We start from the raw sequence: 72,089 nt of genomic DNA on the forward strand, positions 1-72,089 counted from the left end.
GATGATGGTGGCAGAGTGATACCATGAAGCAGGAGGTAGAGTTCCTCTGGTGTTAAGTATAGACCAGACCATTGTGGTGGTGTCCAACTTGTAGATGTCATTAGTGAGTCCAGCGAGGTGGAGGAGTCCTCCATGGATAAACAAGACCTCCCCCAAGACACAGGCTGAGTGGTAGCTCCTTGCCTCTGGAACAGTCCCAGAAGTCTTGGGTTTGAACCATCTGTGGGTGTCGACATTAAATGCATAAATCCCGTAGTTAGGATACCCTCCCCAGATGTAGATGCTATCTCCTATGAGTGAAGCTGGGTAGCCTTGGCATAAAGAGGGAACCTCATTGGGACATTCTCCTCTTCCAGCTGTCACTGGACGCAACTGGATCCAGAGTAAAGAGACTGTGTTGAAGACATGCACACCGATCTGATCACTGTTACCAAAACGGAGCCCTCCAAAGCAGTACACCTTGTGCTCCACAGCAACAGCAGCATAATGGTACAGTTCTGGTGCTCCATTCAGATGTACCGTCCAGCAGAACATTTCTAACACCTTAGAGTCTTAAGGTGTATCGCTTATATTGGTTCAATGCCACAAATGTCTCACAGAGGCTGACAAATCCACAAAGTCGAAGAGTTGGGTTGGTCAATCAAGGAAGCTGATGACCGTCGGGTGAATTGATTCGCCAGCACAATCACAGTCCAGGCAGGTTCTGGAAATCCTCCGCTGTCTGTTCAGAAGTGTTCACAACGCAGTTTCACCAGTTACTACAAGCAGCTGGATCTGTTGTTGACATTTGCTAAATGACATTTTGTTTAGTTGACGATTCATTTTAAAGGACATGGTTGTGGATGAGGACATTGTGATGTCATTGCGTGATGATGTCATTATGTAGGATAGCCAATGACGTTACTCCAGCTGACTGCCATCTGTACGATGTCAACAGAACATCAACACGTCGTTTAACACATCAACCCAGATGTCACTATTTTGGTTTAGAAAAAAAAAAATACACACACACACTATTTATTATTTAGTATTTTCTCAAACTAATCGGGTCAGTGCCCCCGCCATCCAATATCAAGGTCCTTTAAGTCCACCCAACAGCACCTCAGTGCCCCCCCTTTCAAAATCCCTGCTTCCAGCGCCCCCCGATGTTCTCTGAACGCCTCCTGGGGGGGTGGTACCGCCCCCGTTGAGAAACACTAGTGTGAAGTGAGCGTGGTCAGGTGTGGCTGCCGCTTGGCTGCCGGAACGCAGCACTACCGCACACAGTGGAATCCCTAGTTTTCAGCTGTCAATAATCTGTAAAGACCCCCCCCTGAAATGATTACTCATTTGATCAAATATCATATCATATCATATCATATCATATCATGATCTATCATGATTTAAATGCCACTCAGCTCAGCTCTCGTGGGGGGGCCAGGTGGGTATGCAGGTGATGCTACAGTTTATTCACAGAAATGTTATGACATTTAATGGTGTCATAACATTATTATAATCAGTAACCTCACTTCATCACTTTCGTTTCCATGAGTTGAGACATGTAAGTGGACTGTCATTTACAACACAAATGCATTATGGATGACAGCCAGGTTGAAGCCACATATTAGAAAGCTACACTGGAAAATGATGTCAATGTTACTAAATGGACAATGGATCCATTTTGTACACGTTCACGGTTGATGAACACCTCAACGTGACTACAATAACATAAACCGTTAAAACCTCTAGACTTAATAAACTGGACCTGTGTAGTGTCTGTACTTGGATCACTTTTTTCTGTCAACACCAAATCTCTTTTCCAAAAAAGGGGATTTATTCACAAAAAGGGGATTTTTTTCCGCAATCTGGATATTTTTGGCTAACATTCCTGCCAGAATATGGATGCTGGGGTTCAAGTGGTTAAATGCTAATAATGAAAAGGATTGTAAAGCCCAATTTATGTGTTCACGACCCTTAAAATAGCCAACGTAAAAGATCATAATGGGGCACATCTGCGACGTGTTGTGAGCTTGTAGATGAGCTATTTTAGGCGATCAACACTGTTGTGTGATGAAGTATCAATCGGGATTAACTGTCATTAAATCAATCTAAACTAATACAAACTATTGCAGGTTTATTATAGGAAGGTATATGTTGTTTCTCTCTCTATGCAGATGACATTCACGATTATTATAATAATGTTAACATGTTTCTCTATGCAGATGACATTCACGTTTATTATAATATGGTTAATAACATGTCATTTTTCTCTCTAGGCAGATGGAGGTTTCTTATACAATTGATTACATATTGCTTCTCTCTCCATGCAGATGACAATCAGGTTTCTTATAAGATTAATGACATATTGTTTCTCTCTCTATGCAGATGACATTCACAGATGCGATGCGCTCTAAGGCTCGTCTGTCAATCACAGGATCGACCAGCGAGAATGGTCGTGTTCCGGTGGCTTACCTTCGCCCAGGATTACCCATGAGTCTCAGCATGACTGACCTGTCCTGACCACGCCCTAACCTAGTGCCTTACAGTCCAATCAACACTCACGTCACACCCCATCAACCCTGACCCATCACGCAGCCAATGGAAATACTCAATATTTACTCCCTCCTAGCCAATCACTTGTTCATTCCCTTTGTAGTCGACTCCCACCTCTCAGTTCAACCAATAACAGATCTATGAAAACTCTCGACTCCACCCCCTGACATCTGGATTGGATTTATGACGTCACTTCTTTTCCCACCAATCCAGTGGTGAGGCTTCTGCCATGACACGCCCACCCAGGAAGTGAATCAGCCAACCGACAAGAAGGTGGAGGCCCGTTCATTTCCACAGAGACGGAAAAAAAACGAAGAAAAACAAAACATAAAAAAATAAACAATCAAGCACAGAGGACAGAGTTTTATAATCAAAGCAAACAAACAACATGGTTGTTTTTCTAAAAGATATTTTGGATAAATAGCATTGCCATGGAGACGGCTTATCAGAATTCAGACACTTCCTGTAAATAACATCCAATGACAATGACAGATTCTGTCGATGCTAATATCTAATGCAACCACGGTAACAACGTCCATGATCATTGAGAACAACATCAGCATCAATAGCAAGAACAATGCCAACAATCACCACGACGACCACCACTACAACAACAACAACAACAACAACAAATCAGGAATGCAATAAGGAGCTTCTGAGAAGGGCTTGAAAACGGTTCTTTTTTTGTACTGGCCTTTCAGACAGGATAGGAGCTAAATTAATTTTGTTTAACAATATTTAACAACCATTACATCACTATAAGCTACTGATAAGCTACTATAACAGCACATTCTCGCAAACGGGTGACGAGTTGGGATTTGACCCTCCATTTGACATGATGGGACACCCGGCAATGGCGCATGTTGACGCGGATACCATGATTCATCCTTCCCCCGCCCCTAACCTTAATATCTGTCCCTTAAGCCTAACATTAACCTCCCCCATCCCTAACCACAACCTTAACCATCCCTCCCCTCAACGATTACCTTAACCATTCCTCTGCTACTCCTAAACTTAACAATCGCTCCCATCATATGCCTATCCTAGCTGCATTTCACGTGTTTTTTGCTGAGTCGTCAACCGATTATGAGTTTGGATCGAGAACGGCACTAATGCATTCCAGCATGGGCGGGACCACGGCGATCACGTCAAACGCTTGACGGGAGGTCAGAGGTTGCCCCAATCCATCATATAAGCTACTACTTTAAACATTATCACAGTTAAACATGAGGTCATTAATGCAGTGATCAAATCACTAGCATGTCTACAGAATAAAACATGGCTAGGCTGTAGGGAGCCTCAGGTAGGCTAAATCTAAAGATAAATACCTGTATTTGTCTATAGTAACTTAGATACACTAAGACCTAACTTAGCTAACCTACAAGTTCACATTGAATCGGGATAATCCGCTTTCCCAGTAGCAATGTAGAATATTGCTCGATCTGGCAAAGGCAATGGATAATCATTCACACATTGGTCTCCTTCATGGAGCAGTTTGATATGAGTAGATGACTGTTATGATACACTAATGCTAAAGATAATAATGATATTATACGTACTAGGCAGTAGACTGTGTTGTTATTTCGGAGGCAGTCGCGGTTCCCAGACATGTTCGTGAAATGCTTTACTCTGTTTTGCTTGCTCCCTTGTCCAAAATATTCCCGGGGCAACAAAAGAGGCGCTGTGGCCACAGGTCGCGGTTTGTAAAGCTAAGCCACTACATAAGCAACATCACACGTTACGTAATTCTGATGCTTTCATTCCCACTCTGGCTGCAGGTGAAGATTTACCTAAATGATACAAGGTCGACAGTGGGACATGGAAAAAAATAAAGAATGGTTTGTTGTTACCGTTAAGTAGTTAAATCTTTTTACGTATCTGCTTTTGCATGTGATCAAAAAACAAAAACGAACAAACAAAAAAAAACTATATTAATGTTATTAGCCACTTTACAAAACAACTTTTTTGTTCTTTTTTTTCATTCGCTGAACCGGTTTCAAGCCCTGCCTCTGACGTTGCTTACAATAAAAAATATAAATAAAAAATATGAATTAAGTCCCTTAAATAGAAACACACGGTATTGTGTCAGAACACACAGAAAGGCTGAACAGTCAACCTCCATGACACAATAAGACATACAGATTCTAATATTAATAATGCCGATGTTATTGATGGTGATATTTTACGCTATTTCTTGTTTCTGCCTGAAAATCCCTCATTTAGTAGAGACTCTTAGATTTAAAAAAAAAGAACCTGACTAATGCATGGAGTGGCACATACAGTATAAACACACACACACACACACACACACACACACACACACACACACACACACACACACACACACACACACACACACACCATCTCGTTGCCATATGAGAGTTCAGAAGCCAACGGAAAAAGGAGGTGCCAAACGTAACCGAACCCTTAAAATGTGCGCTCTCTTGCGCTCGGCCCCACAGCCAATGGCAGACGCCAATACTGAAACCTGAGCCAATAGGAGCTGTCGATGCTGTGAGGTGGACAATTCTGGGAGGAAAAAAAACAAAAAAAACAAAACAAAAATAAATATCTGTGAAAAAAACTTTTGATAAACACCCTGCACTGACGGAGATGATGAAACTGATGATGACGATGATCATACAGGAGGAGGAAGAGGAGAAGTGGCAATATAAAAGTCTGCATGTCATGTTTGCTTAATTTTAGCTTTTCCTTTAAGACAATGCCGTCAGCCTCTAGCTCGGCTGCATTTTAGTGTTTTAATAATAATAGTAATAAGATTTATTGATATTTAATTACAGTATTGATATGGAAGATGATATCATGTTATTTGTATACAGTGTATGTTTCAAAGGGCGCACTTTGACACGTGGAAACATTAGCCTGATGGGGTTTTTTTCTATCGTTTTTTTTCTTTTTTACATTGTGTGTTTTTATCATGCAAAACTAACCATACTGCTGTAGCGGGAAATGCTTCCCAGCTGTTCCTTCAATGTGAAGAATTATAACAAACTGGAAAGGGAAAATGTCATGTATTTGGTGAAAGGACAAATTCCACCGGTTTCATGCTGCAGTCGTGCGCCGCAAATAGCGGAACCTACAAGCTGACAACGTGTCGTGGATGCAACGCGTTGTCAAGCTTGTAAAGACAGCTATTTTCGACATGCGGACACCGTCGTGCGATTGCGCTTAAAGGCTACAGCATACTCCAACCAAACATGAACTATGTTCTCCTTTAGGTAGGTCTTTAAGAACAAAATGACCTCGTAAAAAACACTTTGGCAGTGCTTTGCTGACGTTCTTTTTGGTTGTTCTCGCACCTCCAAGATTTTCTAATTCGCCAAAACACCTCAGCTAGCCGAACATCGTTTGTGAATGCTCAGAAGTTGATGATTTATGTAGTTTTCTACGTAACGCACGTTGTGCCCAACGCTTCATTCGGCCAGCAGTGACGTTTTAACTCATTCCCTGCCTAGAACGACTAAAACGACTTCTGTCCTTTAAGCCCCCTCTGCCAAGAACGACTAAAACGTTAAAGGGACGTTTGCCTGAGGAGGTTAGGAGGTAATAAACACCTCTGTCCCTCTATAGTGACCTTGCATAAAACACAGCCTGTCCCACACATCGGTGACATATTTGCCAAAGCCCGTCCGAAGAAAACGAGTGCAGTTCCAGGTGGTAAAACCTCCAGTTCCAGCGCTGTAAACAATATTAGGGGTCCTTAAAATGTAAAAAAAAAAAGTATGAGAACCGCTGCTCTAAGAACTCTGCTCCGTTTGGCAAGCCCTGCCAAATTCGAAAGAAAAACGAGGTTTGACGTGGTTTGGAGTGTGCTGCAGCATGAGTGGTAACTTTAATTGAGTTTTAACGTTCATTTGCTAATGGCTACCATATCATTGCTGTTAGGCAGAAACGTTGGTTCATTTGCTAATGGCTACCATATCATTGCTGTTAGGCAGAAACGTTGTATGTCCAAAACTGTTACTTGCAGGAAGTGGAAAAAAACACTTACCTGTGTTCCAATGGATCCAATTCAGTTAGTATTTAGTCACAAGCTCTTCAGACTTTTCATTGGTTCAATATGTATTACCCGCACGCACGCACACACACACACACACACACACACACACACACACACACACACACACACACACACACACACACACACACACACACACACACACACACACACACACACACACACACACACACACACACACACACACACACACAACCTGGCAGACCTATTTTGGGCATGTCATACAAGGTTTCTGCCTGACATTGATGATAGCAGTAAGAGTGGAAGTATTTCGCTGAATTAAGAGTCTTACATGTGAATCTAAAAGCAGTGCTTCCTCTCAACAGGTTTGCAGGTCTAAGCTGTGAAATGACAAACGTCAAAGTCACTTTATATCATGAATTCATGTCATGTGTGGCAAAACCTTATGCTGGCTGGAGACGAGCTTTCAAATGCATTCAGTCTCATCTTTGCGGTGGTGGAAGAAGTACTCAGATATTTTACTTAAGTAAAAGTAGCAATACCACAATATAAAAATACTCTGTTACAAGTAAAAGGCCTGTGTTCAAAGCGTTTCTTCTTGAGTAAAAGTACAAAAGTATTGGCATCAAAATATACTTAAGTATATACGTACCAAAAGTAAAAGTACTAATGTTTGAAAATAGCAGATCTACAAGCGCACAACACGTCGCGATGCGACACAAGCTTGTAGATCCTATGGCCTATGTAAAAAATCGGGCTGAAGTGGTTAATGTATGTGTTATAATATAATCATTTATATCTGCAAAGTAACTAAAGTTTCCAAATAATTGTAGTGGAGTAAAAGTACAATATTTTCCTCTGAGATGGTAGTGGAGTAGAAGAAAACTGGAAATACTCCACTAAAGTATAAAATACCTCAAAATTGTACTTAAGTAAATGTACTTAGTTACTTTACACCACTGCATTTAAATGGTGGCAAACCTTTCTGAACGGCATGTACGCAGTTCAAATCGAGCGGTTCAAACAACGCTTAACATTATGTTGTCGCTGTCGGGTGGAAACGTTGTGTCGCCCCAAAAGTAGCAAAACGTGCCGATTTACAAGTGAGCTTGTAGATCTCAAATGTTTTGCTGTTTTTGAGACATTCTTTAAAGTGAAAATGGTTACGGTTTTATAAATATTGAACGTATTAACACGAGTTTGTGACTAAATAATCACTACATTGGATCCATTGCAGGTTATTTTTTCATTTCCTGAAAAGTCATGATTTCGGACATACATTTTCACCCAACAGTGTCAATTTCATATACTGTACTATTTGTGTATTTATTTATTTTAATTTATTTTATTTATTTAATAACGTTGAAAGTTATTCTTCTGTGGCTTACTGTTTCACACTCTTTGGAAAACAAAAGAGTTCCCTTTGACAAGAGTTTCCTACCAAAAGCTTTGTTCAACACACTTCAGGCCCAGAACACAATTATGCATGAGTTTAATTTAGCCATCTTAAAAAACTGCCATTACTCTCTTACACGGTCGAATCATGTTAGGATCTGCATATCTGTACATAGCAGTTTCTTTCTGAGTTGAGTCATATCTGTGTTTTGGAAAATAGTAACTAGTCTTATTTTGTATTCCAAAATGCATCCATGATGTTTTTTTTCTCGAATGAACGCCACCTTTTACACTCACGCTTGGTTAAGATCTATTCCAAAAATAAATTATGAATTACATGTACTTTTTTTTTTACAAATAACTTGTGTTACTAGTTGCATCACGTTGAATTACTTTCACAAAGTTAAATGCCAAAAAAATATGATTATATATTGTAACGTTTCAATCAAAGTAATGAGTTCTATTATTGTTGCTTTCTGTGAAGAGTACGGTGTTTCTGTTAATAGTTCATCAGTTCATGAGTTACGTTCACAAACTCTTCAGCTACAGAGGACGCATTTGACTCAAAGTGTTCTCCTCGACGTTTGACAGCTGCCATGTTGATTTCATTTGTGTGTTTATGCGAACTGGAATCGAGTTGCAGCACCAACTCGGTTTCAAAACTTCAAAATGTGTGTATATATAAATATATATATATATATGACTAGTAGAAATGATTATTCTGAAAGTACTTGTGTTATTTGAAGAAACAAATACTAGCCAATTTATAAAAGAAAACTATGTACTTCAATGCGTCAATTACTTAATTAAAGTAATTACACTTCTGTAACGCCGGAAATTATGTCAGTCTGGGCCAGGGCTTGGGTCAGTTCACTTTCAAATCAAACGCATTCACAAGATATTGAGATATTTATTTACAAACAACAAAAACGTGATTGTCTGATACGTGACGGTCAGTCGCATACAGTATGACGTGCCAAAAGAAAAAGGGGTTTGTTTTCCTGTCTCTGAAATGAGAACAACCCCGCCTAGTGGACAGAAAACAGAACTGACCCAGCTCCTGGAGCAACACTAAACACAACATACTAATAATGTTACAAAGTTCATATCTTGACATTTTGAACTTTTTAGCGCAATTGTCTTCACCAGACACCTGCGAGAAAGACTTGATTAACCACATGAACCCTAGCGATCCCTATTCAGAGGCCAAAATTCAGTGAAAAATAGCCAATCTACAAGCTAGATCAGCTATTTACGGCCATCAGCTTGTAAGATCAGCTGTTTTTGGCTATTAGCTTGTAGATCAGATATTTTTTGGCTATTGGCCCAGTTTTTTAACTAGCGCTAAAACAGTAGAGGGCCCAATATCGAGCCCTGAGGGCCTACGATCAACGGAGTACAGTGTATAGGGTTTAAGTGGTTAATTTGGATAATCCTATAGAGTTTATGTACGTTTATGTAAAGATGATGTGTCCGTATTGACACCGTTGTGCCAGTGTGTGCGCCTGGTGAGGAAAAAAAAACGGACTAAAAGTCAAAATGTCAGGGTTTGACTTTCTTGTTACTAATGTGTTATAAGACTATGTGTACATATAAATATCTATATTTATCATTTGACAGGTGTGTATATACAAGCCACTGGTAGGTCACTGTCTGGACATGGAATGTGTGACTGCGGAATTATTTTTGAGACTTTTTTTCAAATAAAGATCAATTATAACCCTCCACCTTTCCTGGTCTGTGTAAATCATATTTATATATATATATAGATAGATATTGTTCTTAAATTTTGATCCCACGATGTTGTAACCCATTTTTTCACCCAGTGCCAATTGTCTAAGTAATCCTGGGCGCTACACTCCCTCTGCCAGCCTAGGGAGAGCCTAGCGGCGAGCTCATGCCTCCTTCAATGCATGAGAGCTAGCAAGCCGCTTCTTATCACCTGACAGGGGGGAGTTTTCCTGGTAGGACGTAGCGCGTGGAAGGAACACATTATTCCAACCAGTTCCTTTCCCCTCCATCAGGCGCCCCGGCTGACCAGGGGGAAGCAGTATAGAGATCAGGATTACTGCATGTTTTTTTGTGAGGGTACCTACCCTAGGAGACACGGGGGAGAACATGCAAACTCCACACAGAAAGGCCCTTATGTGTGGAGTTTGCATGAGTAGCCCCCAGGATTACATAGGCAATTGGCACTGGGTGAAACAAATGGGTTACACAATCGTGGGATACAACAATTGAGAGAAAAAAAAGAATCAAGGATTAGCCCAAATTGTAGCTTTAAGCTAGGCTAGATAAGACAGTGGCTAAGATTCCATTTATCGTCATGCAGACTTAATGGATACGTGAAATCATGCGTGTGTATCAGCAGAACAGAATAATGTTAACAACACAAGCTGTCCTCCAGGTTTAGGCTTTTAATCATCATTTTAACAGCTCTAACAATTATATTACCTTCTAACAAAAAAACATTTAAAAGCACGTCTTCCAGTCGCACCAGAGTGTAAACACAGTAGAAACCACATGGCTTGTAAAGGACAATAACGTAACATGTGAGTGTGAGGTCATTAATGACTCCCATATCGCCTCACTAAATAAATGGCATTCCCTTTCAACCCCACCATCTTCATCCATGGCACCTCTGTGCCAGTGGATCACAGCACTTCACAGGTCGTGTTTAAGTTTTAGGCCAGCGAAGATTCCAGTGGTGGAAAGTAACTAAGTACATGTACTCAAGTACTTTACTTAAATACAATTTTGAGGTATTTGTTACTTTACTTGAGTATTATTTCCAATTTTCAGTACTTTTACTTCTACTCCACTACATCTCAGAGGATAATACAATTATATGAAAACTTTAGTTACTTTATAGATTTAGATTATTATTACAAAACATACATTAACCACTTCAGCCCAATATACATTTTGGCCATTTGAAAATAGCCGATCTACAAGCTCACAATGTGTCGCGATGCGACGCATTGTGAGCTTGTAGATCTGCTATTTTCAGAAGATTTGAAAACTTGAAATGGGACATTCTGCAGAATGAGTGCTTTTACTTTTGGTACTTAAGTACATGTTGATGCCAATACTTTTGCACTTTTACTCAAGCACATTTTTGAATTCCGGACTTTTATTATTTTATTGCAGCATCGATACTTTTACGTAAGTAAACATTTGGAGTACTTTTTTCCACCACTGGAAAGTTCTGGGTTAACCCTTCGTTGTGGAAGAGACATTAAGCACAGTGGCATCCATGGTCGACCGTTATCAGGGGCATATTGCCACACATTAATATAACAAACCCAACACCCATAATATCACATCAAACTCTGATCCCCACACCCTTAGTTCTTTCATCATCGGTTCGAAAACTATTTTTCCTTTACCCTTATATTTCACCCATATTCTTTCCCTGAATGATATTCATATATGTCTTGCAAATCGTTGCTGTCGGGCAGAAACCAGCTAATTCCATTCTTCCCGCTTTTGCTTTTTTTCCCCCATAAAATTGGTGCTATTGAACAGCCTTTACGTCTGTGTGTTGGTCAAATAAATATTGAACCAATGAAAAGTATTAAAAAGTGCTTCTGACAAAAGCAGCTAACTCCATTGGATCATCAAACTTTCTGCTAAACCAACTCCATCAGAGGGGGGTGGAGTTAGCTGGTTTTGCTGACTCCAGGCTCCACCCCCTTTTGACCTCCAACCTCATTGTGAGCTTGGAGGTCCATTCAGCTGTTCTTATCAATGATGAACAAAACCTCCTAACTCCACTTTTTGTTTTGTTTTTGTCATTTCCTGAAAAATGAACATTTTGGCGTTAGGTGGTTTCTGCCGGACAGCAGAGAAATAGTTCCTGTTGGGTATAAAACCTTGCATGTCTAAAACAGTTGCTATTCAGAAAAAAACAAACCTGTGTTCCATATTACAAAATTGCAAACATAGCTGCAACTGTGTCGTGATGGGACACGTTAAAAGCGTTGTTTTCAATGCCTGTCCAGGTAGAGACCACAATATTATTTTGGGCTTGCTTTCGTAGACCCGGTTGCTTATTTCTCTCGCAACATCTGGCAACACGAGGAGCCAGGCTAGCCAAGCTTTTGTAATCCGACGGCCAGACACTCACACACTGGGTTTACGATAAAAACCAGGCCGTATTCGGACTTCTATTCAGACGCATGTCGTGGACGGAACCGTTGAAAGACAAGAGAGGAAAGTAAAACTATAAGAATATACTGTCTGTGAAACAACAGGCTACGGATAGTGATGGGAAGCACCGTCTCATCAGAAGTGACTGAATTTACTTGAAACCTGGTTCAGTTGGTACTATACCTCATATGTCTAAAACGGTTACTTTTCAGGATTCAAATTCAAAAGCAAACGTAGCAGATCTACAAGCTCCAAATGTGGCGCAAAGCGGCGCGCTTCCAGCTATTGATGCTTTTGATACTTTTGATACTTTTGATACTTTTGTGTGACGCTGTAGTATGATCAAGTAGGGCGTTAATTTATGGGGGGGGGGGGAAAGTTAAGACATGTAGATAAGAGGTTTCTGCCCGACAGCAACACCGATATATACTGTACGATATAATATTATTGTGACTAAATAAGAACTATATGGAAAACAGGTGCTTTTTGTTTTGCCATTTCCTCAAAAGTAATGGCTTTGAACATAAACCCGACAGCAAAGATATATTATTGATTTAGCAGCAGTTAAATCAATAATACGGTTTAGCAGCAGTTAAGGCAAGTTAAGACACCACTGGGCCTTCCACTAAACACTCCATTGATCAATAACTTCACCTTGTTTTACTGACACTTACTGACAGGATAATTAAAAGTTCTTAATTTTCCACATGCAAAGTGCAGTGCCTACATGTCAATGTGGTCAATTATAAACGGACACATTGTGGTAAATCACTTCTGAGCTATTCCTCAAAATATGAATTTAAATGCTTCACTCCCCTTGCTGAAGCATTGACGCATGGTTTCCCTTGGTTTTTAAATGTTTGACACTGAACACCTGTCTAGTGGACTAGATCACTGATTCCAAATCTTTTTAGCTCGAGATCCAAAAGAGAAAATAGACGATCTACAAGCTCACAACGTGTGGCATAGCGACACGTTGTGATCTTGTAGATCTGTTATTTTCACTAATTCAAAAATAAATCATGATTTTTCTACGTTTATTTTATTCCTATAACATTTCTTTTTCAAAAACTCGGAAAAAAATGATATTTTCTCGTGACCCATAAAAAAAAAGAAACAGTGGATCAGATGAACTCCAGAATGCTGTGTGGACAATGAGGGCTCATATAAACTGTGATTATGTGTCAGATTGGAATAGACAAACATGCAGTGCAGTGCAGAGAAGACGGGATGGGGGGGTAGATGTTATGTTATACGAGTTGTGTGACACGGGATCCAGTTGGATCTGCCTTTGAACGGTGGATCTCAGCTGAGTTTTAAACTGGGACCTCTTTTTAAACCCAGTTGAATAACAGGCCTATTCCTATGCATGGTGTTGCTGTCATTATGTCCAAAATTGTTTTCAGGATTCTAATTCAAAAGTGCAGATCGACAAGCTCGTTTTTGCTACTTGTGTGTGAAACTGTAGTATGTAGGGCATTAATTAACGAAAAAAAAAAAACGTAAGTTCACAAACATAAGTTTCTGCCTGACAGCAACAATATAATTTGTATAATAAATTATTTATGATTTTATTATTATTATTTTAACCCATTAATACCTGGAACGCATCTGTGTCACTTTAGATTTCTTTGGCTATTCAAAAATAGCAGATATACAAGCTCGTAGCGCGGCACCGAGTGCCGCGCTACGAGCTTGTAGATCTGCTATTTTTGAAAAATCTTGAACATTTTTATTTTAATTTTTTTTCAAAAAACTGTTAGGATTTAGATTTTTTTTACGAATCGCCTCAGGTCTTAATGGGTTAATGGCAGCCCCCCCCCCCACAGGCAAGTCATGTGTGAGCGAGTTGTCACCATGACGGCAATCAATTCAATGACAATGAATATCAATGACAAAAGGCATAGTTATGTTTCCGGACAGTATTTTTGTTTCATTTTAGATGATGTGGGACCTGAAGGTAGTAATAACACAAATTAAAAAAGCATCAGTTCAAAGGTCATCCGTAGGGCTGAGGTGAAGGGCACCCTGGGGGACGGTCTGGGTCCTCCAGTCCCTCCATGTTGTAAACTACAGTCGTTGACCTTCTGACCTCATGAGAAGAACAGCTTCTCACACAGTCTCTGGGTGTCTTCAGGACAGGTCACCTCGTGGCCGATGGTACGAGGGTCAGCGTAGATCTCGTAGTCGTTGCCGCCCTGACACACACACACACACACACACACACACACACACACACACACACACACACACACACACACACACACACACACACACACACACACACACACACACACACACACACACACACACACACACACACACACGTTAGCTTAACCCATTAACTCATTCAGTGCCACAGCCAAAATTCATTGTAAAAAAAAAGTGCTTAGGAGCCGAGATACAGCCTTTTTCAGTAAGAAGTTAAACAAGAAGTGAATGGAGCAGAACATTTTCAAATCATCATATCTTGGGTTCTGAACATTGGCTATTCTAAAATAGCCGATCTACAAGCTCGTAGCACGGCACCGAGTGCTGCACTACGAGCTTGTAGATCTGCTATTTTAGAATAATCTTGAAAATGTGTGCAAATCTTTGAATATATATATTTTTTACTAAAATCTTTGCTTCTGGGGGTCCCTGGAACTAAATATTTTGAGATGGGGGTCCGCTGCTAAATACATATCATTTTGGGGGTCCTTGATATGAAAAAGGTTTGAGAACCACTGATATTATAGCAACATACATTTAAAAGAGAAAAAAAAAACTGTTAGGATTTAGAAGACATTTATAGAATCCCCCAGAAGCAAAGATTTGAGTTAACAAATGTTCCCTTTAAAATTTGCACAAATGTTGACGATTTTTCAAAAATAGCAGATCTACAAGCTCATAGCGTGCCGCGCTATGAGCTTGTATATCTGCTATTTTTGAATAGCCAAACAAATCAAACAATTACAGATGGGTTAAATACTAAATGGTCTGTCTTAGCTGAAGGTTATTTTAACCGTATTCAATTGAACACTATGATCAACAATGGAAGTGAAGGAGAAACAAACACATTTCCACGGTCAATTCAACACATGAAACAGTCCATCTCAGTCAAATATATAAGTTAAGTTGATTGTGAAGCCCTTAATTATAGTATGTAGATGACATTTTCTTTGCACACCTGCTTTTACTGGAGAGGAGTGGAACAGCCGATGTTACTAAAGGAGTCGCCCCACACACTGTCTTCACTTACGTATCACCACATTAAAACGCAACATTTCCTCTGGTGTACAGGTGCATAAGGCTCTGGTGTACAGGTGCATAAGGCTCTTGTGTACAGGTGCATAAGGCTCTGGTGTACAGGTGCATAAGGCTCTTGTGTACAGGTGCATAAGTCTCTTGTGTACAGGTGCATAAGGCTCTGGTGTACAGGTGCATAAGGGTAAACATTAGTTTCCTCCAGCTCCACAGACATTGCAGAAGCATTAGTAATACAATAACAACAGTACACCAATGTTGCCAGCAGAGGGCAACGTCACTCCACACATAAACAACCATCAGTTGACCAAAATGTTGAGTTTTAATGAAGTGACATGTACGACATGCTTTCCCCTACCAGCGTGACGAGTCGACGACAGCTTGTCCGTGTAGAAACAAAGCACACTACAATAAATGTCAACCATTGAGGTGACATTTCGTGGGAACTCATTTTAAACAAGCTTAGTGCTTTTATGAGTTATCCAGTTTAGTAGACCTTGTATTGTGAATTGTACTTCCATGTACGGTTTCTCATGTCTTACTAAATAAAGTACATCAATCAATCAATCAGGTAAAAGCCAAATCTCTCAAGACAGATCCTGCTAACAGCAGAATAAAAATAAATAAAAAAATAGCAGATATACAAGCTCATAGTGCGGCACTCTGTGCCGCGCTATAAGCTTGCAGATCTGCTATTTTTGAATAGCCAAAGACATTATAAAATGACACAGATGCCAATCGCGTAGATCTACGCGAACCTAAATAATTGCGCAGCGTGCCACTTCGCGTAGATCTACGCGAAGTGGTCTTTTTTCCCTCGCAGTGACACATTTCATTGTAGCACACCCGGAAACGGAAATATCCGTATCCGGAGATTTTCGTTCCCATCCGGCGCCGCTCTAAAGCGGAAACTAAATCTCCATTTTCTCGGTTGTTGTTTTTCTCCTCACTGATCGCTGTTTAACATAAACCGCTGTAGCTTCAAGATGGCCGATCGCCGATCGAAGCGGTCTTCTCTGGGCGTCTCACACAGCTACCCTGTGTGTCTACAAACAGTTGAACGCGCGATTTTAAAGGTATTTAGCGAGGTCTGTGGCGACGTGAAAAAAACAAAAAAACAACAATAAATCGCTGGCACTGGTGAGTACATTATGATATTAAACTCTGGCGTGGAATGTGTTAATGGATTGACGTAACTCACCGGTTTGGTCTTGTCTCCAAAGAAGTGCATGGTGGAGTAGTTGTCCTTCTCCACGATGCCCAGACAGTACCTCTTATCCCAGCCGTCTGGGAACACGTCGAAACTGATCTGACCTCCTGACACACACACATATAAAGACACACAGTGACAGAAACATGGGGTCACGTACCCATCTATCGACTAGCAGCAATGGTTCATCGCATCCCCCCTGTCACCAAGGTGTAGAGCAGTGGTTCTCAACCAGTGGTCCCGGGGACCACCAGTGGGGGGAATACCAGGGGGTTCCCAGCTAAATTAGTTGACATAGCGTCACAATAATTTTAACCACTTAGCTTTGGCTATTAAAAAATAGCAGATATACAAGCTCATAGCGCTGCCATGAGCTTGCGCTGTCGCGCTATGAGCTTGTAGATCTGCAATTTTTGAAGAATCTTGAAAATGTGAGCATATCTTTGAATATATATGTATTTTGTACACATATTACACATTTTTAACTAGAATCTTTGCTTCTGGGGGGGGGGGGGGTCCCTGGCACAAAACATTTTCATATCTTATTTTCATAAAACAAATGTATATCAATTTAGGGGTCCTTGGCATGAAAAAGGTTGAAAGCCACTGGTGTAGATAGAGAGCAGTGGTATTCAAACATTTTATGGCTCAGGTCACCCCAACCGTGTCATCATCCACAAGCGCCCCTGAATTACATTGCTACGTTATTGCACCTTACACATTTATGTCATATTACGGTACAAATGATAAATTCTTTCCCCCTGAGATACAGTATATGTCATGGAAAACTTGAGAGAATAGCCATTTGGATTATGACAGTGAATGATGGACTCACCGATAGAGAAGGACAGTCCTTTTCCCTTGAACTCTTCTCTTAAGACCGACACAAACTTATCTCTGATGCCTTCTTTCTGGAGACATTTAAAAAAAAAACGTGTTAAAATCGTCCACAATGATGACTTTAGTTTGAAGCTATGGTTTGACACTTTCATTTAAGTACATTATTTTGTTAACAGCCCTTTTGTGATGTCAGAGAAAGGCCAGTTATGGAGGATCATTTTCATACATACTGTATATATACACACACACACAAACACACACACACACACACATATAGATGCAAAAGCACATCTAAAAGCTCACAACTGAGTAAGCGCATGGGCACAACACCAGCAGGAACTCCACTGATCTCATTCCCCCAAGATTTGGCACAAACATTGGGATGAATTCATTCTACTGTTATGCCACCACAACGTGGAATGCCCTACCACCACCAGCCATCAAAGAGTGTGACTCCCTACCCTCCTTCAAAACCACCACAAAAGAGCACCCGTCTGCAATTTGCGAGTGGACCTAGACAAGTCTTCTGGCTGGCCAAAAGAAAGGATCCCCCACTGGCTTCTTTCAAAACTGGCCTGAAAAAAGCATCTGTCAGGAAACTACAAGTGATCCTTTTTCTCCTCTGTAAATGTAGCTATTTGAATTAGTTGATGGCATGATTAACCCATTATGACCGGGAAAGCATCTGTGTCATTTTAGATTTATTTGGCTATCTAAAAAAATAGCAGATATACCAGCTCTTAAGGCGGCACTGAGTAACACCCTAAGAGCTTGTAGATCTGCTATTTTTTGGAAAATCATTTGTGCAAATCTTTGAATATATATATATTTTTAAAGCAAACATTTTAACTCTTGCTTCTGGGGATTCTACAAATGTCTTCTACTGTAAAAAAAAAATTTAAACTTATGTTGCTATAATATCAGTGGTTCTCAAACTTTTTTCATGACAAGGACCCCCAGAATTATATGCATTTGGCCGCGGACCCCCATCTCAAAATATGTTGTTTCAGGGACCCCCAAAAGCAAATATTTGGGTTAAGAAATTATATTATATTCGAAGATTTGCAAACATTTTCACGATTTTTCCAAAAATAGCAGATCTACAAGCTGCTATGTTTTAATAGCTTTAATGACATTCACTTTTACACCACATTCAAAGTCTTTGTCCTGGTCCTTCAAAAGTGTACAAAAAGTTTTAAGTGAAAATTCCATTCCAGTGATCAATGGCAGGTGTTTTTCTCTCACATTTCTAAAGCCTTTTCAACTGCAATGAAAAAAGAAATCTTTGCCTGCGGGTGTCGCTGGTGAGGGATTTTGCCTGTCAATCATCGCCTCTGCTCCGCCCCCCCCCAAAGGAAAGGATAGGGGAGGGGAGTGGCGAGGAGGAGAGTGGGCGGGATTAATCGACTGTGACCTCACTGTCGAAGGGCCAAGCTCAGATTACTTTTCAGCCTAATTATTCAGAAAACCCCAGACCACAGAAAATCCACTGAATGTTCTAAGTTCAGGTTTTTTGGGTGTAATTGAGGTCATAAAACCCCAAATAAAACATTGAAAATAAAATGTCATGATACCTTTAAGAAATCTAAAATGACACGGATGCTTTCCCGATTTTAAATGTATTAATGTGTTGATATTCTATGCTCTGTTGATGAAGTGAATACACAATGGAAGCAAGTCCTCACTAGGATTTAACACCGGGATTCCCGGGAATCCCGAGGTTATTTACCGTCCCGGAAACTGACTTCGGTTCCCGGGATCCCGGTGTTTTGTAGGATGTAGGATTCGTCACCAGAATCAAGATCCTAGGTGGTCTAGAACCTGAGTTATTGGTAAAATAACAGCAGATGGAGGCCATTTTGGAAAATGGCTGCCATGGTTACCAGAGGACAAATCTGCGATGGCCCTATAGCCAAAAATGTTCCTTATGGCATGCCCTAACTGTGTGCCAAATTTCATGCTTTTATCGTAAAGTGCAAGATTTTTGCCCGAAACGGCCGGACTACTAGCCATGCAGAGGAGAAGGGCGAGAGAGAGAGAGAGAGAGAGAGAGAGAGAGAGAGAGAGAGAGAGAGAGAGAGAGAGAGAGAGAGAGAGCGCGCAGTGGTGGAAAGTAACTAAGTACACATACTCAGGTACTGTACTTTTTACCGTACTTGTTCAATTGTGAGGTATTTGTACTCTACTTGAGTATTTCCAATTTCCAATGCTTTTACTTCTACTCCACTACATCTCAGAGGCAAATGTTATACTCTTACTCCACTACAATTATTTGAAAACTTTAGTTACTGATAAGGATAAGGATAATTCCTTTTAACAGGACGTTCATGAAAGTCCTTGCGGGCTTGTTTCCAATGAGGGCCTGTGAGCAATTAGGGGTTAAGAGTCTTGCTCAGGGACAAATTTCATTTCATCGACACATATGCTGGCGTGGCCTGGAATCGTACCTGGGGCAACCAGGGCCTCTGGCTCCCTAGGCGGGCTCACTCACCACTCAGCTATGGCCGCCCCTCAGCTATGGCCGCCCCTAATTACTTGACTAATTTTGATTATTATTACAAAACATACATTAAGCACTTCAGCCCTATATACAACATTTCAGCCATTTGAAAATAGCCGATCTACAAGCTCACAATGTGTCGCGATTTCATGACGGCAGAGATCAACATGAAAGCAACGCCGTTATTAAACTAATTTTTGAGCGGTGTAGCCGCTCCTATAAGTGGGTTTGGGACCGTCGTGAAAAGACCGTCGTGAAAATGTGTCTTTCGCTGTACTGTGATTGGCTGACTCTATTCACACCCTTTGCTCAGTACTGTGATTGGCTAGCGAGACGCATGATGAAATTAATAACCTATAAATAGCACCACGCACTTAAAAAAAAAATCACACCCAGTGTGAAGTGGGCGGTGTGGTCATCACAGTGGTCATCATAGTGATGGAAGCTCACTTCCAAAAAAAATGGATTTTTGGAAGTGAATAATCCTATTTATAGGTTATTAATGTCATCATGTGTCTCGCTAGCCAATCACAGTGCTGAATAGAGTCAGCCAATAGAGTCAGCCAATCACAGTACAGGAAAGTGGGCCAAGTGGGCCAATCACAGTGCAGGAAACTAATACTAATGAGGTGTCCCAACCCCACTTATAGGGGCGGCTACACCGCCCAAAAATACTTTTTTTTAAAAGTGAGCTTCCATCACTGTGATGACCACTGTTGTTGCTAAATAACACCGCTCACTTCACACTGGGTGTGATTTTTTTCTGTGTATTTACCGTTTAACTCATTAAATCCGGACACGCATAATACAAATGTCTTCTAAATCCAGTTTTCTGAAAAATTTATGTAGCTATATCAGTGGTTCTCAAACTTTTTCATGTCAAGGACCACTCAAAATTATATGTATTTGGCCACGGAACCCCATCTGAAAACATTTTGTTCGAGGGACCCCCAGAAGAAATGAATCTGCTCGGCCTGTATAAAGTGTTGAGCTACTGCAGACTTCCAGAGATATAGCGATAGAGACCATACGAAGATAGAGAGAGTATAGAGACACATTTGCAAGCTCCTTCAGAACCTGTAACTTCAGTCTTCATCACAGTCCAAAAGGAGCAGCTTTGACGATACACCGCCACTCCTGGAAGGAGCGGGTCCAAATATTTCCTTACTCAGTTATCTTGTTCTAAGTGTACATGTGCCTTGACATCTCTCTTTAAACACATTGAAGAGGAGCCACGACATCTACTACAAAATGACGACTGGACAGATCACCTCAGCAGCCGATCAGCATATCACCACCAGCTGTGTCACCGGCCATGAACACGGACACGCCGACACGCCAACATCCTACGGTCATCCACAGTTTACCAAGACGGTCACTCAACCAGGCGTAAAGAGCCGTCAGAGGACTCGCACAAGAAAGACCTCTCACATCTGTCAACTGTGTGACAAGAGTTTCAGTCCGTTATCTCACCTGAAGATACACCAGCGTGTCCACACTGGAGAAAAGCCATACCACTGTCAACTGTGCGACAAGAGTTTCAGTCAGTTAGGTAGCCTGAAGTCACACCAGCGTGTCCACACTGGAGAAAAGCCATACCACTGTCAACTGTGCGACAAGAGTTTCAGTCAGTTAGGTAGCCTGAAGTCACACCTGAGTATCCACACTGGAGAAAAACCTTTCGTCTGCAAACAGTGCAACAAGACTTTCCGTCGGGGAGATGAACTGAAGACACACCTACATATCCACACTGGAGAAAAGCCTTTCCTCTGTAAAGAGTGCAACAAGACTTTCAGTCGGGAAGATGTCCTGAAGAAACACCAGCGTAGCCACACTGGAGAAACACTGTACCACTGTCAACAGTGTGACAAGACTTTCAGTCAGTCACATAATCTGAAGTTGCACCAGCGTTCCACACTGGAGAAAAACCCTACCACTGTAAAGAGTGCAACAAGAGCTTCAGTCAGTTAGGTCACCTGAGGAGACACAAGCATACAACCTTTCCAATTTAAAGACATAGTTAAATGTTGAAAATTAGTGGTATTCCCCTTTAAGACTACACAATGCCTTCTAAATGAGTGGTTCTCAAACGTTTTTTGTGCCAAGGACCCCCACAATGATATGTATTTGGCCGCGGACCCCCATCTGAAAATGTGTTCTGCCAGGGACCCCCAGAAGAGAACATTTGTGACCAAATTTGTCATCTAGCATGTTTTCATGTCATATGAAAGCAGGGAATCATAGCAAAATAATAATATTGGTTAATAAGATTGAGTGAATAGTTTTGAAACTACAGCTTATGAAACTACAGCTTATATAACTGAAGTCAAGTTAAATCAAGTTAAAACTCTTAAGTAGAGAAAACACCATTTCAATGGCTCTCATTCAGAGTAGCACTACTGGGCTATCAATCCCATCATGCATAGCGGGGGATGCATTTATTTTGTTTCCAAGGGTCTCTTTGTTCTGTATGCTCTCTGAGACCAAGCAATTCCCCCTGCTGGAACCGGCTGGAACCGGCTGGAACCAGTGGCCCAGGAGGACAAACAGAGATACATTTTCACAACAGTTTTAACAAAATATGATTGTTAATACATCTTTATTTGAAATTTACATTAGACACAAGCCAACAGACTAGTGATACCTTTCAAAACGATCGGGTATAAATAGCGGATTTTACCGCGATGTTGCGATGTTTGGATGGAAACTGAGGATTTGGTTAGCAATGCTAGCAAATGCTAACTCTAACCTTATATTTTACTACATGTCTATGCATTTATTTCATATTTACATGTCGATTTAAGCTCTGAAATTTCTGTCAGAAATACTCTAGTATGTGAAGAGTCTAACTGGGCTATAAACTCATTTTGGATATTTTGCAAAAAAAATTGTTTTTCTGCTTTCCTGAAGAATGGGCACTAGCGAAATGACTGTCCTCCAGTCAAAAAGGGTGACATTTGTGTTAAAACATTCAAAATTACACTTTCAAGATGTTCACAAAATAATGTTAAAAAATAACAAGCTTGCAGTGAGCTTGTAGATCTGCTATTTTTTGAGAACCACAGTTCTAAACCACTGTTCTAAATCCCAAGAGTTTCCTGAAAAACTTATGTTGCTATATACACGTGTCAGATTCATATATATACGCTATAGCTAAAATCTACAATGACACAGATGCGTTCCAGGTTTGAATGGGTTAAGTTGTACCTTGTCGAGTTCATAGAACTCTATCCTCTCCTCTTGCGTACAGCTCCGTCCAATGGGCGATACGTTCAGCATGCCGTTACGGAACTCTATGAATGTCCCCCTGGTGGATATAATACATCAACAATGAACATTTCATTTCAATCAAATTAAATTCCCAAACTGAAAATCAATATACAATTATTTGTATCCACATCATCAACTAAAATGTCATGATCGTGTGACAGCCCTGTGTGTGTGTGTGTGTGTGTGTGTGTGTGTGTGTGTGTGTGTGTGTGTGTGTGTGTGTGTGTGTGTGTGTGTGTGTGTGTACCGTTTTTTAGGGAGTTTAATCTTAGCCAGGTAATTGAGACAGAAGTTGATGAAGTCTTGAAGAAGCTCTTCTCCCATATGGGCCTGGATGGACTAATAACACAGTGGGGGGAAACTGTATAATTTAGATTTAGAAACTACAGCAATGCTTACTATCACAATATAAAAGAGAAATATCACGTACAGCAACTTTAATGTGTTGTGTAAGTGGGTGTTACCTGGATAGAGTGTAGCTCTCCATTCTTATACGCCACCAGACCATTCTCAGCAAATACATAATCCACCCTCTGTATCACTATAGAGAGAGAGACACACACACACACACACACACACACACACACACACACACACACACACACACACACACACAGTAAAAATGGTGTTTCACAAAGCAAAAAGTTACAATTCAGAAAAAAGGCAAAAGTGGCAAAGGTTTTAAGACACACCGGCTTTTGTGAAACATGTATTATGATGATCATCCATAATGATCTTGCAGATATGCGTTCTATTAAATGCATCACTTGCTCGCCAAGAACAGACACACGTTCTATCAAAAAAAATAAAAATCTTTTTGGAAATTCCATAAGAGGGTGCTCTAACACAGCTAAGGAATGATCCCTCGTCACTCAGAGAAGAAATAGACGGACGTGACGTCTTAAAAAAAAAGGACGTCCGTCCTCACCAACGTTAAGATTTTTAGAAAAACACTTCCAACTCAGATTATTTTTTTTCAACAGGCCATAGCTCCAAAATGGCTGCTCGCGTTAGAAATGTTATTGTTCCAGTGGATAGACGGGTCCCTCCCCCAACCCACGGACATTTTTTTTAAAAACATATTTGTGTACACAACGTGGCTTTCCACGGCTTTTCAAAGATTGTCTATTCAAGGTAATAATTTTTTTTGAGAAGTCATCAGACTCAGTGGAAACCAAGGGGCCAGCTTCCTGCTTTGAAATTGAGTCGATATAGGAAGAGAGTTCAAGTGACAGTTCATACGAATGGCCTGTAGTTTCGCTGTTTTACCCCTGCTGGTGTCAGAAAGAATTTATCTTAAAGGACAACTTTGTTTTTTTACAACCAAGGTTTATGTTTAGCCTGTAATTAAAGTAAATAAAAGATGAGTGTTACATTTTTTTCATTTACTGCTTTCTACAGTTTTAGCAATTTTCATGATCTTTTCGGGCAGGTGGCTAAATATATATATTTACTCAATAAAAAAGGTCCCGTGGTCTTTGATGGCCAGATGTGAGTTATTGGGGGCTAGAAGAGTTACTGTAAATAACAATAAAGAAATCGCCGGGTTATTGTGTAAAAAAATACATATTTAGCCACCGGACATAATGCCCCCGCCCACTGTAAAAAAAGATCGCAAAAATGGCTAAAACTATAGAAAGCAGTAAATGAAAAAAAATTAACACCTTTTATTTACTTTCATTACAAGCTAAAACATAAACCTTGGTTGTAAAAAAACAAAGTTGTCCTTTAATGCAAGCGGATGGGTTTTTGACAAATTTTAGACTTGATTTTCTTACCTTAATAAACATCGTCATAAATACTATATGCTTCCAGTCGATAGTTTAAAGTCTTCTTTCAATCATCATGATATGGGTTTCAGTAAATTATGGTCCCATTTTTTTTTTATTGACGATAAAGCTTAGTTGGTCTCACTATTGTGTTTAGCCTGTTATTGAGCATTTGTATGTGTGCACGTATGTGTTTATTATTGTACTACAATACATTATTTTATATAATTATATATCATATAAAATATTCGAATATTGAAAATAATAAGGCATTGTAATTCGAGTGGGCTTATAGAGGAGAACAAGACTTTTAGTACGTCAGGTAATCTGAACAAACACCGGCGTATCCACACTGGGAAAAACCTTTCCAATGTAAACGGTGTGACAAGAGTTTCAATGACTTACAGCAGGTAATCTGAAGACACACCTGCGTGTCCACACTGGAGAAAAACCTTCCAACTGTAAACAGTGGGACTGAAGTTTCAGTAGGTCAGATAGTCTTAAGACACACCGGCATTTGTGAAACATGTATGAATGATGATGATCCATAATGATCTCGCAGAGCTTTCCAATCCACGCTGTGTGGCTACCATCACCAAATCAGGCTGCTACTGCATGCTTACAGGGAATGAGGAGCAATGATCCGGGGGGAGGTAACCATAATGCTTCATTTATGCACGTGCTGCATGCTGAAAACGGATATAAAAGCCCACAACGCTCGTGGAAGCGGTGGCTTTCCATGTGGATCTCTGCCGTCATGGTGATCATGATGTCATATTGATGACATCACATCTTGCCCAAATATGGAGGGTGGGCGGCAGCCTCGCGCACATCGGCGTTGCTAGGATATGCATGGCAACCGATTGTGTTGTGAGTGAAGTCAGACCAGAGCTCTGCTCAGCTTATAAGAGGTGTGAAGTTGCTTTAGACTTCCGGGCATATTTGCCAACATTAGCCATAGATGGATAACACCGTAAGGGGAATCATGGCAGGACGCCCAGAAACCTATATAAGGGGATGAATGACTCATTCAGTCCCGACCTTTAGTGACCCAGTCGATCCCAACCTTCCCATATATGGAGATCCCCATAGATGGAGACAACCAACCTCCCCAAGTCTGACATCATTGAATCTCCTAGACAGCTATATATGGAGATACCTGGGCACACCTAGTAGGCTTGACCTCGACTAGTCGAATAGTCGACTAATTAGGCGCGGGGGGTTCGAGTCGACTGCGTGTCTCATAGTCGAATTATTTATATATTTATTTTTTTATTTTTAGGTGGTGTAGCCGCCCCTATAAGTGGGGTTGGGACACCTCATTAGCTGTACTATGATTGGCTCATTAGTACACCCCTAGCTGTACTGTGATTGGCTGACTCTTTTGGCTGACTCTATTCAGCACTGTGATTGGCTAGCGAGACACATGATGACATTAATAACCTATAAAAAGGATTATGCACTTCAAAAAATCCATATTTTTTTTTAAGTGAGCTTCCATCACTATGATGACCACTGTGATGACCACACCGCCCATTTCACACTGGGTGTGATTTTTTATTATTTGACTGAGAGATTGGCCTAGTTTGTTATATTAATTAACTAATAGTTGGCCAAAACTAGGATATTATACATCATGATTTATTGGGAGAAACCAATAGTATATGTTAAATCAGACACTAAGCACCCCTACAGCCCAAATGGAATGTTTCTCTATTGCAAATTTTTTGCATGATTTGACTGAGAGATTGGCATCGAATCAGACTGATTCCACTGCCAATCTCAGTCGAATTATGAGATTGGCAGTCTCATATTTATTTATTATTATTATTATTTTTTGGTGTTGCATTAGTCGACTGCCAGTCGACTATTGGCAATTAGTCGCCAATTAGATTCGACTAAACAAATCCTTAGTCGAGGACAGGCCTAATACCCAGCTCTGACATCAGAGAACCCCTCCCGGAACTCCCTATATGGAGATAACCGAAACGTCTGGGACTGACGTCACAGTCCCATATTAGGGCATAGCGGAGATAGCCCGCTCCATATAAGGAGATGCCTGACACTACCTGACATCATCGTAGTGACATTAGGGCCGCAGCCAACAGTATATAAAAAGGCTCGATATGTCTTGGGAGAGTAGAGTTCCAGCAGCGACCCAGAGAGACATTAACTCCTTCCAGAGAGCCAAGCATCAGACTCATCGTTAGTTGGTTTACACAGCCTAAAGCATATTCTCACAGTGGCTTTGGACCTGTTCCACTGCACTCCACTGAGACCAGAAGATAGTTTGTGCTCATATAGTTTTGTGAGAGAAAGGCATACAGAACTTTGGTAGACAAAGAATACAGGGAGATAGAGAGACGACACATTTTCCAGCATACAACTCCGTCCCCATCACAGTTCATGTACAGCAGCAGCTCCGACCATGAACAGCCACTTGTGGGAGGAGTGTGGTCCCACCAATCCTCCCAGACTGAGCTCTCCTGTTCTGAGTGTACCTTCACGTCTCATCCGAGCCATGACGACCACGGCCGCCAAACGCCGAGGAATGGACGAATCAGCTCAGAGGCCCGTCAGCAAATAGTCAGCTCTGTAACCAACCGGAAACAAGGAGACACAGACCCACCGAAATCTCACAGTCATCAACGGTTTACCGAGATTTTACCTCAACCAGGAGATGTAAAGAAAAATCAGACGATTTACACGGGAACAAAAACTCACGTCTGTACACAGTGTGACAAAGGTTTCAGTAAGTTAAGTAACCTGAAAAAACACCAGCGTATCCACACCGGAGAAAAGCCTTTCCACTGTAAATGGTGTGACAAGAGTTTCACTGAGTCGGGTACTCTGAACAGACACCAGCGTATCCACACCGGAGAAAAGCCTTTCCACTGTAAATGGTGTGACAAGAGTTTCAGAGAGTCGGGTACTCTGAACAAACACCAGCGTGTCCACACCGGAGAAAAGCCTTTCTACTGTAAACAGTGTGGCAAGAGTTTCAGTCACACAGACAGCCTGAAGAATCACCAGCGTGTCCACACTGGAGAAAAACCTTTCCAATGTGAACAGTGTGACAAGACTTTCAGTGAGTCAGGTAATCTGAACAAACACCGGCGTATCCACACTGGGGAAAAACCTTTCCTTTGTAGACAGTGTGGCAAGAGTTTCAGTGAGTCGGGTACTCTGACCAAACACCTGCGTGTCCACACTGGAGAAAAGCCTGTCCTTTGTAAACAGTGTGGCAAGAGTTTCCATCAGATAAGTCACCTGAATACACACCAGCGTATCCACCACACTGGGGAAAAACCTTTCCTATGTAAACGGTGTGACAAGAGTTTCTATGAGTTACGTACTCTGAAAAGACACCTGCGTGTCCACACAGACCTGATGAAGACCATTTGTGGAGAGACAGAAAGATCCCAAACCGACTCCGACGCTGCCATGGCGCAGCCGCGACCTGCACCGACCCAGTTCCGACCCGCCGACCCCATACCGACGACCCCAAACCGACCCCGCCGACGCTACCATGACGCAGTCGCGACCTGCACCGACCCGCCGACGCTGCCATGACGCAGTCGCGACCTGCACCGACCCAATTCAGACCCGCCGACCCTAAACCGACCCCATACCGACCTCATACCGACCCTGGACAGACTCTCCACCGACCCCGCTATGGCGGAGACCGACGGAGTCGATTGTTCATGGCACCAATGTCAATTTCCGATCCATCGACCATATCTGCAGTCTTCTGGCGCAGCTGTTCACCCCCCCACCTGGGTGCCCCCCCCGGCCCAAGGTGTCACTCATAATAATTTTATATTTTGCGCATTAACACAGAGCGGTTGAGATTTCATTAAGCCAGATCTTTGTCAATTTTACTTGAATTCTTATCATTTTAATGTTTATATGATCTGTAAAGTTTATATTTTCATTTGGTATCAGTCATGAATTTATTGTAATTTATTATAATTTATTTTCTTATTTTCTGTAATTTATTTCCACCCGCGTAATTACGCACGTAATATAATCTATCTATCTATCTATTTTTTACAAACTTTAGACTTGATTTTCTTACCTTAACTCATTCACTGCCTGAACTATTTCTGGCCGCGTTTGCCCACTGCCAGAGATTTTTCATTGAAAAAAGAAAAGTACTCAGGAGCCGAGAGACAGATTTTTTAAGTTTTAGGTTAACAAGGAAGTGGATGGGAGTCTAGATCTTCGAAAAATCATATCTCCTTGCTCTTTGGGTCAAATTTGGAAAAAAATATATAAAAAATAAAAATGAAATCATTTTTTTGAAAAAAAAAAAAATATTATGTTTTTTACGTTTTTGGCAGAATTGGTAATTGGATATAATTACGTTTTTTACGTTCTAGGCAGGGAATGAGTTAATAAACATTGTCATAAATACTATATGCTTCCAGTGGATAGTTTAAAGTCTTCTTTCAATCATCATGATATGCGTTTTAGTAAATTATGGTCTCATTTAAAAAAAAATTACGATAAAACCTAGTTGGTCTCACTATTGTGTTTAGCCTGTTATTGAGCATTTGTATGTGTGCAAGTGTGTGTTTATTATTGTAATACTATACATTATTGTATATAATTATATATCATAAAAAATTCAAATATATTCAAATATTAAAAATAATAAGGCATTGTAATTCGAATGGGCTTATAGAGGAGAACAAGACTTTTAGTACGTCAGGTAATCTGAACAAACACCGGCGGATCCACACTGGGAAAAACCTTTCCAATGTAAACGGTGTGACAAGAGTTTCAATGACTTAGAGTAGGAGGTAATCTGAAGATACACCTGCGTGTCCACACTGGATAAAAACCTTTCTACTGTAAACAGTGTGACTGAAGTTTCAGTAGGTCAGATTTTAAGACACACCGGCATTTGTGAAACATGTATGAATGACAGTGGTGGATAGTAACCAAGTACATTTACTTAAGAACTGTACTGAAGTACGATTTTGAGGTATTTTTACTTTACTTGAGTATTTCCAATTTCCAATACTTTTACTTCTACTCCACTACATCTCAGCGGCAAATATTGTACTTTTACTCACTACAATTATTTGAAAACTTTAGTTACTAGTTACTTTTCAGATATAAATCATGATATAATGAAACATACATTGACCACTTTAACCCTATGTTATACATAGGCTATTTGAAAATAGCCGATCTACAAGCTCACAACGCGACGCGATGCAACGCATTGTGAGCTTGTAGATCTGCTATTTTCAAATATTTAGTACTTTTACTTTAAGTACATTTTGATGCAAATACTTTTGTACTTTTACTCAAGTAAATTTTGAATTCTGGACTTTTACTTGTAACAGTATTTTTATATTGCAGTATTGGTACTTTTACTTAAGTAAAACATTTGAGTACTTTTTCCACCACTGATGAATGATGATGATCCATAATGATCTCGCAGAGCTTTCCAATCCACGCTGTGTGGCTACTATCACCAAATCAGGCTGCTACTGCATGCTTACAGGGAATGAGGAGCAATGATCCGGTGGGAGGTAACCATAATGCTTCATTTATGCAAATGCTGCATGCTGAAAACAGATATAAAAGCCCACAAGGCTCGTGGAAGCGGTGGCTTCCATGTGGATCTCTGCCATCATGGTGATGATGTCATATTGATGACATCACATCTTGCCCAAAATATGGAGGGTGGGCGGCGGCCTCGCGCACATCGGCGTTAATAGGACATGCATGGCAACCGATTGTGTTGCGAGTGAGGTCAGACCAGAGCTCTGCTCAGCTTATAAGAGGTGTGAAGTTGCTTTAGACTTCCGGGCATATTTGCCAACATTAGCCATAGATGGATAACACCGTAAGAGGAATCATGGCAGGACGCCCAGAAACCTATATAAGGGGATGAATGACTCATTCAGTCCCGACCTTTAGTGACCCAGTCGATCCCAACTTTCCCATATATGGAGATCCCCATAGATGGAGACAACCAACCTCCCCAAGTCTGACATCATTGAATCTCCTATACAGCTATATATGGAGATACCCGGGCATACCTAGCTCTGACATCAGAGAACCCCTCCCGGAACTCCATATATGGAGATAACCGAAACATCTGGGACTGACGTCACAGTCCCATATTTGGGCAAGGCGGAGATAGCCCGCTCCATATATGGAGATGCCTGACACTACCTGACATCATCGTAGTGATATTAGGGCTGCAGCCAACAGTATATAAAGGCTCGATATGTCTTGGGAGAGTAGAGTTCCAGCAGCGACCCAGAGAGACATTAACTCATTCCAGAGCGCCAAGCGTCAGACTCCTCGTTAGTTGGTTTACACAGCCTAAAGCATATTCTCACAGTGGCTTTGGATCTGTTCCACTGCACTCCACTGAGACCAGAAGATAGTTTGTGCTCATATAGTGTTGTGAGAGAAAGGCATACAGAACTTTGGTAGACAAAGAATACAGGGGGATAGAGAGACGACACATTTTCCAGCCTACAACTCCGTCCCCATCACAGTCCATGTACAGCAGCAGCTCCGACCATGAACCGCCACTCGTGGGAGGAGTGTGGTCCCACCAATCCTCCCAGACTGAGCTCTCCTGTTCGGAGTGGACCTTCACGTCTCATCCGAGCCACGACGACCACGGCCGCCAAACGCTGAGGAATGGACGAATCAGCTCAGAGGCCTGTCAGCAAATAGTCAGCTCTTTAACCAGCCGGAAACAAGGAGACACAGACCCACCAAAATCTCAAAGTCATCAACGGTTTACCGAGATTTTACCTCAACCAGGAGATGTAAAGAAAAATCAGACGATTTACACGGGAACAAAAACTCACGTCTGTACACAGTGTGACAAAGGTTTCAGTAAGTTAAGTAACCTGAAAAAACACCAGCGTATCCACACCGGAGAAAAGCCTTTCCACTGTAAATGGTGTGACAAGAGTTTCACTGAGTCGGGTACTCTGAACAGACACCAGCGTATCCACACCGGAGAAAAGCCTTTCCACTGTAAATGGTGTGACAAGAGTTTCAGAGAGTCGGGTACTCTGAACCAACACCAGCGTGTCCACACCGGAGAAAAGCCTTTCTACTGTAAACAGTGTGGCAAGAGTTTCAGTCACACAGACAGCCTGAAGAATCACCAGCGTGTCCACACTGGAGAAAAACCTTTCCAATGTGAACAGTGTGGCAAGACTTTCAGTGAGTCAGGTAATCTGAACAAACACCGGCGTATCCACACTGGGGGAAAACCTTTCCTTTGTAGACAGTGTGGCAAGAGTTTCATTGATTCAAGTAGTCTGACCAAACACCTGCGTGTCCACACTGGAGAAAAGCCTGTCCTTTGTAAACAGTGTGGCAAGAGTTTCCATCAGATAAGTCACCTGAATACACACCAGCGTATCCACCACACTGGGGAAAAACCTTTCCTATGTAAATGGTGTGACAAGAGTTTCTATGAGTTACGTACTCTGAAGAGACACCTGCGTGTCCACACAGACCTGGTGAAGACCATTTGTGGAGAGACAGCGAGATCCCAAACAGACTCCGACGCTGCCATGGCGCAGCCGCGACCTGCACCGACCCGCCGACCCCAAACCGACCCGCCGATGCTGCCATGACGCAGTCGCGACCTGCACCGACCCAATTCCGACCCGCCGACCCTAAACCGACCCGCCGACCTGGACAATCCTCAGACCGACCCGCCAACCCTGGACAGACTCTCCACCGACCCCGCTATGGCGGAGACCGACGGAGTCGATCCTTCATGGCACCAACGTCAATTTCCGATCCATCGACCATATCTGCAGTCTTCTGGCGCAGCTGTTCACCCCCCCACCTGCGTGCCCCTCCCCCACCGGGACCCCCCCCGGACCCCCCCCCCCCGCCGGCCCAAGGTGTCACTCATAATAATTTTATGTTTTGCGCATTGACACAGAGCGGTTGAGATTTCATTAAGCCAGATCTTTGTCTTGAATTCTTATCATTTTAATATTCATATGATCTGTAAAGTTTATACTTTCATTTGGTATCAGTCATGAATTTATTGTAATTTATTTTCTTATTTTCTGTAATTTATTTCCACGAGCGTAATTACGCACGTAACATAATCTATCTATTTTTGACAAACTTTAGACTTGATTTTCTTACCTTAATAAACATTGTCATAAATACTATATGCTTCCAGTGGATAGTTTAAAGTCTTCTTTCAATCATCATGATATGAGTTTTAGTAAATTATGGTCTCATTATACAATAATTGACGATAAATTGTGTGTTTATTATTGTACTACTATACATTATTGTATATAATTATATATCATAAAATATTCAAATATATTCAAATATTAAAAATAATAAGGCATTGTAATTTGAGTGGGCTTATAGAGGAGAACAAGACTTTTAGTACGTCAGGTAATCTGAAGACACACCTGCGTGTCCACACTGGAGAAAAACCTTTCTACTGTAAACAGTGTGACTGAAGTTTCAGTAGGTCATATAGTCTTAAGACATACCGGCATTTGTGAAACATGTATGAATGATGATGATCCATAATGATCTCGCAGAGCTTTCCAATCCACGTTGTGTGGCTACTATCACCAAATCAGGCTGCTACTGCATGCTTACAGGCAGTGGTGGAAAGTAACTAAGTACATTAACTTAAGTACTGTACTTATGTACAATTTTGAGGTATTTGTACTTTACTTGAGTAATTCCAATTTCCAATACTTTTACTTCTACTCCACTACATCTCAGAGGCAAATATTGTACTTTTACTCCACTACATTTACTTGAAAACTTTAGTTACTAGTTAGTTTTCATATATAAATTATGATATAATGAAACATACATTAACCACTTTAAAACTATTCTACCACTTTAAAACTATTCTATTCCTAGGCTATTTGAAAATAGCATATCTACAAGCTCACAACGCGTTGCGATGCGACGCGTTGTGAGCTTGTAGATCTGCTATTTTCAAATATTTAGTACTTTTACTTTTGGTACTTTAAGTACATTTTGATGCAAATACTTTTGTGCTTTTACTCAAGTAAATTTTGAATTCTGGACTTTTACTTGTAACAGTATTTTTATATTGCAGTATTGGTACTTTTACTTAAGTAAAACATTTGAGTACTTTTTCCACCACTGATGAATGATGATGATCCATAATGATCTCGCAGAGCTTTCCAATCCACGCTGTGTGGCTACTATCACCAAATCAGGCTGCTACTGCATGCTTACAGGGAATGAGGAGCAATGATCCGGTGGGAGGTAACCATAATGCTTCATTTATGCATGTGCTGCATGCTGAAAACGGATATAAAAGCCCACAACGCTCGTGGAAGCGGTGGCTTCCATGTGGATCTCTGCCGTCATGGTGATGATGTCATATTGATGACATCACATCTTGCCCAAAATATGGAGGGTGGGCGGCGGCCTCGCGCACATCGGCGTTAATAGGACATGCATGGCAACCGATTGTGTTGTGAGTGAGGTCAGACCAGAGCTCTGCTCAGCATATATGAGGTGTGAAGAAGTTGCTTTAGACTTCCGGGCATATTTGCCAACATTAGCCATAGATGGATAACACCGTAAGCGGAATCATGGCAGGACGCCCAGAAACCTATATAAGGGGATGAATGACTCATTCAGTCCCGACCTTTAGTGACCCAGTCGATCCCAACTTTCCCATATATGGAGATCCCCATAGATGGACACAACCAACATCCCCAAGTCTGACATCATTGAATCTCCTAGACAGCTATATATGGAGATACCCGGGCATACCTAGCTCTGACATCAGAGAACCCCTCCCGGAACTCCATATATGGAGATAACCGAAACGTCTGGGACTGACGTCACAGTCCCATATTTGGGCAAGGCGGAGATAGCCCGCTCCATATATGGAGATGCCTGACACTACCTGACATCATCGTAGTGATATTGGGGCTGCAGCCAACAGTATATAAAGGCTCGATATGTCTTGGGAGAGTAGAGTTCCAGCAGCGACCCAGAGAGACATTAACTCATTCCAGAGCGCCAAGCGTCAGACTCCTCGTTAGTTGGTTTACACAGCCTAAAGCATATTCTCACAGTGGCTTTGGATCTGTTCCACTGCACTCCACTGAGACCAGAAGATAGTTTGTGCTCATATAGTGTTGTGAGAGAAAGGCATACAGAACTTTGGTAGACAAAGAATACAGGGAGATAGAGAGACGACACATTTTCCAGCCTACAACTCCGTCCCCATCACAGTCCATGTACAGCAGCAGCTCCGACCATGAACCGCCACTCGTGGGAGGAGTGTGGTCCCACCAATCCTCCCAGACTGAGCTCTCCTGTTCTGAGTGTACCTTCACGTCTCATCCGAGCCACGACGACCACGGCTGCCAAACGCTGAGGAATGGACGAATCAGCTCAGAGGCCTGTCAGCAAATAGTCAGCTCTGTAACCAACCGGAAACAAGGAGACACAGACCCACCGAAATCTCACAGTCATCGACGGTTTACCAAGATTTTACCTCAACCAGGAGATGTAAAGAAAAATCAGACGATTTACACGGGAACGAAGACTCACATCTGTAAACGGTGTGACAAATGTTTCAGTAAGTTAAGTAACCTGAACAATCACCAGCGTATCCACACCGGAGAAAAGCCTTTCCACTGTAAACGGTGTGACAAGAGTTTCAGTGAGTCGGGTACTCTGAACAATCACCAGCGTATCCACACTGGGGAAAAACCTTTCCTTTGTAGACAGTGTGGCAAGAGTTTCAGCTTTTCAAGTAGTCTGACCAAACACCAGCGTGTCCACACTGGAGAAAAGCCTTTCCTTTGTAAACAGTGTGGCAAGAGTTTCAGTCACGCACACAGCCTGAAGAATCACCAGCGTGTCCACACTGGAGAAAAACCTTTTCAATGTAAACAGTGTGGCAAGACTTTCAGTGAGTCAGGTAATCTGAACAAACACCGGCGTATCCACACTGGGGAAAAACCTTTCCTTTGTAGACAGTGTGAAAAGAGTTTCAGCTATTCAAGTGTTCTGACCAAACACCTGCGTGTCCACACTGGAGAAAAAGCCGTTCTTTTGTAAACAGGGTGGCAAGAGTTTCTCTGAGTTACGTAATCTTAAGAGACACCTGCGTGTCCACACAGACCTGATGAAGACCACTTGTGGTCGAAACGTTGCCTAACTAAATAAAAACTTTTCTAATGGGAGCTTAAAACGGTGTGCGGACTTCCCCCTCCTTTCCTGACAAGAGTTTCAGTAGGTTTTTTAGTCTTAGGACACACCAGTAGGGCTGGGTGCGGTAACCGCAATACCGCGGTGCGGTATGGCGCCCCACATGTCGGGTTCATTACCGTGATAAAAAAAAAAATATATATATATATATATATATATATATAAAATATATTTATATGAAATATTTTATCCCCACAAAAATATATTTTTGCCGGTGGAAGTTATACGAGTGAAATGAAAAGTTTACCATATTAGTGTGACTGTGATTATTCATGAACATAATATCATGACATGTCTATTCTAGCTATAAACGAGCAGATCTACAAGCTCAGCGACAGTAAGTCCCAAAGTGTTGCACTTTTGCTGTAGAAAGATGAGATTTACAACCCCTGATAAGAGGGGGGAGGCACCGCTGGGGTCGACAGGAGTCAGAGCAGGGCCAGTCCATTATTAAACTTATGGGGGTTTGCTTTTGTGTGTTCCTGATAATTAAATATTTCTTGGCTTTAGTATTACAAAAATTGTTAGACTGAATATATATAGTCTACACACACAACACGATATATAAAAAGTAAGCATAAGCTGTTTGAGTTACATTATTTTCAAGTACTTATAGCGGAAAAACACCCGTTTTCATACGCGAATACTAATGAAGTACTGTAGCCTACTCACTGAATGGCAGGTCGTTGAGTTAATGTGTGAATTCCGTTGCCAGCAGCCATTAATTATCACCTCAAGAACAATACAATAGCCACACACATCATAAGCCATCAACTCAGAGTTACACTAGTTAGACCACATTCTTGCGGTTTGTATTGCTGCGCCCCCCCCAGCCCAGCCACTCCTGGATGCATCGTATCAGATGCGTATCAACGTCAGATACGCCGTTTCGAACGTTTTTTGGATGTATACGGTGGTGACGGGAAAAATCTGCAGGCCATACACACCACTGGCTTGGGTCGGAGTCGCCAGTGTAATTTCACTCTCATATATATATACACCTCGTCGTACGATAGCGTCTTACATCACGTGTCAAAAAGAGCAGATCTACAAGCTCACCGAGCTTGTAGATCTGCTATTTCCGGCAGCCGAGATCAATCGATTGACGGCATTCACGCCACGGCACTGACCAGGCATGCAAACAGCCCCGAGGTGAAAAAGGTGTCACACAATTGCCCTATTTGGGTTCAAAAAGGTGACTGTAGCTGAAAAGTGACACTTTTGCATGTCTGACTGACGCAAAAAATACGACGGTTTCATTTATTTCATAACAAACAGGGAAAGGTTCCCTATTTTACTTAAACCTAATAGTTTTTATCTGAGATCAGGCTTTCCAATAATCTTTGACGGATTACGTTAACGTCATGGTCATGGAAGATAAACATTTGGAACGATGCCACGGCCACGCAGACTGGTTAACTACGAGAGATGAGAGAAAACATCATCCAGACCAGGTATCTCTCTCTCTCTCTCTCTCTCTCTCTCTCTCTCTGAGCTATAACCCTGGACCCCCATGATGTAGGCTATTCGCGGGGGCAGTTCGTAGGTGTCGAACTCGAATTTATAGTTTTATACATTTGAAAACTTGTGAAATGGGACATTACTTTTACTTTTGTACTTTTAAGTATATTTTGATACCAATACTTTTGTACTTTTACTCAAGGGCATTTTGAATTCCGGACTTTTACTTGTAACAGAGTATTTTCATATTTCAGTATTGATACTTTTACTTAAAGTTGTACAATGCAGAATCCCAAATAACGATTTTTAGCAACCTCTGCTGGTCACTACCGTCACTGCATACAATTTCCGTAATCCTCGATTACCCAGAATTCCATTCGTTTTCACCGGAAGCCGGAAGCGTTTCAAAAAGCGATCTTTTAATTGTTTTATACTATCTACGGATCGTTTCTCTTAGCCAGTGGAGCATTAGTTACCATGAGCTGTGCTTTCTTTTTCTGTTCTTTTTCGATCTTCCAATCCTACATTCTCTTAACATCAGCGTGAGGTTCCTTTTTGCTATTACCGCGGTAGTTCCTGGCCAAACAGGAAACCGTTGCGGTAGTTCCCCCCTTCACCGTTCAATAGAAAATATATAAATAAAAGGCTTCCGGGGGTGAAATTCATGGAGAGGGTGTTGTGAAACTTTTGCCACTGACAAAAGATATACAATTTAACTTTAGTTTTGTTGAAAACGTTACCTAGTATTACTTTAAGTACAAGATTTGAGTACTTTTTCCACCACTGCTTAAGAGCAAAACTTATTTTTGTTCGGCTTACTTCAGACAATGCAGTCTTGCATTGCATAGGTGATGATAATGATAATAATAATAATAATAATAATAATAATAATAACGACGGTGGCCACCGTCGGTAACGGCGCGGTAACGGTAATGGCACGGTAACGGTGCGGTAACGGTGCGGTTCTTTAAAATTGGCTGCGGTATTACAAAAATTTTGCGCGTGCATGATGCGGTACATACCGCCGTACTTTACCGTCACGGGGAGTAATTACCGCAGAAAATAAAAATCCATACCGCCCCAGCCCTACACACCAGCGTCTCCACGGGGGAGAAAAACCTTTCTACTGTAAACAGAGTGACTGAAGGGGCACGGTGGCGCAGTCGGTAGCGCTGTCGCCTCACAGCTAGAAGGTCCTGTGTTCGATTCCCGCAGGGGACGCTGTGGGCGCTGGGGGTGTGTTCTCTCCTCCGCGTCATCAGTGCCCATACCCTAGGTGGGGTTGGCGAAAGGGCCTTTCTGTGTGGAGTTTGCATGTTCTCCCCGTGTCTCCTAGGGTAGGTACCCTCACAAAAACATGCAGTAATCCTGGTCACTATACTGCCTCTCCCTGGCCAGCCGGGGCGCCTGATGGAGGGGAAAGGAACTGGTTGGAATAGCGTGTTCCTTCCACGCGCTACGTCCCACCAGGGAAACTCTCCCCTGTCAGGTGACAAGGTGGTCAGTCGGCTCTCATGCATTGAAGGAGGCATGAGCTCGGCCCTGGCCTCCCTAGGTTGGCAGAGGGAAGGTAGTGCCCAGGATTACATAGACAATTGGCACTGGGTGTAAAAAATAAGGGTTACAAAATCGTGGGATAACAATTTAGAAGAAAAAAAACTGAAGTTTCAGTAGGTCAGATAGTCTTAAAATCCACCCGTTCACCGCCATTGACGGATATTGAAGGAAAAAAAATAGGGGAAACACGTCCAGAACCCAAGATATCGTGATCCGAACATTTACTGCTCCATTCACTTCCTGGTTAAGTTATTACTTTAAAATCCTGTATCTCAGCTGCTGTATTTTACTATTTATTTTTGGCAAAACATGCCATTTTCAACTGGTGTCAACTGGTCAACAAGAGAACGGGAGGTCACCATGACTTTTTTTATTTTCACGGAAGCACAGTGATTTCCTCTGTGATCCATCATACTGGAGATAAATATTCTGTGGTTCATGATGAAAACAGATATACAAGCCCACAACACTCGTGGAAGTGGTGCGTCATAATCCCCTGTCGCCGAGCTTTGCGAGACGTTTGTACCGCAAACTTAACTTAAACTGTCATCTTACTATCTTATCTTACTATCTTACTATCTTATCTTACTATCTTATTGTGGGATCGCTTTAGCCATTTAGTGACGTCATAATGCATAATGCCATTCTAGTGAATGGTAATGCCATTCTAGTTATTATTATTCCCCCCGTCTTTTGGGTCATTTCAATGGAGAAGTGCCATTTAGTGACGTCATAATGCATAATGCCATTCTAGTGAATGGTAATGCCATTCTAGTGACGTCATAATACTGATGTCATTGTATTATGACCCTACAATAACACTACTAACACTATCAATACTCAAGACCAGCTCAACATTCTTAGCGATCCCACACTGTTTCTTCAGGAACAGTACTTTCTAGTCTTACTATCTTACTTCTTACTACTATATATATACTATCTTACACTAATATATTTGCTGCTAGTGTTATTGTTACTACTTGGACTGTATCTCTTTCTGTCTCTCCTCTGTCTGTCTCTCCCTCTCTCTCTCTTCTTTCCCCCGACACGGTCGAGGCAGAAGGCCGCCACCCTAGAGCCTAGGGTCTGCCTGACGTTTCTTCCAGTTAAGAGGGAGTTTTTCGTTGCCACTGTCGCAAAATTGCTTGCTCAGGGTGGGATGTCGGGTCTCTTCTCTACATGTAAAGTGTCTTGAGACAACTTGTTGTGATTTGACACTTAATAACAATAAAATTGAATTGAATTGAATTACTGTCCAGGATTCGCAAGCACAAGATCACTCCACATGCCTCCAAGACCTGCCACAGACTGTTGATCAGAGCTATGGTTATTATTTAGGCATCTTACACCACCTCGATCAGTGATCAGACTCTCGGTTTGATTGATTCTCTAATTCGCCTATCAGACCCTCAGCCTGATCTGGCAGGTTGCCATAGCAACCGGATACAGGAAGTTGGACCTCTTTATCACATGACCGAGGTTGGGAGGTTGGGACAAGAGGTTAGAGCCGCAAAGCAAAGCGGGGAGGGAGGAGAGGAGAGGAGAGGAGCCGAGAGGAGAGGCCAGAGAGGCCGGACTTCGCATGACGTGTGTGCAGCACTATAATTAGGCCAGCAAAGGTCGCTGTCCTGGTTCATAAATATCTCTTACAAAGTCATGCCACGAAAAAGAAAACTATCTCTGGGCCTTCGGACCCGAGACGCCAAGCGCAAGCGTTTGCTTCGTGCAGGAGAACATCTAAACGCAACACGCTGTAAAAGCAAGAGCGTAAAGCGTATAAGGACCACAAAAAAGGACAGAAACTTCAGAAGGGCATGGACACCTCCACACCAACCCACACAAATAGTTGACTTTCACACACCAACTATGGATAGAGTCTGCAATTCATGCAATGCTTTCATGTTCCCCTGGGAAACATCAAAAGGTCGTGTTGGTAAGAAGTCCTTCCGTGACTGTTGCCAATATGGAAAGATCCAACTCCAGCCATTCATGGACCCCCCTCCTAAGCTACAATCTCTGTTAGACAGGGACTCTCTCCAATCCAGGCAATTCATGGACAAGATCAAGCAGTATAATGGTTTAGTATCAATGGCTTACAGGAACGTCACTGGGAAGACAGTGGAGTTCAAAGGACAAGGACCAAAGACATTCAAGATGAGTGGCCAGATGTACCACATTACTCCATCTGCAATCTTTCCTGACAGCACAAAGAAGCCCAAATTCTCACAAATCTTTGTCTTTGATGAAGATAATGAAATTAAGAACCGCCTTCATCAAGCAAAAGGAGACAAACTTATTATGAAAGACACATTGACCTTGATTCAAGATGAGTTAAAGACAGTCAATCGTTTAGTAAAGTCCTTTCAAACCGGTGCTGACATCTTCAATGCAAACCCAATTCGGGAACTCAAAATAGTGTTCAAAGCTAAAAGCTCACAGGGGGCAAAGAAATGCCACCTTAACCCTGATGTCCCTGATGTGGTTATTGTGGCACCAGGAGATCAGATAGAGCATAGGGACATTGTACTGTACAGAACAACAATTGATGCACCTAAACACAGAGAGACTACACAGATTCATGAACTCTACCCTATGTATGACCCAGCTGCCTATCCCTTGATATTACGACATGGATATGCTGGCTTCAGCCTTGATAATCCCATCATGAAGGTTAATGCAAACCCAACCACTGACAAAATTCTTTCTTCAGATTCCATATACACCAGAGAACCAACTCCTTCAACACTGTACTGAAATCGGGAAAGCTACAGCAAAATAGAAAGTGGCCGGATGAAGTACTACAGAAGTAGGGAATTGCAGTACCAGTATCCAGGTCTGACTGATGTCCTGGCTACTCAGCTAAATCAGCCAGAACATACTGAGGAAACAAGGATTGGTAAACAGATCTTTCTTCCGGCTTCACACACCGGTAGCCCCAGATACCTCTACAAACACTATCTTGATGCGCTTGCCATAGCAACCAGATACAGGAAGTTTGACCTCTTTATCACAATTACGGCAAACTCAAAGAGTGACGGTGTACTAATGAACATATTCCGAGGACAACAGCCGGGTGACAGACGAGACATTCAAGTCAACAAAGTTTTCAAAAGGAGTCTCGATGAACTTCTCCACAACATCAAGCTCGGTGTCTTTGTGAAGTTAAAGGCTAGAGTACACACCGTTGAGGGACAAATGAGAGGACTCAAACATACCCACATCCTACTGCTCCTACATGAAATCTTGACTGTGGATGACATTGATCAAATAATTCGAGCAGACATACCTGACCCACAGAAGGAGCAGGAGCTGCATAAGCTGGTTCGTCAATCCATGCTACATGGACCCTGCGGGACAGCCAACCGTAACAGCCCCTGCATGGTCAATAACACCTGTTCCAAGAACTTCCCTAAAGACTTCTGTGATAGCACTCGACTGCCTCATGATGGCCATGGCTACCCACAGTACAGGCGGCCCAATGACGGTGCCACCACTGAAAAGAAAGGCTTTCTATTTGACAACAGGTGGGTTGTGCCTTACAACCCATGGATCCTTCTCAAATACAAATGCCATATCAATGTTGAATTTGTCGGCTCCTTCCATGCCATCAAGTATCTCTACAAGTATGTCCACAACTCGATGTTGGCACTGTCAACATTGAAGATAAGGATGAGATCTCCAAATTCATCAATGCCAGAACAATTGATGCTCATGATTAGGGATGGAGCTCGTTAATTTTTATTGATAATGAGCACCTTATCGAGCCTGCTTATCGAACCGGGCTTTTATCGAGCCCACTATCGATCTTTTTCTATTATTAAGAAAAAATAATCACACCCTGTGTGAAGTGGGCGGTGTCTTGCTAGCTAATCACAATACTGAATGGAGTCAACCAATCATGTACAAAAGATAAATACATTTATTGAAACACTCTTTATGATGGACGAAACCATAACGTGAAAAAAACCAATTTTTGGTTTTTTTCACGTTATGGTTTCTTATATAGGGCTATGCACATGTGTCATGTGACACTGGCCAATCACAGTCCTGAATAGACTGTGATTGGCCAATCACAGCGCAGGATAATTGTACAAATTTCCTGGGCCCAGATCACAGCGCAGGAAAATGTACATTTTTCCAAATCTCACTTATAGGGGCGGTTTCACCGCCCAAAAAGACGTGAGACGAAGAATTCTGAACAGAACCGGTATCTTTTTTTATTGGCCAGTTGTGACAGTGAGTTTGTGGCTGACCACTATCTAAAATTAAATGAAGATGACAAAAGTTAAAAATATTTTTGCCTATCATTAAAACAACCATTCATATAATGTGCAATAAGTGTTAAATGGCTTTATATTATGAATAGTACTGTTATAATTACTATAAAATCTCTTGAAGTCTCTTCAACTCTTTATAAACAAAAAATGCTTATTTATTTTTTCTATTCTTTTTTCTTTGTTTTAACAAAGATATATCACTCTCACTACATTTTACTAGGGCCTTCAAATACAGTACTTTTCTAACAGACAGAAGGCAAGTGACCTTTTTACTTTTGGAAAATAATATTGAAGAAACGGTTAATGTGTGTACTGTCACTTTAAAGGCACAATTTATACTTCATCGTACGACGGTGTCGCGCACCAAACATAGGCGATCTCCAAGCTCACACTGCGTCTGTTCGCACCACGTTGTGAGCTTGTAGATCTGCCATTTTCGGCAAGACGGCAACGATAGACTGAGAGGACGGACACGCTCAAGCAACACTAGTTATTCATTCACAGGGAGATCCCAAACGGATTATTATCAATTGGATTATTAAAATTGTCAAAGGAGACTTGCTACCTTGGGTAGAAGAGGACGAGTGAAACTTTTGAGCGTTTCACTCGTTAATGCCATTGTTTCACCGCTGCACCGCACATGTAAACACAACAACGATGCAACCACCCGCGAGTGTACAAATGGAACCAAATGGACGCTTACAGTCCCCTTAAAATAGTGATGTAGTGAGCCAATACAATTCCTCTTCCTTGTTTCCCCGGGCAGCGCTGTTTTGCACAACTTGCAGCTATCAATACACTTTTAGACCGACATGTTTGTGCCAGCGTGGGTGATTAGATTTATTTCTTGATCGCCTCTTGTTTTGATAGTTTAGACATGACGTCATGGGCCGCTGCACTCGATAACAGGCTCGACAAGCCCAAAGCTTATCGAAACCCGGGTCTCGATAAATTCATGCCCGGGTATATAATGGACCCGGTTTTCGAGCTCCATCCCTACTCATGATGCACACTGGAGAACAATGGCATATAAGATCCAGGACAGATTCCCTGCTGTCATCAATCTTACTATCCACACCGAGGGCCAACAAAGTATCATCTTCGAAGAAGGCCATGCACAGGAGGCCCTGACAGCAGCCAAACCCACTACACTGATGGCCTTCTTCCAGCTAAACAACACTGACCATAATGCAAGGAAATATCTTTACATGGAGATTCCAGAACATTACACTTGGATTACTCAGACCCACATGTGGAAGAAAGTGTGGTGGTACGATTGTAATGATGTGTTGACTACGGACCCCCAGCTGCGGCTCAAGACTGTGAATGCGGACCGGGCCTCTCCATGGAGCACGACCGTGGATTTCTACTACATTACACTATACCACTACACTATATTGTATATTATCTTAACATTCTTATATTATACCATTATATACTGCATACACATTATTGCTGTACTATATTATATTATCAAATACTATCTTACAATATTATATTTGCTACTATTGTTATTGTTACTACTTGTATCTCTTTCTGTCTCTCCTCTGATAAAATGGTACCATTTTTTTCTACTTGGTCTGTGTCTCATAGGAGGGCTGTGGACAGTCCAGAAACACGTCTACCAGTGACATCATCGTTAGGCACGCACGAGAGCAATGGCTTCTTTTATTGCATTGCAACTTTCCAGGAATAGAAAGCCTGCAGTTTCTATTAGCTTGGATTCCCCATTGATGATGTCACTGGTAGACGGGTTTCTGAACTGTCCACAGCCCTCCTCTGAGACACAGACCAAGTAGAAAAAAATTGTACCATTTTATCATGAGTTTTAGTGAGGACCTATTATATGAAGATAGGTTGAAAATCGGTGAAGTCGTCCTTTAAGGGGGAGTTTTTGGTTGCCACTGTCGCAAAATTGCTTGCTCAGGGTGGGACTGTCGGGTCTCTTCTCTACATGTAAAGTGTCTTGAGACAACTTGTTGTGATTTGACACTTTAATAAAATTGAAATGAATTGAATTGACTTTGCGCCACGAAAAACGCCAATAGGGTAGACATAGAAGTGGAACAATACAAGGTGGGCACGGGAGAAAACGAAGATGATGTCAATATTGTAGAAACACCACTAAAGGACGAGGAGGAAATTGACTATTTAGAAGGGATGACAGTCGAAATGTTCGAGGACTATGATGAATTAGAGCGCTGCAATAATGTCTCGACTTTGAGCCATGCAAATGCCAACCAGGTAGAAAGAGAAGAATTGGAACAGACTCTGTCTGGACCAACCTCGGATCAGGCCTAGATGTGAGGGCCCCCCAGACAGTTTTTAAGTTGCTTGATTAATTATTTAGATATTTGATATTCATTTTATCAGACACGCCCCCTTCCTCTACAAACCCATTGTAACTTCAAACTTCATTTTAACCATGTTAGATTCATCAAAAACACCCGTCCTTGGTTCTGGTGACTCATCCTGCCCTCCTAATGCGTGAGGGGGCCGTGTTTTTTCAATTACTTTTTTCATTTATTTAAAAAAAAAAATTTGGAAAATGAAAAAAAAAAATACAATAAAAAAATTAAATAAAATAAATGAAAAGAAAAAAGTAATCGGAAAAACACGGCCCCCTCACGCATTAGGAGGGCAGGGTGAGTCACCAGAACCAAGGACGGGTGTTTTTGATGAATCTAACATGGTTAAAATGGAGTTTGAAGTTACAATGGGTTTGTATAGGAAGGGGGCGTGTCTGATAAAATGAATATCAAATATCTAAATAATTAATCAAGCAACTTAAAAACAGTCTGGGGGGTTCACAAAGGCCTGAGTAGTTGATAGAATGACCAAAAGTTTTTTTGAAAGTGAAATATCCCTTTAATTAGTAAATGATTAATCTCTCAACAGATTTAGAGCTGTGCTACTGATTCTGTCGGGAGCCCCGTTCAGAACGTGTGAGCATTGGCCTACAAGTGGGCGTGCCTTCGGATCAGGAAGCAGGCCGCGCTTTACCCAAACAAATGTAGTGGGCGGGGTTTACATCTGTGCGCTCGCTTCCCACTGAAAGCAAACCCAAACTCATTTAAAAATAGCGTCCTCGGAGCCGACAAAACCAACGGAAAGTTAGGAACATTTTAACTTTTTCTTTCATCATAGAAACAAGTGGGCTTATAACCAAAACGATCCATGTTCTTTGGGAGAAATAGTGTTAAGTGTTCCGTGGAGAAATATTGTTAGTGGGAATGAGAACATAGGCGCACCACCGGAAGTGGAGGGCTGAGGGCAGACCGAAACGCCGGTTTCCAGTCGTCGGTCTTTTTAATCACTCCCCCCAGAGTCAAATGCAAAAGTGAAAAACACTGGGGGCACTGTTTTTCCTTTTTATTTGACAATGGGTTCCCAGATTGGTAAATGATAAAAACAAGAAAATAAAAAAACACATGGCGTGGCTTCCATGTGGATCTCTGCCGTCATGGTGAAGACGTCATATTGATGACATCACATCTTGCCCAAATATGGAGGGTGGGCGGCAGCCCGCGCACATCGGTGTTGCTAGGGCATGCATGGCAACCGATTGTGTTGTGAGTGAGGTCAGACCAGAGCTCTGGTCAGCATATATGAGGTGTGAAGTTACTTTAGACTTCCACTTCATTCAACTGAGACCAGAAGATAGTGTGTCCACAAGTAGTGTTGTGAGAGAAAGGGATACAGAACTTTGGTAGACAAAGAATACAGGGAGATAGAGAGACGACACATTTTCCAGCCTGCAACTCCGTCCCAAATCACAGTCCATGTACAGAAGCAGCTCCGACCATGAACCGCCACTTGTGGGAGGAGTGTGGTCCCACCGATCCTCCCAGACTGAGCTTTCCCGTGCACAGTGTACCTTCACGTCTCATCCGAGCCACGACGACCACGGCAGCAAAACCCTGAGGAATGAAAGAATCAGCTCCGAGGCCCGTCAGCAAATAGTCAGCTCTGTAACCACCCGGAAACAAGGAGACACAGACCCGCCAAAATCTCAAAGTCATCGACGGTTTACCGAGATTTTGACTCCACCAGGAGATTTAAAGAAAAATCTGAGGATTTACACGGGAAAGAAAACTCACGTCTGTAAACGGTGTGGCAAAAGTTTCGGTAAGTTAAGTTCCCTGAAGATACATGAGCGTATCCACACTGGAGAAAAGCCTTTCCACTGTAAACAGTGTGACAAGAGTTTCACCACGTTAAATCATCTGAATACACACCAGCGTGTCCACACTGGAGAAAAGCCTTTCCAGTGTCAACATTGTGACAAGAGTTTCAGTCAGTTAAGTAATGTGAGGTCACACCAGAGTATCCACACTGGAGAACAGCCTTTCCAATGTAAACGGTGTGACAAAGGTTTCGGTAAGTTAAGTTCCCTGAAGATACATGAGCGTATCCACACTGGAGAAAAGCCTTTCCACTGTAAACAGTGTGACAAGAGTTTCACCTCATTAGATCAACTGCATACACACCAGCGTGTCCACACTGGAGAAAAGCCTTTCCGCTGTCAACATTGTGACAAGAGTTTCAGTCAGTTAAGTAATGTGAGGACACACCAGCGTGTCCACACTGGGGAAAGACCTTTCCTCTGTCAATATTGTGACAAGAGTTTCTCTAATGCATCTCACCTGAAGATTCACGGGCGTGTCCACTCCAGAGAAAAGCCTTTCCAATGTAAACAGTGTGACAAGAGTTTCAGTCAGACGAGTAGTCTGACCAAACACCAGCGTATCCACACTGGGGAAAAACCTTTCTACTGTACTCAGTGTGACACGAGTTTCAGTCAGACGGATAGTCTGAAGACCCACCAGCGTGTCCACACTGGAGAAAAGCCTTTCCACTGTAAACAGTGTGGCAAGAGTTTCAGTCAGACGAGTAGTCTGACCAAACACCAGCGTATCCACACAGGGGAAGAACCTTTCCACTGTAAACAGCATGACAAGACTTTCAGTGAGTCAGGTATTCTGAACAAACGCCTCAGCGTGCATCAGAAAAAGAAAGCGGTCAGTGGTTGTACCAGGGGGGGTACTGATAGACAGACAGACATGAAGAAGACAAGGACTGTAGCTGCTGTTCATGGTTGTACATAGCCATGGTAACTCTGCGACACTGTCAATCTCAAAGACACCTGACTTATATATATTTTTTTAATTACATTTTTATCCCTCGATTTTGTAACCCGTTGCCAATTATGTAAGTGATCCTGGGCACTACACTCCCCCCACCAGCCTAGGGAGGCCAGGGCCGCCGAGCTCATGCCTCCTTCAATGCATGAGAGCCAGCTGACCTTCTTGTCACCTGACAGGGGGGAGTTTCCCTGGTTGGACGTAGCGCGTGGAAGGAACACGTTATTCCAACCAGTTCCTCTCCCCTCCCTCCATCAGGCGCCGCGGCTGGCCAGGGGGAGGCGGTATAGTGACCAGGATTACTACATGTTTTTGTGAGGGTATTAACTACCCTAGGAGACACGGGGAGAACATGCAAACTCCACACAGAGTAGGCCCTTTCGCCAACCCCACCTAGGGTATGGGCGCTGATGACGCGGAGGAGAAGACACGCCCACAGCGTCCCCGGCGGGAATCGAACACAGGACCTTCTAGCTGTGAGGCGACAGCGCTACCGACTGCGCCATCGCGCCCCCTACCCGACTTATATTTTGAGGGCAAACATATATATTTTTAAAAGAGATCCTCCACACCCCAGTTACAACTTTTCTTTTTTTTTGCAACCCATTTTTTCAGTGCCAATTGTCTAAGCTGTAATCCTGGGCGCTACTCTCCCTCTGCCAGACTGGGGAGAGCCCCGAACTGAGCTCATGCTTCCTTCAATGCATGAGGAGTGAGCAGGCCGCTTCTTATCACCTGACAGGGGGGAGTTTCCCTGGTAGGACGTAGCGTGTGGAAGGAACACGTTATTCCAACCAGTTCCTTTGGTTCCTTTTTTTTCCTTTTTTTTTACCCCTCACACAGAACCCAAGATATTGTGATCCGAAGACTTGCTGCTCCATTCACTTCTTGGTTAGCTTAATACTTAAAAATCCTGTATCTCGGCACCTGTGTACCTTTTTTTTCTTAGCAACCATCAGGGGATCCATCATACTGGAGATAAATATTCTGTGACTACTTGAAAAGGTAAGTAAAATCGAAAAATCGCTGGCATAGAGCACCGAAGTCCTGACGTCACTGCCAGTAGAGGGCGCTTACCGCAGGTTCATGGCTTTACTTTTTGTATTGATATCCTCATTGGGGAATCTTAGATCGCTTCATATAAGAACTGTGTTCCAAAAATAAACACGCCACCCTGGTGATTTTTACTCATATGGATATGAAGCATCGACTGAAGGTGTAAATGTACACATTTACCCAAAGAGTAACACAATATAAACACTAGAAACGAGTCAAACAACCCAAAGACTACATTTCCCATGAACGCGGCTGCTGTGGGGACAGTGATTTCAGACCCGGAAGTAGTAAATCTTAAGACTTTTAAGGCAGAATTCATTCCATTTTCGCCATAAACGATGCAGAGCCACCCCCCCCTGACAAAAACACCAGGGTGGTGTGTTTATGTTTGGAACACAGTTCTTATATGATGTGATCTAAGATTCCCAAATGGGGATTTCAACACAAAGAATAAAGCCACGAACCCGTGGAGCAGCGCCCTCTAGTGGCAGTGACGTCAGACTTCGGTGCTCTATTGGGCAAAACGCAGCCAGAAATAAGTCTGGCAGTGAATGAGTTAACTCATACCCTGCCAAGAACGTAAAAAATGTAATTATTTCCAATTACCAATTCTGCCTAGAACGTAAAAAACGTAATTTTGAAAAAACATTGATTTTATAAAGATCTCACTGTCCTTCATCTCTCGAAGTGACACATTTCATTGTAGCACACCCGGATACGGAAATAACGCCAATCGAAGATTTTCGTTTCCGCCTGCTTCCTGTTTAAGTCCCCCTCTAAAACAGCATTATCTCGGCTTTGCATTTCTCCGCCGTGGAACGCTGTTTAGAAACGCTGTTTAGAAACGCTGTTTAGAAACGCTGTTTAGAAACTGCTACTAGTAACTACTGCAAAATGGAATGTCGCCGATTGAAAATGTGTTCTCTGGGCCACTCACACAACTACCCTGTGTGTCTACAAACAGTTGAACACGTGATCATAAGGGACTTAGCGAGGTCTGTGGCGATGTGAGTTTTCCGTTTACATGGCGAAACATGGTGTTTTTACGCTGGGCTGCAGGAGAGAGACTCCGCCCCGATCGGAATGTTTGTTGTCTGAGCGGCGTGCACGTATTGCCGGTGTGTTTAGAAACGATTGGACTTGCGATCATAATGAAAAAAAAAGAAAAAAAAAATACATTTATAAAAAACACTAAATCGCTGGCAGTGGGCAAACACAGCCAGAAATAAGTCTGGCAGAGAATGTGTTAAGTAATATTTGACAATTTAGCCAATGTTTGATGACCATTTTTTATAGTATAGTTTGTTGATTACGTTTGACAAAGTAATGGTCTTTATTTTTCATTTTAGAGTTATTAAAAAGATCTTAAAAGTCCTTAAATGGTCACTTTAGTTTTGGTTTGTTTACTGTTGAGAAAGAAAACAATGTTGAACATTAGGCTAATTCATCTGGGGACCACCCCCCAAAAAAAAATTGCGGACCCCCCTGGGGGTAACGACCCAAACAGTTTGAGATAGGGTGTGTGTGTGTGTACGTGTGTCTCACCATCGTCTCCTAGTTGCTCTTTGATCTTGTCCAGATCGGACCCCCCGACCACTCCCACACGAACACGACCCTTCAACTTCTGCAAGAACTCTGCCATGTCTGGAGTCACACGCTACAAAACACACACACACACACACACACACACACACACACACACACACACACACACACACACACACACACAAGCACAATTAGTTACAAAATCAATGATTCATTCATTTCACTGACTCAAATGTTTTACGTAAGAGTCCGGACTTAAAAATGTTCTTGAGTAAAAGTACAAAAATATTGATATCAAAATGTACTTAAAGTACTAAAAGTAAAAGTACTAAATGTTTGAAAATAGCAGATCTACAAGTTCACAACGCGTCGCGATGCGGCGCGTTGTTGAGCTTGTAGATCGGCTATTTTCAAATAGCCTAGGTATAAAATAGGGCTACAGTGGTTAATGCATGTTATATAATGTAATAATTGATATCTGCAAAGTAACTAAAGTTTTCAAATCATTGTAGTGGAGTAAAAGTACAATATGTGCCTCTGAGATGTAGTGGAGTAGTAAAAGTATAGACAATTGGAAATACTCCAGTAAAGTAAAAGTACCTCAAAATTGTACTTAAGTACAGTACTTAAGTAAATGTACTTAGTTACTTTACACCACTGCTGACTTTACAAAACAATAAGCATAAGCAAGTCATTAAACAGAGGCATCAGAGTTGAAGGCAGCAAGGTTTTAAAACACCCTCCTGAAGCAAGAACCAAACAAAATCCATTCCTTGTACACTAATACAATGGTTCTCAAACCGTTTCGTGCCAAGGACCCCCACATTGATATGTATGTGGCCGCGGACCCCCAACTGAAAATGTATTGTGCCAGGGACCCCCCATAAGCTAAGATTTGCGTTAAAAATGAATGAAAGGCACTAATGTTGATGTCTTAATGGATCATGTCACATTACACAAAACATGTTAGGTAGCATTCTCAGGCTACTGATTTCAGGCCTACAGCTACAGTAAATGGGGACGGGTCTAATGTTTAGTGTCTACTCGGGGATGTACTAGTGCTATTTTTTGAGACCTTTCTCATCCAGCGGGGGATTATTCAGTTTCAGCTTCACCCAGCTGAGTGCTGCCCACAGCGGAGTGCGGAGCAGTTAGAGGTATAAGTATCTTGCTCAGGGACATTTGGCACATAGCTGAGGGTAGGTGCTTAGACAAGGTGGCCGGTTACCCGTCTCCATTGTTTTCAATGTAGGCTAAGGCTGTATCGGCTTTGCAAGCACGGTAGTGGCAAGGTGACAGGGAGCCTGCCACACCAAATATTATTTTATTTCACTCTTCTTTTATTTTCCCAAAATCATACCTCAGGCCCGGATTGGATCCTTTGACACTCCAGTTTAGATGAAATCACACTATATTACCAGCCCAGTTCTCTTGATCGAACAAGAAAACAAACATAGTGGTCTCAATTATTATTTTTCTTCTGTTTAACACTAATGCCGAGATACACCCTATGACGTATGTCAGCCAACACACACACCAATGTACGCCGACTTAAAGGGATAGTTCAAAATGACTTTTCCTATCGATTAGTGACCCCATGGAGACTTAAATTCATGGATATCTGGATATCTATCTTCATATCTAATCTATCGCATATTCGCATTCCTAAGCCAATAATTTGATGACCGGCAGCGGTTCCGGTAGGAGACGCAAAGAGTCTCCTTTGTGTCTCCTACCGGAACCGCTGCCTACCGGTCCGCTGGTCATCAAATTATTGGCTTAGGAATGCAACAAAAACTAAAAAAATATCCTTGAATTCAAGTCTCCATGGGGTGACTGATCGATGGGGAAAAAAAGTATTTTTTTGGGTGAACTATTTTTGGGTTTAACTATTTTGGGTGAACTATCCCTGTATGGAGAACCGAGATGACTAGAGACTCCGATGGAGGGCTCGTCTGAGGACGACGTAGAGAGAGATCCCTTTAAAGGAGTAGTTCACCCAATGTGTACTTATTTTCTATCAATTACACTCCCAATGAAGCCTTGAATTCATGATTTTTTTGTTTTTTTTGTCGCATTCCTAAGCCAATAATTAAAAAAGAAAAAAAAAGAAGGGAGAAGAGTCTAGGACGTGTGGAGCGTTGTCCCGGGTGTTTTAGAGAAGGGAGAAAAGTCTAGGACGTGTGGTGCGTTGTCCCGGGTGTTTTAGAGAAGGGAGAAAAGTCTAGGACGTGTGGTGCGTTGTCCCGGGTGTTTTAGAGAAGGGAGAAAAGTCTAGGACGTGTGGTGCGTTGTCCCGGGTGTTTTAGAGAAGGGAGAAGAGTCTAGGACGCGTGGAGCGTTGTCCCGGGTGTTTTAGAGAAGGGAGAAGAGTCTAGGACGTGTGGTGCGTTGTCCCGGGTGTTTTAGAGAAGGGAGAAGAGTCTAGGACGTGTGGTGCGTTGTCCCGGGTGTTTTAGAGAAGGGAGAAGAGTCTAGGACGCGTGGAGCGTTGTCCCGGGTGTTTTAGAGAAGGGAGAAGAGTCTAGGACGTGTGGAGCGTTGTCCAGGGTGTTTTAGAGAAGGGAGAAGAGTCTAGGACGTGTGGTGCGTTGTCCCGGGTGTTTTAGAGAAGGGAGAAGAGTCTAGGACGCGTGGAGCGTTGTCCCGGGTGTTTTAGAGAAGGGAGAAGAGTCTAGGACATGTGGAGCGTTGTCCAGGGTGTTTTAGAGAAGGGAGAAGAGTCTAGGACACGTGGAGCGTTGTCCAGGGTGTTTTAGAGAAGGGAGAAGAGTCTAGGACGCGTGGAGCGTTGTCCCGGGTGTTTTAGAGAAGGGAGAAGAGTCTAGGACATGTGGAGCGTTGTCCAGGGTGTTTTAAAGAAGGGAGAAGAGTCTAGGACGCGTGGAGCGTTGTCCAGGGTGTTTTAAAGAAGGGAGAAGAGTCTAGGACGTGTGGAGCGTTGTCCAGGGTGTTTTAGAGAAGGGAGAAGAGTCTAGGACGTGTGGAGCGTTGTCCCGGGTGTTTTAGAGAAGGGAGAAGAGTCTAGGACGTGTGGAGCGTTGTCCAGGGTGTTTTAGGGAAGGTTCTGACAGCTTCCTTGTGTTAGCTGATCTGAGAGAGTGGGAGGGGTTGTAGGGTTGGACCAGGCTTTAAAGCAGGGGTGATGCAACTTTGATGATGGAGAGGGCCACTATATTTCGACACTCACTCCAGAGGGCCACATTGCATATACTGTCGGGCCATTCTACGTCACACAAAAGTAGCAAGAATAGCAGATCTACAAGCTTGAAACGTGTCGGAGTGCGGCGCGTTTTGAGCTTGTAGATCTGCTATTTTTGCTATTTTTGAATTGGAATTCAGAAAAAATGTTTGCTCTTTTTTAATTGGAATCCTGAAAAGTAACATAATATCAAATGCATTTCCTTAAAACTTATGTTAACTGTATGAACTTAAATACAAATAAATTGGACATAAAAAAAAAGACCATAACATTTTAATACTAGTCATTATGCTACTACTAATATAGAGACTGAAGTCATTAAAGCGGGTCATGTTTGCAATTGTATCAGCTGAAATCAATAATGTATCAGCATTCTGATATTAACCTGCGGGCCGCATTAAGTGAGGGTGGGGGCCGCATGTGGCCCCCCGGGCCGCCAGTTGCCCATGTATGCTTTAAAAAGGTATGGGGGGGGTGCAATAGCTTTGGTTGCTTTGTACTAGGCCAACATCAGTGTTTTGTGATCTGTGCGGGCAGTGACTGGGAGCCAATGGAGGGAGCGGAGAAAGGGGAAGACGTGAACATTTTGCCTGGTTGAAGACCAAGCGTGCTGCGGCTGCGGCATTCTGGATCGTGCATACGGAAAGTAGTGCTGCACGATTAATCGGAAAAAGATCGTGATCTCGATTCAGACACCTATGCGATCTCGATTTTGAATTATGACGATTTTTTTTAAATGAATATTTGCTTAATATTTTTATATTTACAAGAGAATTGTGTGAGAATCGTGTGAGAATCGTGATCTCAATTCTTATGGAGGAAAATCGTGATTCACATTTGAGCAAGAATCGTGCAGCCCTAACGGAAAGGTACGCCAACGTACAGCAAAGTACTCTTGAGGTGCATTACGCCAAAGTACGCTCAGATACTCTCGTTAACTCAGGCCTGGACTGCTGGCGTATCGGTCCAGGCAGCTATAAGTAGCCGATCTACAAGCTCACAACGCGTCGCGTTGTGAGCTTGTAGATCTGCTATTTTCAAATAGCTGATGTATATGTTAAAGTGCTCATGTGGCCCATAGTCACTTCTTTTGGGCTGGTTTTCCTAGACCTGGTTGCTTGTTTCTCTCACAGAATCTGGCAACACTGGCCTTTGCTGCAGGTCACTCCCCATCTCTCTCTCCATTTCCTGTCAGACTACAATCCTATCAATAAAAGGCATAACAGCCACAAAAGAAATACTCTCGTAATTCTGAGGTACGCAACGAACGCAGAGGTAACCTCAAGTTAGCTGGCACAGGGACAGCAATACACATTCATTCTTTGAGACACATATACAGGCACTGTTGGGGGCGTGGCGGAGTCAGCCATTGTCTTGTAGGTCAGGGGTTTTCAACTGATTGTGAACCAGGGACCACCACCCTGACTAAAAATCAACCTGTTGTGTTGGGTGGGGATATGATCTAAGATTAGTGCTTTGGTAACACTTGCTATGCATCCCATGTCTATACATCCCACTGTTTCTCAACCAAAAATGGTCCATGGACTACACAGACACATTGATTATATGGGCACATTCCCTAATAATGATGACTCCATCAGGCAATCCGGTACACTTCCCCTTTTCCAGAGTTTCCAACTCCCTTTTCTGTGGAATTTCTTGACCTCCGACTTCCCAGTTACCCAGTAACTAATCTCTCAAGAACAGATACATAGTTGCGCATGGATCTGTCGGGAGCCGTTTTGACAACCCATGCAAATTGGCTACAAGTGGGCGTGCCTTCAGATCAGGAAGCAGGCCGCGCTTTACCCAATCAAATGTAGTGGGCGGGATTTACATGTGTGCGGCTCGCTTCCCACTGGAAACAAACCGAAACTCATTCAACAATAGCGTCCTCGGAGCCGACAAAACCACGGAAAGTTAGTAACATTTTAACTTGCTCTTTCATCATAGAAACAAGTGGGCTTATAACCAAAACGATCCATGTTCTTTGGGAGAAATGGTGTTAGTGTTCCGTGGAGAAATATTGTTAGTGGGAATTAAAACATAGAAGCACCACCGCAAGTGGAGCGCTGAGGGCAGACCAAAACCCCGGTTTCCCTGAGCACGGGTCCTCCGTACAGCTCAGCCCAGAGTCAAATGGAAAAGTGAAAAACAGCAGAGGGCACTGTTTTACCTTTTTATTTGACGATGGGTTCCCAGATTGCCCAGTAACTGACAACATTGACATGTCATCATAGGTCACCAGGTAGATAATATGCACTATTCCGTGGAACAAGAAAGAAAAAAAAAAACATTTTGCAACATGGTCAGGGACCACATGCAATACCTTCACAGACCACAAGTGGTCCACGGACCACCTGTTGAAAACCCGTTGTAGGTGCAAACAACACAGGTATCACCTGATCATACTCATATACAGTGATAGCCTGATTATCAGACTGAAGCTGCGTGGAGTTTCAGTCTGACATTGGCTCCAGTGTAGGCGTTTACAAGGGGGAGGGGATTAGAATTTTCCTAAACCAATTAGAATTGGTTTAGAATTTCCCCAAACCAATCACAAGGGATACCCACCCCCACCTCCGACTCTCATTGGACGGTACTTTTTGCACAGAATACATCCTTAGGTTCACATCATAGATATTAGAAACCTAGATACCTCATTGGCCTCTGCAGTTCATTGGGGCGACTTGTATCGCAATACACGGCGGCTCTTCCGTGTTCCGCAGGGAACCTGTCACTCAAAGTGACTACTGGCCAATCACAGCGCTCACAGTGCGTTGACTACTGGCCAATCACAGTGCGTCTTTTCCGGGACTTGTCAGTGCAATGGTTCTCAACCAGTGGTCCGGGAACCACCAGTGGTCATTGAGGGGGTTCCAGGTGGTACCCAGCTAAATGATGGAGAGTTGATAATAACCAAATGGACCCTTATAGATCTTTAAACCTTGAGTATAACATTTCACACTGTCAAGAGTCAAATTGTTAAACATCTGCATTACTTACTAAACAAGTACACAATTAGAGAACGTAAACAATTGTTATTTTGACAACAGCTTATCGAACGATAACATATTCTACGTTTTGGGTGTGAGAGGCTAAAGCTTATCAAACGGTGTTCCGTGACTCAAATGCTGAATAAATAATGGACCTTGATATGAAAAAGGACCAGTCTCTTATTTGAATTTCACAAATAGAGTGTGGAGTTTGCCAAGTTCCAACTAACTAGATGCTGCGCACAGCTGTCAGCTGCTGCCTCTCAAAGGGTTAAGAGCTGGGTTAAGAGCTGGGTTACAAAAAGACCCGCCCCCACCTGCCTCTGATTGGCCTACCGAACTTCCGCGTGTGTGACGCACACGGCAGCCCTGCGGAAGCAGGAAGCGCGCCCGAGATACAGACGCTTCAGAGCCGAATGAGGCGTCTACCTTTATATGTCTATGGTTCACATTACAACACCAGATCAAGAGGGGCAGTCCACTCAGAGAGTGGGCGGGCAGTGGCGTACCCACTGTAGAGGCAGGGCAGGCGGTCGCCTGCCCAACTAAGACCTTGCCTCCCCTAGAAAACCCAAATAATCCGAAAAGGTGTCATGCGTGCTAAAGAATAGCAGATCTATAAGCTCATAGCGCAAATATTGAACATTTTGTGCAAATATTTGAATATATATCACATACATTTTTGACTCAAATATTTGCTTCTGGGGGGGTCAATCTGCGGCCAAATACATATAATTGTGAGGGTCCTTTTACATGAGGAAGTTTGAGCACCACTGATATGGCAACATACGTTTGCTTTCCATCAAAATGGGTTAAAACAATAGTTCTCAAAGTGGGGTCCCCCAGGGGTCCTTGGGGAAGGGGTAGTCCTACCAGGGGGTCCCAGCAAAACTAGTTAATATGGCGTCACAATCCTTTTAACCACTTTATCCATATTTTATACTTTGGGCTATTCAAAAATAGCAGATCTACAAGCTCATAGCTATGAGCTTGAAGATCTGCTATATTTGAAAAATCCTGGCACAAAAATATTTTTTGAGTCCGCAGCAAAAAAAATAATCATTTTGAGGGTCCTTGACATGAAGTTTGACAACCACTGGGTTAAAGACATTCACACATAGGCTACTCTAGCTCCAATCGGAACCTCTCCCTCCGCTCTATAGCTCCGAGATTTTGTTTGATTAGATTTGGTTCCGCGTTTGTCGGTGCCGTTTTAGCAGGACATTTTCGAATATTTTCCACTTTACATGTTTCTTACCAATTTCTGCACATCGTATCCAAAAAGTAAAGGTTTTCTGAAATGCTCTCAGATGTTTTAACTTCTAGCGTGCAATAAAATCCATCCAACGAGTTGAAAAAAGCGTTTAAATAGCTTCTCTCCTAAATGTTTTTAAGACATACCCGGAAGTTGCGCCCGTAGAGATAACATTACTGGTTCCCCTACTGGTCAAATATTGAATTGCATCTTCTAATGCAAAATATTATGGAACCGGCTGAAGAGAGAAGCTATTTAAACGCTTTTTTTTCAACTCGTTGGATAGATTTTATTGTACGTTAACATTTCAAACATCTGAGAGCATTTCAGTAAACCTTTACTTTTTGGATACGATGTGCAGAAAGGGGTAAGAAACATGTAAAGTGAAAAATATTCGAAAATGTCCCGCTAACACGGAACCGGGCCACGTAGGACCTTAGCCCTGAAACATGAGTGTCATACCATGACAGTCATGGTGCCGAGTCCCCCTGGTCTAAAGTTGTGTTCGATTTTTTCACATTGCCATCTCTCACATAAACATTAACGTTCAGATTTCAAATATAAAGTGCTTACCACCGAGCCACGGATGTTACAAGGCGATGCGGACCGCGATGAGTACCCGTATCTCCCGTATTGTTCAATAAAAAGCATTTTAATCCCATCGCCGGCCTTTTTTTTTTTTTTTTGTAATGTATCAGAGTGCAATACACCTCCCAACCATTAGTGTCGCATGGTTGAAAGTATCGGAGACAATTTGGAGAAAATGGCCGGCGATGGGATTAAAATGCTTTTTATTGAACAATACGGGAGATACGGGTACTCATCGCGGTCCGCATCGCCTTGTAACATCCGTGGCTCGGTGGTAAGCACTTTATATTTGAAATCTGAACGTTTATGTTTATGTGAGAGATGGCAATGTGAAAAAATCGAACACAACTTTAGACCAGGGGGACTCGGCACCATGACGCTTGTATTGTGAACCATGGCTAGTAGGACCTCATCTCGGAGCTACATAGTGGAGGGAGAGGTTCTAAATGGGGCTAAGGCTACTCAGCTAAAAATACATAAACATACTCGGAGAGGTACGCAACGTACCCCCCCCCCCCCCCCCACGGGGGTTGCCTTTTGGCATTTACCAAGTAAAACTCATTAAAGTTTAGTACACGTTGTGTTGTTTCCATTCATTCATAAACACACACCTGTCTGGCTGCAGTCAGCGTGCCGTCCACGTCGAACAAACAGAGCACACTACTGTCCAACATGGCTGCACTCATTTTAGCTTAAACTTAATGTGTTTTGTCCTACAGTGTGTTTGTGTGTCTGTCCCTGTCCTGTTTGGTTATGATATGATTATGATGTGTCCTGTCCTGGAGGAGGAAGAAGTAAATCTCGCGTCACCGCCAGTGTTGCCAGATTTAGAGGGAGAAATAAGCCTCCAGGTCTAGGAAAACAAGAGCAAAATAAGCGATTATGATATGAGCACTTTAAACATTATATGCACCGGTCCGGCTGACAATCTCACAACTGTGCTATTTAAAAAGGGGGCAAAATGTGGAATATATTAAATATATTAAAACATTTTAACAACACAAATCTGGTGCCGGGGTCCCTGGCACAAATTATGATTTCAGTTGGGGGTCCACTCCGTGGACAAATGCTCGCTTATAATAAGCAGACGTGGCAACCCTGGTCCCCGGCCCGCTCTCCAGAGAAAGGCTTGTTCCTATTTGTAGTTTAGTGCTTATATCCGGTATAAACCCCACCTACTGTATCCGGTCATTCCCACGAGCACAATCATTTGAACATACTAGTGGTTTCCGTATCCGGTCTAAACCCGGATCTGCAATCTGTGGAGTGAAGTGACCCTGGTTGTAGGAGGAGGAGGAGGAACAGAGAACTGACGTGGAAAGAACAGCGACGTCATGGCGCCGAAAATAGCAGATCTACAAACTCACAACGCGTCGCGGACGCGACGCGTTGTGAGCTTGTAGATCTGCTGTTTTCGGTAACGTTAGATGGCTTAGCTGAATACGGAAGTGCGCATACAGCGATAGGAAGTGGATTGGCCTCTCTTACAAAATAAAATATGTTTTTTAAATGTTGAATGCATTTATGCATGCAGTGTTCATTTTGTTGAAGACTAGGCTAAGACTAAACAATTTTTTTTTTGCTTTATTGTTACATCGGTTGCAACCGTAATTGTATTCTTGCTCTGTAAAGCACTTTGAGCTGCAATTCATGTCATGAAAGGTGCTATACAAATAAAGTTTATTATTATTATTATTATTATTATTATTATTATTATTATTAAATCAGAATTTGCTGTCAAAATTAACTCTGTATGCATGTCATTTAGTATATAAAGCAAACCCCCTTTTGTGTTTTCCTCATAAAAGCGTACTTTCATTGTCAATGGTTATTTATGTATTTAGTTATTATGTCATTATTTGACCCAAGAAAAAACACTGCCTAAAAATATTCATGAATTCAAGGCTTCATGGGGTGTGTAATTGATAGAAACTAAGATTTTTTTGGGGGGTGAACTACTCTTATTTTGAACTCTATGGCAGTGGTTCTCAAACTTTTTCATGTCAAGGACCCCCAAAAATTGAGACTTTTTTAAAGAGAACTACTCCTTTAAAAAAATATTTTATTTTGAAGGCCACTGACCGACATCGTGCTCCTAATGTTGCAAAATAGTGACTGGTCTGACTTGACACAAACAACCGAAGATCTGAACCTCCTCGCGTGTGTGTGCTCACAGATCTGTTCTATCTCAGGGGTTCTACAAGGGTTCTCTAGGGTTCTCTATATACATCATGGCTGCTGCAGAGGCTCCCAAGGTGATCATCTACGGTGGCAAAGGAGCGCTGGGTTCCACATGCGTCCAATACTTCAAGTCTAACCACTGGGTGAGCTGCTTGGCATCATTATCATATATCATAATATGACTAATGGATGAACTTCAACATAGTGTTTGCACTTTCTGCATTTACGACCCGTACATCTACATAAACGCTCAGCTTTCAAATATAAATGTTTTACCACGTGGCCACGGATGTTGCAATTCTGTGCGGACCCTCAGAAGTACCCGTATCTTCCTTATTGTTCAATAAAACATGTTTTAATCCGATCGGTGGCCATTTCCTCATAGAGTTATAGTGTATCAGAGTGCAATACACCTCCCAACCGATAGGGTCGCGTCTTTGAAAGCATATGGAGAAAATACTAAGAAAATGGCCACGAATCGGATTAAAATGCTTCTTATTGAACAATACGGAAGATACTGGTACTTCTGAGGGCCCGTACATAATTGTAACATCCGTGGCCATGAGATAAGCACTTTATATTTTAAATCTGAACGTTAATGTAAATGTGCGGGCCAAAAAGGCAAAGTGAACACCAGGTTGAAGTTAATCTATGACTGTCATGACAGTCTTGTTTCAGGGCTACATTAGTTCTATAGTAACTCTCTCTACTCTGAGAGTGTACACACATGGAACCAAATAGACCAGGGGTCTTCAACGTTTTCAGACCAGGCAGACCCCCACACTGATGGGGAGATGGAGCAGGGACCCCCTACCTTGGGGTGGGGGGCTACAACATACATTGTATAATTATGTATAAAATTGTGCTTCATATAAACCTAGTATGTTATTGTGCATTCAATACTAAGTTATTCAAATAATAGACAGATTAATCATGCTTTTATTGTAAACATACAAGTTACAGTGAGTACGGTGGCCGTACTGCTATTTATAAACATAGGCCTACCTTATTAACTGAGAACCAATGTCAATAGTATTGTGCAATTGACAGATTCTTGATAGTACTGACTCAATTTTATCAATAATCTGTCAATTGCACAATAATCATGTATACAAGCTATTCAAAATGGACAGAATCATGATTTATTTTAAACATAAATGTGGGAAATGTTTAAAAAACATTTTTCAAATAAAACAAATATTTAAAAAAAATATATTTAAAAAAAAGCTTTCTTAACTGTCTAATCAAGCAACCATTTTGCAATTGCGGACCTTCTGCAGTACCTCCGCGGACCCCTTGTTGAAGACCTCTGAAATAGACCCTTAAGGCAGTACGTGGTTCTCATCCTTTTTCCTGTCAAGGAGCCCCACATTGATATGGATTTCAATTTGGCCGCGGACCCACATCTGAAAATATTGTGTGCCAGGGATCCTTAGTAGAGAAGATTTGTTAAAAACAATTAGCAAAATTATACGAAATGTTCTGTGTACAAGCTTGCTGTGAGCTTGTATATCTGCTATTTTCTGAATAGCCAACGTATAAATGGATAAAGTGGTTAAAATGATTGTGATGCTGTATTAACTACTTTTGATTGGGACCTTGCAGGGAACATATTCTGTTCATTCAAATCAATTCAGTTGTTCTCAATGAGGGGTCTGGGGACCCCCGGGGGTCCTTCAGGGGGTTCCAGGGGGTCTCCAACTAAATGATTGATAGTTAATCTTCAATCCTCACCACCATGACTATATGTAGGCCTATAAGTAAATACAAATAGAAAATCTACAATAATCATACAAATAATGCTTATTAATGATTCAATAATGTGTTTGGACCATTGGAACATAATACAAACAAAATACATTTGATTGGAATTTAGGCCAAACCTATTATGCATACAAACAAATAAATGATGGGCAGATATGACAAATGACCAGTAATTACTATGGCCAAAACAGGTCATAATATATAATTACTAACACCTTTTATTTTACCAAAATAGCTGATAAAGCTTGATATACAAGCTCTGAGCAGATTAATTCATACGTATGAAGCAATTCTGATGATTATGCTAAATAGGCGTACTGGTAATATAGCATAACAATTAGCTTGGACCCTATACATTGAGATGAGAAAAGTGGTAATTGTTATTCGCAGTTATTTTTGTGACGATTATAGATTTTTAATTAATCTGATCCTTCTCAAAGACACCCACAGAGGTGACAACGTGGTCACTTGTGTGCTCATCGAATGTATTGTCACTGTGTACAGAAGTGACACTGGTTTGAGGTCAAAGTGCAGAGCAACACATGAGCTGGACTGGAGGTTAGGAAAGAAGCTGCAACACAGAAAATGTTGACATTACAATGATAATGACTATTTATTACCAGGTAATAACGTCATTCTTGAATAGTAATTTAATCAGTATATATAAATATTGTATTAGACTAGCATTGTATGGTATGCACTTTCTTGTATATTACACAATAATACTTAAAGGGATAGTTCACCCCAAAATGTTTTTTTTCCTATTGATTAGTCACCCCATGCTCCGCTGGTCATCAAATTATTGGAATGCAACAAAAACGAAAAAAAATATCCATGAATTCTAGACCATTGGTTCTCAAAGTGGGGTCCGGGGACCCCCAGGGGTACTTGAGGGGGTTCCAGGGGGTACCCAGCAAAATGTGTTAATATAGCGTCACAATCATTATGACCTTTTATACTTTGGCTATTCAAAAATAGCAGATCTACAAGCTCATAGCACGGCACCGAGTGCCGTGCTATGAGCTTGTAGATCTGCTATTTTTGAAAAATCGTTGTGGGGTATCGATCAAAGCCAAGAGTCAGACAGTGGTGGTACAAGCCCAAACATGGGTCTTTATTCAAAAGGTAGCACAGAGTTACTGCATAACGTTCAAATTATAATGAAGGTAAATATCTAAGCACGGTGAATAATTGTTAACAAAGGTTCTTCCCAGGGTCGGGGCTCAGTTCAGACATCAATTATTCAGCACGGTGCGACACAGGTTCAAAGAGGGGGGGGGGGGGGGGCAGTGAAACTCCAGCTCACACCTCAGGCTCAGAGAGCATTGTTTATACGGTAGGTCTCTTCTTTTAACGGGGCAGACCTGTCCCCGGGCTGTAGGCCTCGTTCTGTCCTCACATTACGGGCACTTAGATAAGTTCCATAACGGTGCCTATAACATACAAGAGACATAGCTTTAGCGGACATTTCACTTAGCAATACAGAGCTTTTGGAATAGTGGAGTATTGTCTTACCGCCTGGCGCCCGTCCGTTCACCATGTAGAGTCAGTACCAGTGAGATAGAGAGCAGAGAGTGTTTGTAGCCAACGCCCGGCCTGTCACACAGGTGCGCTGAGTTGGGGCTGATCGAGGAGGTAGATTGGATTGTACCAATCTCTTTAACCCATTGAGACCTGAAGCCGATTCTACATGTCTCCTAAATCCCAACAGTATTCTGAAAAACGTATGTTTCTATATCAGTGGTGCTCAATATTTTTCATGTCAAGGACCCCCAAAATGATATGTATTTGGCCGTGGACCCCCATCAAAATATGTTGTTCCAGGGACCCCCCAGAAGCAAAGATTTGAGTTAAAAATGTTCGCTTAAAAAATATACATATTCAAAGATTTGCACACATTTTCGCGAATTTTCAAAAATAGCAGATCTACAAGCTCGTAGCGCGGCACTCGGTGCCGCGCTATGAGCTTGTATATCTGCTATTTTTGAATAGCCCAAAGTGTAAAATAATGCTTTTTAGCTCAAATCTAAAAATGACACAGTTCCAGGTCTTAATGGGTTAACCATCTCTCTTCTTACGTCTGTCTGTCTGTCTGTCTGTCTGTCTCTCTCTCTCTCTCTCTCAGTGGGTGGCCTGTATTGACCTGACATCTAACGTGGAAGCCCATGCCAGCGTTGTGGTCAAACCCACGGACTCCTTCACTGAGCAGGCTGAACAGGTATAGCGCAGCATTTATTTACACTCACTGGAAATAGCTTTGAGTTTGTAGATCTGCTATTTCTCAGCCCGCTACACCGTCAACGTGGTATGATGGAGTATAAATCCGGTCCAAATACTCTCCTCTCATAGTCACATCTGGCATCAGCTGATAATTGTTCCTTTTTATTGCCGCTTGAGTATAGCTTCTAGCTAGGGTATCTATATTGTATCTATATCCTGGTTGCTGTAAATATTGAAAAAACATTTAATGGAACCAAATGGACCCTTACAGGTCTGTAACTCAGAGAGTGTACAAATGAAACCAAATGGACCCTTATGGGTCTGTAACTCTGAGAGTGTACAAACTGAACCAAATGGAATGTTAGGAAAGAAGCTGCAACACAAAAAAAAACTGCATGACACTACAATGAATGATAGATAGCTTTATGACTATTTATTACCAGGTAATAACGTAATTCTTGCATATTAATTTAGTCAGTATAGTGGTGTAAAGTAACTAAATACATTTACTCAAGTACTGTACTTAAGTACAAGTTTGAGGGTGTACCAATGGAACCAAATAGACCCTTACAGGTCTGTAAATCTGAGAGTGTACAAATGGAACCAAATGGACCCTTACGGGTCTGTAACTCTGAGAGTGTACAAATGGAACCAAATGGACCCTTACGGGTCTGTAACTCTGAGAGTGTACAAATGGAACCAAATGGACCCTTATGGGTCTGTAACATTGAGAGTGTACAAATGGAACCAAATGGACCCTTACAGGTCTGTAACTCTGAGAGTGTACAAATGTACATTTGTACACTCTCAGAGATAAAAAAAAAACCTAAAATGATAATTACATCAAACTGGGGGTCCTTGAAATGGATAAAAAAGTTTTAGATTTGATTTATTCATTTGAATAATGAATTAAATGGATTGATCAAAATATTCGATGGTGAAACAGAACGCGATGGCTTTTAATCTTTGGTTTCCTAGGTGACGGCGGATGTAGGCGAGTTGCTAGGTGATGACAGAGTGGACGCCATCCTGTGTGTAGCTGGGGGCTGGGCGGGGGGCAGTGCCAAGGCTAAAGGTAATACGTGTGTGTGTGTGTGTGTGTGTGTGTGTGTGTGTGTGTGTGTGTGTGTGTGTGTGTGTGTGTGTGTGTGTGTGTGTGTGTGTGTGTGTGTGTGTGTGTGTGTGTGTGTGTGTGTGTGTGTGTGTGTGTGTGTGTGTGTGTGTGTGTGTGTGTGTGTGTGTGTGTGTGTGTGCGCGTGTGCGTGTGCGTGTGCGTGTTGGGCTGAGTGATATGACTGCAAGTCATTTTTTCCAAACCTTTGCCTCAATTTACGATTATTGAATGATGATACATTATTTTAAACATAGACAAATAGCCGATCTACAAGCTTACAACGCATCGCGATGTGAAGCCTTCATGTGAGCTTGTTGAGAAGATGTAACTAAGTACATTTATTCAAGTATTGTACAATTTTGAGGTACTTTTACATTACTGGAGTATTTCCAATTGTCTATACTTTTATTTCATTTCCATTTTCTACTCCACTACATTTCAGAGGCAAATATTGTACTTTACTTTTACTAGTTACTTTGCAGATATAAATTATTATTACATTATAAAACATACATGAACCACTTTAGTCCTATTTTATTCATAGGCTATTTCCAAACAGTTTAGTACTTTGACTTTTGGTACTTTAAGTACATATTGAAACCAGTACTTTTGTACTATTACTCAAGTAAATTTTTAATTCTGGGGTTTTACTCTGTATTTCTATATTGCAGTATTGATACTTTTACTTAAGTAAAACATTTGAGTACTTTTTCCACCACTGTCTACAAGTTAGCAACTCAGCACATCACGGTGTGTATTTTGATAGACTATAATGTCATGCCCAAAATACTCCCTATTTTGGGCATGACCCATTTATTGTTGAAATTTAAAATAAGTTAACATGTGTGTGTGTGCGTGTGCGTGCGTGCGTGTGCGCGTGCGTAGCTCTCTATAAGAACAGTGAACTCATGTGGAAGCAGAGTGTGTGGACGTCAACCATCGCCGGTCACCTAGCAACCAAACACCTGAGGGAGGGGGGCCTGCTCACCCTCACTGGAGCCAAGGCTTCTTTGGAGGGAACCCCAGGTACACACACACACACACACACACACACACACACACACACACACACACACACACACTGACTCTAATAGAACCAGTGTCAGTCTCCACCGTTGATTATCAGTGGTTGGGTTGTTGTGCTTTACCTGTGTGTGTGTGTGTGTGTGTGTGTGTGTGTGTGTGTGTGTGTGTGTGCAGGTATGATAGGGTACGGAATGGCCAAAGCAGCAGTTCATCACCTGTGTCGGTCTCTGGCTCAAACCAACAGCGGCCTTCCCAAAGGAGCCACCACTGTAGCCATCTTACCGTAAGTAGCATAATAAACTAGCCATATTACCTTACGTAATAAACTAGGGGATGTAACGATACACAAAAATGTCGAGAGAGAGAGAGAATATATATTATTATTATTATATGCAATATGTGTACTGAATTAAAGTTACAAAAAAAAAATGTGTAATCATCATATTCATATGCAGTCATAGAAAGAGCGAATGTTCCATATAGATGAATGTATAATAAAAGACCATTCTTTGTTTTCCTTAGTGATACCTTGGACACATGGTTGAACAGGAAGTTCATGCCTGACGCTGATGTCACTTCCTGGACACCGCTGGACTATGTTGCTGAGTGAGCTGATTTATAATAATAATTATTAGTATAATAAGGTGTGACATTTAGTGTGAAATATAAATGTAGTACAGATGGGGGTCTGCGGACACATAAAATATTATTTTGGGGGTCCTTGACATGAAAATGTTTGAGAACCACTGGTTTAAACCAGACCGGGAACACATCTGTGTCATTTTTTGATTTCTTTCAAAAATAGCAGATCTACAAGCTCATAGCGCGGCACCGAGTGCCGCGCTATGAGCTTGTAGAACTGCTATTTTTGAGGGGGGAAAAAAACGTTAAAATGTGTGCAAATCTTTGAATATACATTTTTAACGAAAATATTTGCTTCTGGGGGTCCCTGGAACAAAATATTTTGAGATGGGGGTCCGTGGCCAAATACATATAATTTTTGGTGGTCCCTGACATGAAAAAGTTTGAGGACCACTTATATTGCATCATTCTTTTTTACTGTTGGGATTTAGAATACCCAGAAGCAAAGATTTGAGTTAAAAATGTTTGCTTTAAAAAAAAATCTCGATTTTTCAAAGAAAATAGCAGAATTGCAAGCTCGTAGCGCGGCACTCGGTTGTATAAAATAATGGTTAAAGTGGTTACACAGATGCGTTAAACAACATTAGGAAGCAAGCAATAAGCTTAATAAACAAGCCCCCAAAAAACGCAACCCACAACTACCAATATTTATAACTTTACAGGAAAACAAGCCCAAAGTCGCTTAAAATAAGCGGACATGGCAACACTGTTTTATGTATTCATGTGTGGCTGGACACGCTTCCTACAGAGTTTCACATGACACGGAAAAGGACAACGCTAAAAATAGTCCATTCATGTCTTGTCTCGTGGTCTTTTAGATACTTCTTACCCACTTAAGCCCCTATACTTTAGTCTACAATGAATAGTGAAAATAAGCAATCTACGAGCTTGTGTCGCATCATGGTGCATTCTGAGCTTATAGATTGTGTATTTTGTCTATAAATATATATATATATATATATATATATATATATATATATATATATATATATATATATATATGTGTATGTATATATATATATATAAACTTCTTGTTTATGCCCCTAATGGCTTGCTAGCCACAGGTTTTGTTGCATTGTGTAGCTGTAGCAATTAGATAAATATAAGCCGCCTTAAAAGTCAAATGTTCAAGCATGTTGAAATCATGTATACTTTACATTCAGACCATTTCCAAATTCTTTATTGTATCATGCATTTATGTTTTATAAACAATGTTTTGGTTCCCAATCTTTCGGTTACCATATCTGTACAACCCAAAGTTGTATCTCAACGTTCAACATGCTTTCAGGGGATGCGGAGTTGAAAATCACTGATCCTGGACCTGCTATGCTGTAAACAGACAGCTACATTAGTTTTAAATAGTTACGATTTTAATTGATTCCATGTCAGGAGAAGCTGCTCTACACTCACCATGAACCGTTATTTGAAAGCTAATCGAACCTAGTTAGATACAAGTAATGAACTCTCCCTGTCAGAGAGGCCCTTTGTGTGTTTCCATGTAGAAATGCAGAGTGCATATCATCTGCATTACATGCTAACTTGCTAACATCATTTCCGGCGTGGTATGTTGCAAGCGCTGACTTTAGTACCTCCCCTTGTTCAGTGGCGCTCAACTTTTTTCAGGCAGTGACCCCCCCACAATAATCATATTTGAACTGGGGACCCCCCACCCTGACAAGCAATTGGAATGTAGGAGTTGAGGCATTCAATGTTGTTTGACTCGGTTCCACACATAAATATTGTGAAAATAGGCTATTTTGAAAATAGCCGTTGTACAAGTTCACAACGCCTCGTGTTGTGAGCTTGTAGATCGGCTGGTAGATTTTTCTTTCTTACATTATTTGAATTTGGCCAATGCTTGACCGGTTTTTATAGTATAGTTTGTTACTTTAGGTCAGGGGTGATGCAACTTTGATGATGTAGAGGGCCACTATATTTCCACACTCACTCCAGAGGGACACATTGCATATACTCGGCCAGACACCTCTTATCTCCGTAAATGAATACCATACTTCGCCATTCTATAGTATGTCACACAAAAATAGCAGATCTACAAGCTCAAAACGTGTCGCAGTGAATTATGTTTTGCTATTTTTGAATTGGAATCCTGAAAAGTAACATTTTTATTCAATTTCAAATGCATTTACTTATGTTAACTTCATGGACTTATATACAAATACATTGGACATAAAAAAGACAATAGAATTGTAATACTAGTCATTAAGCTACTAATATAGACTGAAGTAATTAAAACGGGTCATGTTTGCCGTGCTTTAGGTATTAAAAAGATCTTAAAAGTCCGTAAACTGTCACTTCACTGTCATCTGGGGACCCCCCCCCCCCCAAATCATGTGGGTAGTGGGGACCCCACAGGTTGAGAACCACTGTCCTAGTTAATAAAATGTTCTACAGTTAGATGTGTAACATTTACTATTTAGGCAGACTCTCTTACCCAGAGTGTCTAACAGGTGTGAGATCAGAGTAAATGGCTTGAACTGTAGTCAACAAACAACAAACCGTATACAGTATAGGCAGTCATATAAAGTAGACTGTAAATAAATCAGTGTACAGTAAGTGCTTCAACGAAACTATAAAGAGAAACGTGACCTCACACCATTGCAAGTAATGTGCCCCAGAACCAGACAAGGCAGCCCCCCCGTCCATTGAGTTCAATGGAGAGGTGGCGCCATCTTGTGTTCTGTTGCGCACAGGATACCAGGTAAACAATGACCTCTGTCTGAACAGCATGCTACTAGTATGCAACATGCAGTGGTGGAAAAAGTAATCGAATGTTATCAATACTGCAATGTAGAACTACCCTCTGTTACAAGTAAAAGTCTGGAATTCAAAATGTACTCGAGTAAAAGTATACAAGTATTGGCATAAAAAAAATCAAAAAGTACCAACATTAAAGTACTCGTTATGCAAAATGTCCGATTTAAAGTTTTCAAATGTATACAAATCTTTTAAAATTAGCAGATTTACAAGCTCACAATGTGTTGCATCGTGACGCATTGTGAGCTATTGTGATCGGCTATTTTCAAATGGCCGAAATGTATATAGGGCTGAAGTGGTTAATGTATGTTTTGTAATTATCAAAATCAAAATCTAATCTAAGTATCTAGTAACTACAGTTTTCAAATTATTGTAGTGGAGTAAAAGTACAATATTTGCCTCTGAGATGTAGTGGAGTAGAAGTAAAAGTATTGGAAATTGGAAATACTCAAGTAAAGTATAGTACTTGAGTACATGTACTTAGTCACTTTCCACCACTGGCAACATGACTACCTGAATAACATTCTTAGCATGTGTCGTCCCTAAGGAGGAGTGGCAGAGAGGGTGATAATGTTTAAGTATCCATCTTCAGGGACGTGCAGAAGGATTTGGAGAGGCAGGGGCTGGAATTTCAAAAGGGCACTTTTTGGATTTTGTTTCACGGACAATTATCATACTTTTAGGCCCAATCACTGCATGCTTAATCGCCTCAAAGTCACGCACCCAACAAGCTTTGAACTGAGCAGATTGGACATTCCGTTCCAGAGATAATGGCCAAAACATCTTGAAAACGGCCACTTTCACCGATTTTCGATCACCGATTTTTTGCCATTGTCGCCCGTTTTTCTTTAATAACACGGGCTAGGAAGGTCGTACGGCGACAAACTAGATACCTGAGAAAAGTTCACTTTGAGCTGCATCCAACACATCCACTGGCATTTCCGTCAGCCTTACCGTTAGGCCGCTAGGGGCAGTTGAATTTTTCTTCCTTTTTTTTTTTTTTTTCCAGTCTGGAGAGGGCACCTTTTTTAGCGACGGGTAAAAGGGCAGGGGCTCAAGCCCCCTTTCATGTCTATGTGTGCACGTGCATGTCCATCTTGGTATCCACTACAGTGAACA

General features: G+C 41.8%; 3 protein-coding genes across 4 annotated transcripts in view; 2 read left to right on the forward strand and 1 right to left on the reverse strand.

Moving 5' to 3' along the window:
• LOC308075956 (glutamate receptor 2-like) overlaps nt 1-2,499 on the forward strand; it is a gene marked incomplete at its 3' end in the record, with an annotated part of 161,533 nt that extends 159,034 nt beyond the window's left edge. For both annotated transcript variants that reach the window (XM_080416002.1, XM_080416003.1), the window contains exon 19: nt 2,365-2,499. In XM_080416002.1, coding sequence (XP_080272128.1) covers nt 2,365-2,499 — 135 coding nt within the window. The remainder of the gene's footprint in view (nt 1-2,364) is intronic.
• An 11,410-nt stretch (nt 2,500-13,909) lies between these two features.
• Nucleotides 13,910-60,022, reverse strand: pmm2 (phosphomannomutase 2). Its single transcript, XM_080416137.1, has 8 exons — nt 59,860-60,022; nt 51,208-51,319; nt 23,610-23,686; nt 23,393-23,484; nt 23,083-23,182; nt 17,371-17,446; nt 16,527-16,642; nt 13,910-14,277 (listed from the first exon to the last, which is right to left on the reverse strand). Exons 1-8 carry the CDS (start codon nt 59,932-59,934, stop codon nt 14,173-14,175), a joined length of 753 nt encoding a protein of 250 aa, XP_080272263.1. The 5' UTR covers nt 59,935-60,022; the 3' UTR covers nt 13,910-14,172.
• A 1,364-nt stretch (nt 60,023-61,386) lies between these two features.
• Nucleotides 61,387-72,089, forward strand: part of LOC308076058 (dihydropteridine reductase-like) — an 11,781-nt gene continuing 1,078 nt past the window's right edge. The window contains exons 1-6 of the mRNA XM_080416162.1: nt 61,387-61,572; nt 65,319-65,411; nt 66,392-66,488; nt 67,413-67,553; nt 67,728-67,836; nt 68,076-68,159. Coding sequence (XP_080272288.1) covers nt 61,480-61,572; nt 65,319-65,411; nt 66,392-66,488; nt 67,413-67,553; nt 67,728-67,836; nt 68,076-68,159 — 617 coding nt within the window. The 5' untranslated portion in view covers nt 61,387-61,479. The remainder of the gene's footprint in view (nt 61,573-65,318; nt 65,412-66,391; nt 66,489-67,412; nt 67,554-67,727; nt 67,837-68,075; nt 68,160-72,089) is intronic.

Source organism: Gymnoscopelus braueri, assembly GCF_963280865.1.
Source record: "Gymnoscopelus braueri genome assembly, chromosome: 2".
NCBI classification, from domain to species: Eukaryota; Metazoa; Chordata; class Actinopteri; order Myctophiformes; family Myctophidae; genus Gymnoscopelus; species Gymnoscopelus braueri.

Bases quoted from the DNA above. Each gene is read 5' to 3' on its own strand.
- pmm2 (XM_080416137.1), bottom strand. From the start codon at position 59,934: ATGAGTGCAGCCATGTTGGACAGTAGTGTGCTCTGTTTGTTCGACGTG. The intron at 23,485-23,609 runs GTAACACCCACT...CTGTGTTATTAG, and splicing joins GAGAGCTACACTCTATCCAG to TCCATCCAGGCCCATATGGG. The intron at 23,183-23,392 runs GTACACACACAC...TATATCCACCAG, and splicing joins ATTAAACTCCCTAAAAAACG to GGGGACATTCATAGAGTTCC.